We start from the raw sequence: 72,089 nt of genomic DNA on the forward strand, positions 1-72,089 counted from the left end.
GAATGTATATCTGTTGCATGGGGACATGGGTTATATTATGGAGGAAGCGTCCTGATGGCTATGCCACAAATTATCTATTCTGGTGGCCCTGCCACAGCCACATATATCTGTTCTGGTGGCACTGCCACAAAATATCTGCATCTGGTGACTCTGTCACATTTTCTGTATCTGGCAGCCATGCTGCATATTTCTGTGGCGTGTAGCGGTTGGGTGGGTCGAGTAGTCTCCCCACATGGTGAAAGGATGGTATGGGGGTGTATGTGGTTGGATATGGTTGGGTTTCTGCATAAGCATGATATATCTATTCTGGTTTGTTCTGGGCCTACGGGCTTTATTCTGATATCTGTTCTGGGTTGAGGCCAACTTATTCTGTCTCTATGGTTTGAACTAATTTAGGCTATGGTTGGGTTGAATTACATACTGAGTTTTCCAAAACTCACCCCTTATTTTCATCCTCGCAGGTAATCCTCAACCATAGTGGGCTTGGAGCTGTAAGGGATTTGGACTGGCCACATGTTTCTACGAACCTGGTTTCTTTCTGGTGAATTGGACGTCCTTTTAATTTCATCTATGGTTTTGGGTTTCAAGTGTAATAAAGCCTTTTAATTATTTTTATGGTTTTAATTACTTTTATTATTTTATTTTACTATGATGAAGAAAACTATGATGACTAAGGAAAATGGGTTAGCTTTAGGACGCGTTTTCAAAAAAACATTAAGGGATTTCAAAATAACACGATTACAAGTAAGACTTCCGCTAAGCAAATGTTTTCAAACTTAATCATTTTCTTAAGATAGACATAACTAGACGGTTTTCTCAAAATTATACGAGTCGTTAAGATGTGGCAATGGTGGTGTGCATGTCTAGGATTGGATCCAAAGGGAGCTTGGTACTTAAGCAGTTCGACGGACTCACCTCCTCTTCTTCCTGGTTTCCTACCTTGTGCACAGCTTCTATTCACCTTAACCTGCTTTAAAAAGTATCTTTTACAACCTCAACTAAGTTTTCCAAACTAAGTAAAACGATACGTTTTGAACGCATCGATGTGGCGCACCGGATCCGATCATAACGTCTAGGCCGGGTTTGGGGTGTTACATTTAGTGGTATCAGAGCCTAGGTTGCAACAACTCGGCTGTGGAATGGGTTTACAAAAATGAAGATTTTTAAAAAAAATTAGTTTAAAAAAATCTGGACTTCTGAAGGTAGCATTCCGAATCTCCGGCCCAAGCCTGTAAGTATTCTGAATTTTTCTGAATATATTCTGAATTATCTGTCTGTACTGAAACTTTACTAGAATACTCTAGATAGGATGCTACTAAAACCCTAGAAAAGCTTGCTAAAAGACTGAAACTGTAGCTAGACGTCGATTCTACGAAAACCATCTCTGAATTACTGTCTGAATCATAAAACATCTGTCATACACATTGGGATGATATTAATGCATAAAATTCGTAATCAGATAATACGATATGAGTACGCGAGCAGCTCGAGGTAGAGGCCGTGGACGAGGCTGAGGAAGAGCTCGAGCAGGATCTTCGTCTTCAGGACATATGTCAGTGGCAGAAGCACCGGTACCTTCAGCAACGGAAGTGGAATCTCATGATCATGGTGCCGGGGATGACGCCCTATCGCAGGCAATGCTTCGAGTTCTGGAGAGGGTTGCCGGGGCAAGTTCGGGCAACGGAATTCGAGGGTCGATTTCTGAACGACTCCAGGCTAATGGAGCGGAGATCTTTAGGGGCGTATTTGGTGTAGCCCCGAATGTGGCGGAATATTGGTTGGAGGCCACGGAACGAATTATGGATGACTTAGACTGTTCTGTTGAGCAAAAGCTGAAGGGGGCCGTATCGTTGCTGCGAGATGAGGCTTATCAGTGGTGGCTTACCGTGAGGGATGGAACCCCAGCTGATAGGGTTACTTGGGAGCTGTTTAAGACAGCCTTTAAAGGAAAGTACGTCGGGGCAAGTTATGTGGACACCCGTAGGAAAGAATTCCTGAATCTGGTCAAAGGAGGCAAAACTGTTGCTGAGTACGAGGCTGAATTCCTGAGGCTGAGTAGGTATGCTGTGGGAATAGTTGCTACGGAGTATGAGCATAGCGTTCGCTTTGAGGATGGACTCAGAGATGACCTTAAGGTGCTGATTGCTCCGCAGAGGGAGCGTGACTTCGCGGTTCTGGTGGAAAAAGCTAAGATCACTGAGGAGGTAAAGCGTACTGAGAGGCAGAACTGTGAGAAAGATCGAAACCATTTCCGGAGGGATTTTGGACCTTCGGGTGGAGCAAACAAGAATGTCAAAAGGGCGAGAGTGGAGGAGCCAGTTCGAGCCGTTTCGATGAATGTGGTTAGACCGCCAATCTGTGGGGACTGTGGTAAGGTACACTTGGGTGAGTGTAGGAAACGTTCTGGTGCTTGTTTCCGATATGGATCGATGGAGCATAGAGTTAAGGACTGCCCATAGAGAGCTGATCAGGCTCAGGTTGCTGTACAGAGGGTTGTTCAACCCATGAGAGGTGGACCACAACCACCGAGAGGACGTGGACAAGGTAGGGGCGGAAATGGGAATGGAAATGGTCGAGGTCGAGGGGTGCCTCGCAGGGGAATCAAAAATGCTGAGGCTCAACAGCCAGCGTTGGTGTATGCAGCTTGTCGTCGAGAGGAGGGCGACGCACCTGATGTCATAACTGGTACATTTTTAGTTTCTAATATGCTGTATACTCCCTTGGTGGATATTGGATCTACTCATTCTTATGTTGTGTGTACCATATCTGGGTCTTTGGGAGTGCATTCTGAGAAGATAGTGAGTGGGGTATCTGTGCTAAGTCCATTGGATCACTCGGTTAGGGTAGACAAGCTGTATAAGGATGTACCCTTAGAAACTCAAGGTAGGATCTTTCCTGGCGATCTAATGGAGTTGCCGTTTGGAGAGTTTGATTTCATTCTGGGAATGGACTGGCTTGTTAAGCATAAGGCGACTCTGGACTGTTCTGCTAAGCGAATGGTGCTAAGGACCACGGAAGGGGATGAGGTTATGGTGATAGGTGAGCGAAGGGACTATTTGTCTAATGTGATATCGGCATTGAGGGCTGAAAAGTGGATTCGAAAAGGTTGTGAGGCCTATTTGGCATTTGTAAGTCAAACAGATGTAGAGGGGCTAACAGTGGATAAGGTTAGAACTGTAAAAGAGTTCCAAGATGTCTTTCCGGAGGAGCTTCCGGGACTGCCTCCAAACCGAAAAGTTAAATTTGGAATCGGCCTGTTGCCTGGGACAGCACCAGTGTCCATTGCACCATATAGGATGGCCCCGAAGGAGTTAGTGGAGTTAAAGGCGCAAATTCAAGAATTGTTGGATAGGGGCTTTATTAGGCCAAGTGTGTCTCCATGGGGAGCACCGGTGCTATTCGTGAAGAAGAAGGATGGGACGATGCGCATGTGCATTGATTATCGCCAGTTGAACAAACTGACGATTAAGAATAAGTACCCTCTGCCAAGGATTGACGATCTGTTCGACCAGCTTAAAGGAGCTTCTGTATTTTCCAAGATCGATCTTCGATCTGGATATCATCAGTTAAGGGTCAAGGAGGCAGATATTCATAAGACAGCATTCAGGACTCGTTATGGTCATTATGAGTTTCTGGTTATTCCATTTGGACTAACAAACGCTCCTGCAGAGTTTATGGATCTGATGAATCGTGTGTTCCAACCATTTCTGGATCGGTTCGTGGTCATCTTTATCGACGATATTCTGGTATATTCTGAGACCGAAGCAAAACATGATGAGCATCTCCGCACTGTGTTGCAAGTGTTAAGGAAGAAGAAACTTTATGCGAAGTTCAACAAGTGTGAGTTCTGGTTGAGGGAGGTAACCTTTTTGGGGCATGTGGTCTCTACAGAGGGGATTAAAGTGGATCCTCGAAAGATTGAAGCAATTTTGGAATGGAAGCCACCTAGGTCAGTTTCAGAAATTCGAAGTTTCCTAGGGTTGGCAGGATACTACAGAAGGTTTGTGGAAGGTTTTTCTGTGATGGCAGCACCTCTCACAAAACTCATAAGGAAAGGAGTACCGTTTGTATGGACGGAGAAGCAGTAAGAAGCTTTTGAGAGGTTGAAGAAAGTTCTGACTGAAGCACCTGTGTTAATTCAACCAGAGTTTGGAAAAGATTTTACTGTGTACAGTGATGCATCACACGTAGGTTTGGGTTGTGTGTTGAGGCAAGAGGGTAAGGTGGTTGCTTATGCGTCTCGACAACTTAAGCCTCACGAAGGGAACTATCCTACTCATGATTTGGAGTTAGCAACAGTGATCTTTGCACTTAAAATCTGGAGACATTACTTGTATGGAGAAAGGTGTATTATATACACAGATCATAAGAGTCTCAAGTATTTGCTGACTCAGAAGGAACTGAACCTTAGGCAAAGGAGATGGATCGAGTTGCTTAAGGATTATGATTGTTCAATCGAATATCACCCAGGCAAGGCTAATGTGGTAGCAAATGCTCTAAGTCGTAGAGTTGTATCTGATCTGAGAGCAATGTTTGCTCGTCTAAGTCTGTATGATGATGGAAGTTTGTTGGCTGAATTGCAAGTAAGGCCAACCTGGGTGGATCAGATTAAGGAAAAGCAGTTGAAAGATGAGTCTTTGGTCCCTCGTTTTCAACAAGTTAAGGAAGGGGAAACTTCTGAGTTTGGGTTAAATGATGATGGGGTTCTGTGTTTTCGAGGTAGAATTTGAGTTCCGAAGGACTCTGACTTGAGACAGTCAATTTTGAAGGAAGCTCATGGGGGACTTTGTGCCATGCATCCTGGAGGGAATAAGTTGTATCACGACTTGCGAGAACTGTATTGGTGGCCTGGACTTAAGCGAGAGGTAACAGAATTTGTACTGGAGCTAGATCGAAACTAGCACTTCAATAAGCTGCTCTTAGCACGCCGACTATAAGGGTTTAGCTTTGTTCTCCAAAAACCATGGCAGGAGCTTAGCTTAGAATTGGAAACCCCTAGCCCTCCTCTAGATAGCAGAGAACCCCATCCAAGAGCACTCAAACCGAAATGTCTGACATGCCAGCAAGTGAAAGCTGAGCATCAGTTACCTTCTGGATTATTGCAGCCAGTAAAAATACCACTTTGGAAGTGGGAGAGGGTAACCATGGACTTTGTGAGTGGGCTACCCTTGACACCATCGAAGAAAGACTCGATATGGGTGATTGTGGATAGGTTGACCAAGTCGGCTCATTTTATACCTGTTCGCACAGACTTTTCTCTTCAGAAGTTAGCCAAGTTGTATGTGGCGGAGATTGTGCGACTGCCTGGAGTTCTAGTTTCGATTATCTCTGATCGGGATCCTAGATTCACATCTCAGTTTTGGCAAAAGTTGCATGAGGCGTTGAGAACGTGATTGAACTTTAGTACGGCTTTCCATCCCCAAACTGATGGTCAATCGGAAAGAGTTATTCAGATTCTGGAAGTCATGTTGAGGGGATGTGTTATTGATTTCTGAGGTAGTTGGGAGGATTACTTGCCTTTAGCAGAGTTTGCATACAACAATAGTTATCAGTCGAGTATTCGAATGGCACCTTATGAAGCACTGTATGGGCGAAGGTGTCGAACACCTAGTTGTTGGACTGAACTGGGGGAGCGACAAGTTCTTGGACCTGAGTTGGTGGCAGATACTGAGGATAAGGACAGGTTAATTAGAGATCGGTTAAAGGAAGCGTCTGATAGGCAAAAGTCATATGCAGATCTGAAGCGTAAGGAGATTGAATACTCAGTGGGCGATATGGTCTTCTTGAAGGTTTCACCTTGGAAGAAGATACTAAGGTTTGGTAAGAAGGGCAAGTTGAGTCCGCGGTTCATTGGGCCTTATCGGATTTTGAAGCGAGTAGGCCCAGTGGCTTATCAGTTGGAATTGCCTTCAGAGTTAGACAGGATTCACGATGTGTTTCACGTCTCCATGTTAAGGCACTATCGTTCTGACCCTACTCATGTCGTGCCGGTTGCAGAAATTGAGGTGCGAGCTGATTTGACCTTTGAGGAGGAGCCTGTACAAATATTGGATCGAGACGTTAAGGTTCTGAGGAGGAAATCTGTACCATTAGTGAAAGTGCTTTGGCGTAACCATGGCAGAGAAGAAGCTACTTGGGAGCCAGAGGAGGCAATGCAACAACAATACCCTCATCTGTTCGGATCAGGTAAATTTCGAGGATGAAATTTCTTTAAGGAGGGTAGAGTTGTAAAGCCCAGAATTTTTGGGAATTCTGAAAAAAAAGTTTGTAAAATTAAAATTCTATGTTCTGCTTGTTAAGTGTAGGTTTAATTGTGATAGTGGGCCTCTAGAAGGCCCAAGCTTAGGATAACCCGATAGTTTTAATTAATTTTAAATTCCATAAGAGAAAGGGGTTCTGGTAAATTGGGCTTTGAGGAATTAATTGTGTAAAATAGATCACAAGGAAGCAAGTGGTGAAGTGGCATGTGACGCCACAGGGAAGGCTATAAATGGCGTGTGGAAGCTAGGGAGGACCCAGGTTCAAGTCACAATGACAGCAAATCAAGGGATTAATTTTTATGAACAGAAAAGGTAAGTAGTGGAACTGAAGTAAAAGTCTGTCAGGAGGAGTTTGAGTTGCTCAGGAGATTGAGTAAGGAGGGGATAAGGGAGAGGATTTAGGAGCTGATCAAGGAGGATGGTGTTGGCCGAATAGTGGACTCTTGAGGAGCAAGAGTTGACCGACCAAGGGTTTCTTTAGGGGGGTAAATTTCTGCTAGGTCAAAAGCTAGGTATAAATTCGGCATTTAGGAGTGTTGTGCCGTTTTTTTTTCTTTTCTGACCATTCTTCCTTCTCTTCCTTTCTTTTCTTTTCTTTTTTCTCTCCATCTATCTTCCTTCTTCTTTCCCCATAGCCGAATCCTTCCATTATTCTATTCATCTCCACGTTCTTATCATTGTTCTTAAGCCTTATATACAAAAGCTGAAATCCCGAAAGCTTGATTCTTTTTGTGCCGATTTCTTTTAACCAAAACCACATCTCTTCTCTTCATCATTTGTGGCCGATTCACCAGCCCTCTAAAACCTCAAGTTTTGACGACAAGACCATAGCAAAACCCTCTCGTTTTACCTTTCTAAACACAAGTTGCAAAAAGCCGAAACCCCACATTAAAAGGGACTTGGCCGAATACTGAAGTCACTGAAAGCTCGACTTTTGTTATCATCTGAGGGCTTAGATCTACATTGGGATCGAGTGGGAAACTCATTGGAATCATTCACTAAGGAATCGGTGGTAAGTCTTCTCCAAAACTTAGTCTTCTTACATATTTTAGGAAAAGCCGAAATCCCTAAAAGTTAGGGAGGTTGTCGATTTGGACTTGTAATCCTGAGGGGTCGTAATAACTATTTTGTTTTGGTAATAGCATGATTTAGAGGCGATTGATCAAGGGCTTGGACAGGTGGAACGATCGGATCTTTGGAGTCAACCATAGTTCGGCAGTAAGGTAAGAGCAATAAGGGTTTTAGGCATGTTTGGCCGAATGTGGTAAGGGACTATATACTCAATTTTATTTCGATATTTGGAGTAATATTAAGTGATTCAATTGTAGGCAGTTCGTGTGTAGATCTCGTCGAGGAAATCCCAAAAACAGGTGTGTAACTGACACCCTCTCATAGGCTAGATCGGCAAAAGCCGAAAAGCCGAAATGCCGAAAAGCCAGTATTTTGGGCACTTGCGACTGTGCGAATGCTCGTAAGACGTATGGGTAATTATTACTGGTAATCGGAAGTGATAAAACTGTAGTACGCGCGATTTCGTGCGTTTTGATATTTTTGGCTTAATGGGCCAAAACTGGGTTAATGGGCCAACGGGCCCAAATTCGGTAAGAACGCTCGGTAAGTGTTTCTGGCTAAACGTAATAGCTACGATATGCATGAAAACCTTAGAAATAGTTAGATTTACCAGAATACCCCTATGTATGCAAAATTACCATTATACCCCTACGTATGCTAAATGACCTTTATACCCCTATGTATGCAAAATTACCATTATACCCCTATGTATGCTAAATGACCTTTATACCCCTAGGGTTAATTTTGTCTGAAAAGCATGATGAATTAAATCTGTATGATCTATGCCATGAATGTATATCTGTTGCATGGGGACATGGGTTATATTATGAAGGAAGCGTCCTGGTGGCTATGCCACAAATTATCTGTTCTAGTGGCCCTGCCACATATATCTGTTCTGGTGGCACTGCCACAAAATATCTGTATCTGGTGACTCTGTCACATTTTCTGTATCTGGCAGCCATGCTGCATATTTCTGTGGCGTGTAGCGGTTGGGTGGGTCGAGTAGTCTCCCCACATGGTGAAAGGATGGTATGGGGGTGTATGTGGTTGGATATGGTTGGGTTTCTGCATAAGCATGATATATCTGTTCTGGTCTGTTCTGGGCCTACGGGCTTTATTCTGATATTTGTTCTGGGCTGAGGCCAACTTATTCTGTCTCTGTGGTTTGAACTGATTTAGGCTATGGTTGGGTTGAATTACACACTGAGTTTTCCAAAACTCACCCCTTATTTTCATCCTCGCAGATAATCCTCAACCATAGTGGGCTTGGAGTTGTGAGGGATTTGGACTGGCCACATGTTTCTACGAACCTGGTTTCTTTCTGGTGAACTGGACGTCCTTTTAATTTCATCTATGGTTTTGGGTTTCAAGTGTAATAAGGCCTTTTAATTATTTTTATGGTTTTAATTACTTTTATTATTTTATTTTACTATGATGAAGAAAACTATGATGACTAAGGAAAATGGGTTAGCTTTAGGACGTGTTTTCAAAAAAACATTAAGGGATTTCAAAATAACACTATTACAAGTAAGACTTCCGCTAAGCAAACGTTTTCAAACTTAATCATTTTCTTAAGATAGACATAACCAGACGGTTTTCTCAAATTTATACGAGTCGTTAAGGTGTGGCAATGGTGGTGTGCATATCTAGGATTGGATCCGAAGGGAGCTTGGTACTTAAGCAGTCCGACGGACTCCCCTCCTCTTCTTCCTGGTTTCCTACCTGGTGCACAGCTTCTATGCACCTTAACCTGCTTTAAAAAGTATCTTTTACAACCTCAACTAGGTTTTCCAAACTAAGTGAAACGGAACGTTTTGAACGCATCGATGTGGCGCACCGGATCCGGTCATAACGTCTAGGCCGGGTTTGAGGTGTTACAATCCATTCAAATTATCCATCCGCTACACACCAGCTCCTCCCCCATCACACTATGTGGGGATATAAATATCGACCCACCCAGCCCACACACCAATGGTAGCCCGGTTGCCGAACTACCTTCATTTACATATTGGGATTTAAAAGTCATTGGTGGATCCACGATTGTCAGGCAACCATACGATCCTCATATACTTCCCCCGTACCATCATTCCCACCCCATATGCAACCTAAGCAGAACATCAGATGTATGCATGTCACATCCACAAAACTTACATTCAACACCTAGAGGTATTTTGTTCATTTTTGCCCTTAGGGGCATTTCGATAATTTTCCTTTAATTATGGTTTTCACTTACCTTGACCCGTTAACAAGTCCCGTGAGCTAAGAAGAACGAATACTATGCACCAGGTAGGATTCCAGAGAAGAGGAGGTGGGTCATTAAGACCGCTTAAGTACCAAGCTCTCCCTAGATCCAATCCTAGACATGCATATACCCGTTGCCACACCTTAACCCTATGACTTGTCCACGGTCTCAATTAATTAATTAAGTTTTAGGTAGTCATCATATACTAGGCCCAATACCCCTAGATAAATGCAAATGGCCCACTAGGCCCAATCTCATTCATATGGCCTATATGGCCCAGTTCATATTCTTATGGCCCACTAGGCCAAATTCACATTCATATGGCCTATTAGGCCCAAATCACATTTATATGGCCCGTTAGGCCCAATCACATTCATATTCATGCTCACATACAAATTCCTATCACATAGCATCAATATTCAGTTTTTGCCTATTATTGGCCCAACAGCCCATCGGGCCCATTTAGCCCATTCTGGCTCGTATAGTCAAATCACAACCCAAGTCCACGAAATCACTCGTAGGTCTCAAGAAACCTATTGGTCTCCCCCTTACGGGTGTTCGCGCACTCGCAAGACTACCGTAGCCAAACTTTCGGCTTTTGCCAATCTACTTGTGTGTGCAGTGTATGTACACAACTAGTAAGCAAGCGTGATGCGATCTCTTTAGCCCAAACCTACAATCGATATCACTCAAAGATTAATCTTACATACTTATCAAATGCTTTACGAAAAGCCAAAATCTCACCTTAACCTTACCTTGCGCGATAAGTATAACAACCCCTTCACTAACCACGATCAACTCCTAGATCTGCTCCAATCGTAACTATTAAAACCAGAATAATAGGTGACTCGTATCCAACACAAGTCCCCTTACCTTACTATGACTATTCGGCCAACCTTAGCCAATGGATGAGGAATACTTACCAAAACCGCAAACACTTAAAGAGCAATTCGACAAAGAGATAAGATCCGAGATCCGATACTAATTCCCTACCAAAGTTGATTGAAAGAGTGAGGGACAATAATTGATACCTAGCAAAGAAAACCGATTGGAAAAGCAACACTTACACTAGATTCAATCAAAGAGTATTCAGCCCTTGGGAGATTCGGCTTTTTGGCTTTTCAAACTTAGTATAGTGAATAAGGTTTATTTGGTACAGATTAAAGAAGAAGAGTAGAAGAAGAAATCGGCTAACTAAAACAAAGAAAATTGTGTAGAGAAGAATAAAAATCGGCAGGAAGAAAAGAAAGAAAAACAAAAGGGTTTTCGGATTTTTGGATATTGAAAAGAAAAGGGTTTTCGGCTTTTGGAGAAAGGGGTTTCTGGCAACAAGGTGAAGAAGAATTTCGACAGTAGCCTGGCAACCCTGTATTTGACCCCTATTTATAGCCCTTATAGCTGAATTTTCCATGCCCAATTCCCAATTCGGCTCCATCACTTCTCCCTTTTCATCTCCTCGATTTTCTCCCTGATAACCCCTTGATCTTTTCCTTAATTTTCTCTTCTGAACACTCCCCTTGGAGTGCATCTTCACGCCACTTCCATCCTTCTAGAAGGACAAAATTAAACTTTTAAAAATACTAAGCTAGGATTCGAACCGTGGATCTCCTTGCTAGCTACTAACGCCACCTCCCTACTCCCTAAGTGGTGTCACCTAGCCACTCCTCCACAAGGCTTTTTGATGCTATTTTTCACCTATTTTTATTTAAAAGCCCAACTACTTGCCAACCCTAATTCTTTTAATAATTAAACTATAATTTCATTTATTCCTATGTTCGAACTCAAAACTTAATTAAGACCTACTATAATTATCACATGGCTAGGAACATAAAACACAATTTTTATCAAAACCGAAAACAAAGAAAGTTTGGGATTTCAGGATTTTTGGGGCATTACAATTTCTTTGGGTAAGAATCAGTGGAGAAGAAAGAGAAGTAAGGAGATGATAGATTTTCTTTTTATTTTACTATTATTCTACCTATTAAGTCACCTACAGCCATTAACTTTGATCATTTTAATTTTTTTTTGTCTCCATGTACACCCACCACTCATTATTAGTGGTCTAATTACTCAATAAGGACCTCCACATCTAATTTCTTTAGCTACAGAACACTTTTGACTAGTAGAACATAATTTTCACTCTTTATGCGGTTTAGTCCCTTTTTCGAAATTAAGCATGCAACTGCTAAAATTAATTCCCCAAAGTTTTCAAATATCTATAAAATCATGCTATAACACATAAAATAATATCAAAAATAAATTTTTTGACCTCAAATTTGTGGTTCCGGAACCACTATTCTGACTAAGCCCAAAATCGGGATGTTACAATTCTCCCCCTCTTAGGGATTTTTGTCCTCAAAAATCTTATCGGAAAAGAGATTAGGGTATCATTCTCGTAGTTTCCCTTATCTCGACAAAGAGTCCTCTTCTAGGGGATACTTCTATGATTACTCTATCATCGACTTGAATTCAAACATCTTAAATTTTCAAACCCATATACCACATGGCTGTCTGAAGTTGCTTTCAACTTTCACGAATCACTTTCACCCCCTTTTTCCTCAGAATTACAATTCAATCCCATCTCAAAGTATTAATAATAATAGAAATCCAAATCTGAATTCATCTCACATTGTACTTGTTTAGTTGCCACTCACCATCACATTTTGATAGTTCTCAGTCCTGCAAAGAAGATATCACTCCAGCTTTACATTTTAGCTAAATTCAGACTCCCATTAAATAGGAATGATCATGTAGCCAACACTCACAAAATGAACAAAGGCTTTCCATTAAATTGTCTGTAACATTGCATCCTCCACATTCTTGGAATCAAGGAGCATATGACTTTATTCATCAAACAAACAAAGTAATCAATTTCTCAACACCGACACACTAGCAGTCGACTCTAAGTCACTCATTTAGCAACTCTTTTAATGAGATTTAAACCATTCGAAAGCATAAACTATCACTTTACATTCTTATTTTAGAACACATTCCAATCTATTTGATAGTGCATCACTTAAAAATCAGGAATTCTTTAATCAATTTAAACAGAACTCAAAACTAGCGCTTCAATTAATAACACTTTCAACTGTTATTTTTCGATTTCACTAATATGCAACAGACCAACACATTCAAATGAAAACAATTGAGTCGATTTCAAATACCAAATAATAGCATATCAAAATACTCATTTCTTCATGCTATTAACTAACTCAAACATACAATCTTTTACAACTCCTTTAGCATTCTAATCAAAACCTTCACAACTGCATTTGCTCATGGAAAACAAAATATCCTAATTGAACTCACTGACTTTAATCAGACTTTCTTGAGAAAAAGAAAATTTTCATAGAGTTTGAGCCTGAGCTTTCACTATTTTTACTTTTGCCGAGGTCAATTCTTTTCACGAAAAATAGAGGAATTCTAATATCAAAAGCATTACATTCTCATGATCGAATTAGGATTACACCTATAACAAACATAGCTATCACAAGCCAACGAATACACATACTAGAAGTCTGAGAACCTAACTCATAAGAAAAATAATAAGGATCTTGATGATTCCTCAGAGAAAACCAGAAGAAATCAACGCTCACATGTTCTGAAATCAATTGTAATAGGGGTAATATATATATTCCAAATATACGAGTACAAAGCAAAACAACTTTCGGTAGAAACAGAAGAGTCGTCTCATAAATTTTCACCATCCACATGTATTCCAACATAATAGGATAGAATCCCAAAGAGATGAGGCAATGCCATTCATAATTCAAACAAACCATCAATACTTTCATCTAAAATTAAAGTTAGCTAACATTCTCACTCGATAGGAATTTCATCAGAAAATGGACATTCACGTGGATCCCTGAGGATGAATGAATATATACTCAGAATACTCAAAAAAAGATCATTGTAATCTATTCAACCATAATTGTTACACATAGACATTTTTACAATTCAAACATCATTTCTCTGACTAATCTTGTTATCATAAACCTCTGTATTATTCCACTCACTAACGAAAATCAATTTGGAAGAACTTTCACCAAACACATCTTTAGACTCCATACCTAATTGAGTCGATTAGCAGAGACTAACTTCTTCTTTAACCGTGACATTGCATAATCCGTATAATCTTTAAAACAATCTGATATTTCTTTTAAAACTGAGTTCGTTTATCACACTATGCTCAATTCTATTTGTATTACTAATTAGTTCACCAATGAACTCTTTAGTTCATACTTATGAACTTATTCAACATGATTCTCGTAAAATTTCGTCATAAAGCAACACTGGTAAGGGGGTGAGGTCGTAAAGCCTCTAACTTGACTCTTATAAATACACACATATGTCTTAGCATTCATCACTAATGTAATACCATCATAATCACATAGTTCATTCCAAACAAATTAACACACTTATTTATCATACAAATGTTTTCTGTCATCCACAATTTCAAACAATGAATATACTTACTTGAGCTCAATATTAATATCTAATTAAATTCCAACACTTAGCTTCCATTTTACTTATCGACATTTTTCAAATCAGAGATCACCTTACGGGTTTGAGTACGTCGTTTACTTGATGCCATAGTCCAACTCTGGTCTTACATGTCATTACGATGCCATAGCCCGGCTATGGTCTTACATTCCATACTTTGCCATGGTCTAACCATGGTCTTATCTGTCGATTCCTCATTGAATGATCATACTCATTTCCTGCGCTCTACTCAATTTGATCTTCCAATTCAATTTTCGTACTATTACAATATTCATGGTTCAATAACTAAGACATAAAACAAAACATCATATTATCTCTAATTTAACAATTAAACATAAGATTCTACCATGTGAACATACTGATTACCCTTATTCAAGAAAGTGTACATAAACACACATTCCGTCTATTTGAGTAAATTTGCTTACCATATTCACTTAATTAAATATGATGAGCACATAACATCACATGCAAGCCAAGCAAACACGGGTGGGCTTATCACCATATAAACTTTCATTTTATTATACATTTCCACATTTCTCAACTCATGGTTGTCTCACTTCGTACATTAACACATACATATCATGAACTTTTACTCATACCTTTCTAAGTTTCGTCTTATCATAAACACATTTCAATCACCTCAATATCATTTTTCAGCATTATTGAAAACAGCTTAGTTGGAAGTCATCTCTGTCTTAACAAAACAATTTCTTTAGAGCCGGAAGATACACACTATCACGAGTAGTAATATGGCATGTATAGTTAGACTCACATACACTACATTACTCTGAGAACTGACTAAACCATAGCTCTAATACCACTAAATGTAACACCCCTTACCCACGTCCATCGCTGGAATAAGGTACGAGGCATTACCGGAATCAAACGCATGCATGCAAACATTTCCAGGTCATAAAATTTCATTCAAATTTAAAAATTTTCAATTTCTATCTTAAAGTCCCTTATATGGGCCTACGAGGCCCAAAACATACATTGGAGGTGGTTAAGGACTAAACCGTGAACTTTTGAAACTTTTGAGACACTAAGAAAATTTTCATATTTTGGAGAGTAACACGCCCGTGTGGGAAGGCCGTGTGGTCACACACGCCCGTGTGGCTTAAGACTCGCCTGTGTCCTCCACCCGCATAACTCTCTGTTTATGACGTCATTACCCATTTAGGGTCACACTGCCATGTCACACGCCCGTGTACTAGGCCATGTAGCCATCCATGTGAACGATATTTAGGCTATTTACCAAGCCTTTTTCAATCCAAAAACACTTGCACACCCATGCTAAGTTTATCAACACACAACATGGCATTTTTAGGCATCCCAATAACCACACCATGACATTCAAACACTATTTATAAATCACATTCAACATGCACAACCACACACACACTTAACTAATTATAACATGTAACTTATTCAACCATTCGCATTTAGTATTTTCCACACATAATTATCACACATTCACTCATCCAACCCAAACAAGCATGCACATCCTAATGCTTCATCATAAACTTATAACATGGCAACTACTGGTCACACTAAATGGCCTTATACAACAATAACCTTCAATTAGCATAGGCCAATATTCTAGGCCAACTCATAATATCATGTACACATTAACCAAATCCCTATACATTCCATACACTTAAAATGGTAGAAAATCATTGATACCTATCAATAGCTTGTTAGTGTAATAGGATCTCCGACGATCTCCAACTCGAGTTAGCATCTGTGCCACTATAGGAAAAAAGAAAGGAAGAGAGAGTAAGCATATAGCTTAGTAAGTAGGTATATAAATAATAAACAATTTATTAACATGCTTTTAACAATCCTAATAATATGTTCTCAAGATAGTGCGATCATTATTGCACAAAGTTCCATTATTCACTTATGTTCATATCAAGCTGTCTACGCGAGTTATAGTCAATAAATTATTTATATCTTAAGCTACGGAACTCTAAATTAAGTTTCGATAGTTTTCCCTGAAGCTAGGCTCACATATCTCCTTACCATAAAGTTTCCCGAATTTTTTGTTTAGCCAATAAGTATAGTTTATTCTTTAAAGTTGTCCCTATTCTGCTGTCTAATAGTTTCAACCCTTCTTCACTAAAAATTAATTATCTCCTCGTATGAGACTCAGATATTTTTCTCTTCTGATTCTCTTGAAAATATATTCATGAAGAATTTAAAAAATATAAATTATAACTTGTAATTATTTTTATACTATTTTTAATGATTTTCTAAAATCAGAACAGGGAATTCAGAATTCATCCTAACCCTGTTCCACAAAAATTCAAGCATCTCATAATATGAAATTCTTTTGCTTATATTGTTTCTTGTATGTGATACTACACTCAATAAGATTTAATTTCATATCTTATTCAACCTCAAATTAAATTTCCATAATTTTTGGTGATTTTTCAAAGTTATAGAATCGCTCCTGTCGAGAACTGTTTTACTGCTAACTTTACTCTTTCATGATTTCTTTGTATTAACATCCATTTAATCGTACATAACACCAAAGCATATCCTTAACTAGCCATTCCAGTAGCTAGTCATTATCAAATATTTACATGCCATTCATTGGCAAATTTAACCTATACATCAACAACAAAACTTAAACTTATCATTTCTCAATTTAATTTGGCCTAAAAGCCTCACACATTATTATCAATCAAATTTACCACCTATTTATACATCGTAAGTATAAACTTATAATCACAAGGTCATCACAAGATCATTTTCATAGGTAGGACTTGCTCATTTACATTCTTACCAAATGTCCCATATATGTATTATCTTAATTCAATCTATTTTTCCTTAGGTATTATCTTAATTCAATCTATTTTCCCAAAAGCAATTCCCCAATTCCATTCTCTGTGAATTTTTAGTTTAGATAATTAGTTAGTTAAAACAAAAACCTCTTTATTCTTAGGCTAGATAATAAAAAGACAGTCATTACCAGTACTTTTAGTTCCTTTGGGTTCGATAATCCGATCTTGCTAAAACTATACTACTGTTCGATACGCACACTAGCCTACATTGCGATAATAGTTAGTTTCAAGGATGATTAATTATAAATATTTAAAACTTATCACGAAATCATGCGATCAGTGGCAAAACCCTATACTCTCAACTATTTTGCAAAACAGTCCCCTCATTAGATAGCTTATGCTACAAGGGTCCCAAAAGTACAAAAATTATCAAGAAAAGTCATCAAAATCACTTACTTATGAGAGAACTTAATGGCCAAAATTTTTAAGCTTTCAAAAACCCCTTTCTCGCTGAAAATTTTGGTAGAGAAGAGAAGAAGAGAAAAAGATGGCAGCTAGCCTTTAGGTTTATTATTTATTTATAAATTAAGTTACCTACCCTTTGACCATCCCATGAATTAAGACTTCATGTCCAGCCACTAACATTTTATTGGTCTATTTACTCAATAAGGACCTCTACTTTAATGCTCCATAGCTATTTGACACCTTTAGTTAGTAGAACAAAACTTTCGCACTTTATGCGATTTAGTCTTTTTTTTTGTAATTGTGCTCCCAATCACTAAAATTAATTCACCAAAATTTTCATGCACTCATATAATCATGCTATAACACCAAAATTTAAAAACAAATCTCTGACTCTGAATTTGTGGTCTCAAAACCACTATTTTGACTAGGCCCAAACTCGGGCTATTACATATGTTGGGAAAATGTTCGACCTTCTCACACACACAATCACCTATGTGGCTTGGTTCTAGGTAGAGATGAGATGTAACACCCCTTACCCGTATTCAACGTTGGAACAGGATATGAGGCATTACCGGACTTTCATCACAAGCAAACATATAATTCTGAGTCATAAATTTTCATCCAAATTAAAACCGTTTGTGCTCAACTCTAAAGTCCCTAATATGAGCCTAAGAGGCCCAAAACATGCTTTTCAAATGGTCCTGGACTAAACTGAGCACTTAGGAGATTTTTACAATACTTAGAAAATTTTTGCTATGAACAGGGGTCACACGCCTGTATGGGCAGGCTGTGTGGTCACACACGCCCGTGTCCCTAACCCGTGTAACTTTCTATTTTTCAAAGCATGAACAAATTGAGGTCACATACCCGTGTGCTAGGCCATGTGGTTAATTTAATTTTTTATAAAATAGGTGCAAACTTCGCACGGTTGGGACACACTCTTGTGTCTCTATCTGTGTGCTCAATTCTGAGCATTCTGTCTCTCAAAATTAAGGTGCAGGGAACACACGGCTAAAACACATGCCCATGGGGCAAGCCGTGTGTCACACACAGCCTAGAGCACGTCCGTGTGGACAAAATAAAGGCTATTTACCAAGCCATTTGTCACCCTCATTTGCGAATAAACACCCACAATCTTATTCGCACAAACCATGGCATATTTAGGCAACCAAAACATCCACAAATCTGTCATTTCATTATCCACACTCAACATAGTTACAACATCATATTTCGCCAAACCAAATCATGCCAAACTCACATCCTACAAGTTCAAATATGGCTACCAATAACGTGCATGATTTTACTTAGTTTTGCTAGCATACCAATGAACCCAATCTTAACCATTCAACAACGAAACCATTAAGCCACATTAATCCATTTACCAAGCATTTATAAACCACATCATACAAGAGATAATTGCACGTGCATGCATATATGTATATATATATAAGCTTATAACCAATTCAACCAAAATGAGCCAAGTTACATGACCAAATACCAAATCAAGCCTTTGACAATTACAAGCCAATACATTTGGCTAAAATCATGATGACACATATAACAAAATAACCAAGTCCCTATACATGCCATATTCTCAAAATGTTTAAAATCATCGGTACCTAAAATAACAGTTTGATAGTGTGATTCGAACTCTGATAATCTCCAACCTAAGCTAGCTTAGTGACACTATAAAACATGGAAAATAAAACAGAGTAAGTTATATAGCTTAGTAAGCTCGTATGAAAGAAATAAGCAAACTTTACCATACATTAACATGCAAGTATTACAAGATAAGGCAATGTAATTTTTCATAATCTCATGATCAAAATCACTTCCATCACAAACTTACCTTAAAATCGTCATTTCACAAATTAATAATTATAAGCTTTAAGTACATACCTGTACCATCTCAAAATAATTTCATACACATTCTTATCTTTGTCATACCCAATGAACCACTCGAAATAGTAATATCGGATGCTCAGGAAAACCTTGCACATAAGGTGCCACATAGGTAGCCATTGCTACCTCTATCTCATAACACATCTATGCTCACTATCAAACCATTAACGGGCCTGCTCACATAAGCCATCAGTCAAGACGTAACTACTCGGTGCTGCTCACACAAGCTATCAAGTAATCGCAACATATGCTGGTATACTCAGCCACCGGTAGGACATATAGGACCAGCACCCGGATCAGATAACATAAAACCTTAGTGACATGTCACTTGTATTCTAATCTATTCCTAAGGTTCGATTAGGATTTCTCGCTTGCCAAAACATCATTGGACATGTCCATAGAGTCGTTTATACAATTCATACAATATCAAATCATTAAAAGTACAATTATAATAAAAGCTTATTTAACATATGAACTTACCTCGATTACAAAAACGGCCCAAAGGATCTATTCATCAGTTACTTTATTTTTCCCTCGATCTAGACCCGAACTTCGTTTTTCTTAATCTATAATATCATATTAAACTTATTTAATCACCAAATTATTCAATTCAGTCCAAAAACACATTATGGAAAAATTTACATTTTTTCCCCTAACTTTTCAATATTTTACAATTTAGTCCCTAGGCTCATAAAATGAATTTCTTTCAATTTCATCACAACCCAAGCCTAGCCTGACCTTTTTCATGCTCATGACAGCACACATTTTCCATTTATTCACACTTTACCACACATTTTACAACCTTTTACAAGTAAGTCCCTATTTGATATTTTCATCAAAAATCACTTTGTAAATGTTGTTCATCTAACATCAAGCATACATTTTCTACCACTAAACATCAAAATACACTCATATTCATCATGGTTCAAATTTTAGAACTTAATCTTTCTTTAAATTAGTCCTTGGAAAGGCTAGATTAGGTTAAGACGACTTCAAAAACATAAAAATCATTAAAAACGAGGCAAAAACGGGCTTACAATCGAGCTTGAAAGTGGCCAAAACCCTAGCTATGGACTCCTTGTGAATTTCGACTATGGGGGGACTAATTAGAAAAGATGGACACTTTTATTTTTACTTATTTTGTCTATATTTACTAGATTACCAAAATGCCCTTCACTTAAACTTTGAAATTTTACCTACTCCATGTCCATTTTTATCCACCAAGAAGTATAATGGTCTAATTGCCATTTAAGGACATCCAATTTAAAATTTCATAGCAATTAGACACCTTTAACATATAGAACTCAAATTCTGCACCTATTGCAATTTAGTCCTTCTAGCTAAATTGAGCACTCAATCGATAAAATTTCTTAATTTAATTTTCACACAATCATTCTATTATGCTGTAGACATTAAAGAAATAATAAAATAAATATTTCTACTCCAAATTTCTAGTCCCAAAACCACGGTTCTAATTTGACCCTAAAACGGGTTGTTACATGAGATTAGTTTTAAGCTTCAAATTTGGAAGTTTTAATAAGAGCTCAAACTTAAAACGGAGTTGCCTTCATAAAAGATCAAGATAAGGTCAGGAATTGATGAAATCATGATCGAAAGTGAATTATAGCTCCAACATGTCACTTTTTTTTTTGTAATGCTAGGTCGAAGTCCTATAGATAAGTTCATCAATAAAATAGCGTTGAGGACTCAAGTTAGATACCGAGTGTATCTAAACCAAGTGTATCTAAACTATCACCAATACTTGATCGAATTTTTTTTATAAAGAACATCCAGTTTGAGGGAAAAGGAGGAGTAATACTGTAGCATGTGTTTCATACCCCATAATCATTTTTAAGGAACCCCATGTGTATTATATGACCAACATGGGTAATAGAAGTTTGAATCTCTATTTCTAAGTTGTGTGAGACCCATGAGATCAATTAGAGATCTTTATTAAGTACCCTTATAACTTTTGACTTTTTTAATGTTTTAGTTTAATTTTAGCTAGTTTAGTGTAACATCCCGATTTTTGGGCCTAGTCAGAACAGTAGTTTTGGGACCACAAATCTGACATAAGAAAATTTATTTTTATTGTATTTTTATAGTCCACGATTTCACAGAATGAATTCATGAAATTTTCGTTTAATAATTTTGACGTTTGGGCACTTAAATTGGTCAAAAGGACTAAATCGTAAAAAGTGCAAAATGTGAGTTCTAGATGTTAAAGGTGTCAAATTGCTATGGACTTTAATTTAGAGGTCTTTATATAGTAATTAGACCATTGGACATTTTTTGGACAAAAATGGGCATGAGATAGGTGAAATGAACAATTTTTAAGTTGAATTTAGGTAATCTAGTAAATAAATGAATTAAAAGCCCAAAATAGCCAAAATTGGCCTCCATCTTCTTGTTCCAGCCGAAACCCCCATGGAAGCCATGGCTAGGGTTTTGTTCAAACTTTCAATCTCAATAGTAAGTGATCCCTATCCCGTTTTCGAAGTTCTTTACATTTTTGAAGTTCTCGTAACTCGATTTACCTATTTCTACTATTATTTTAAGCTAGGGCTCATGTCTAAAATTTACCCATGAATGGCATGCATGTATTTTGATGTCTAACGGTATAAAATGAATGTTGGGTGTTAGATAAACATCTTTTGTTAAGTAATTTTCGGTGAAAACATCCAAAAGGATCGTTTTGAGAAAGTTATAAAATGTGTAGTAAGAGTGTGTTTTAATGAAAATTTTGAGATGCTAAGTTAGGAAAATGGTTTGGCTAGGCTTGGGTAACAATGAAATTGAGTGCATTTTATTTTACGAGCCTAGGGGTAAAAGTGTAATTATGAAAAATTTTAGGGGTAAAAATGAAATTTTACTAAAATATGATATTTGGACCACATTGAATAATGTGACTAATTATTAGACTAAATGTGACATTATAGATCGAGGAAACTGAGGTTCGGACCTAGAACGGGGGAAAAAAGGAGGAATCGATGGTTAGGTCCCTTTTTGATAACCTTGGTGTCGAGATAAGTTCATGTGTAAATGATACTACCTTATGTTATGTATTTTACATTTTAATATTGCATGAATTGTACATTTTTTTCCATGAAATTTATCAATGATGATTATGACGAAGTTCCGATGAATGAGAAATCTCGAATGAATCTTAGAGATGAATAGGGTACAAATGTCAAAACAATAAGGTTATTAAGATTTCGTATAAGACCATATCCGAGATATGGCCTCGGTATGTGATTTCGTATAAGACCATGTCGGGGACATGGTGTCAATATGATATTTCATGTAAGACCATATCGGGGATATGGCATTGAAACGATACTATATGTATGTGATTTCCAAGTAACCATTGGTATTCTGAATGATCCAATGGGTACGTTCAAAATGAGAAGGTATGTGACTGTATTACGAGTGGTACAGGTATGTACATATAACTCATGTGAAATGAACTCGGTTTATGATGCATTATTGGTAAGGATTCGAATGAGTAAGATATGTATTTATACCATGATGGTTGGAATAATTGGTAAAAGTGTTATTGACTTAGTTATCATTATTTTATGCCAGAGGAGTTTTGGATACCAGCAGCAGTTTGAATTTAAAAATGAACCAAAAATAATATAAAGTGAGTTAGAGGTTGAATAAAATATGGAATTAAATCTTATTGATCCTAGTTTCACATAGAAGAAATGGTATAAGAAAAAGAATATCATGTTATGAGATATTTGAATTTTCGTGAGATAGAGTCAGAATGTTTTCGGCATCCCTTGTTCTGATTTGGGAAAATCATAAAAGATTTTACAAAACAATTATGGGTTATAACTTATACTATTAGATTCTTTAATGAGTCTATTTTCAAAAAAAAATAAACGAGAACATCATTAGAATCCCGTATGAGAAGATAATTAATTTTTAACGAAGAGGGGTCAGAACTGTCAAACAGCGAAAAAGGGGTAAATTTGAAGAATAAACTGTACTAATTAGCTAAACCAAAAATTATACAAATTTTATAGTAGGAATATATGTGAGTCTAGTTTCAATGAAAATTAACGGATCTTAAATTGGGGCTCCACAGCTCTAGATATAAATAATTTAGTGTCTATGACTCGAGTAGACAGCTTGTCTGGAATTTGATCAAATAGTGGATTAATATGCAATTATAATTGTGATACCTTGAGAGCATGTTGTAAGAATTTTGTAAAAGCATATTAATAAAATTTCTTATTATTTTCATATGAACTTACTAAGCTTTATAGCTTACTCCCCTCCCTTTCCCATCTCTTGTAGGTTAATTTTTGCTAGCTCGGGTTGCAGATTGCCGGAGATGTCATCACACTATCAAGTTATCACGTTGGGTAAAAACTGATGCAACCCTCTTAATTTTATGGCATGTATAGGGACCAAGTCACTTTGTGAATATGTCTTTATAAGTTAGCCAAATGTATTGGCTTGTAATAGTTAATAGATTGATGTTGTGGGTAGACATGCAAATTTTGCTTACATGGCTTAAATGGTCGTAAATCAAAATTTGTATACATGTATTTGCCAATGCTTTGAAGACGTGGATTTTTTATAAGGAATGAATGCTTGAAGATTTTAAATTAGATTTGTTGGCATGTTGATAATCATGATATAAATGGATAAATTGGAGGTAAACCAATTATATATTTATTATATGTGTTTTGGTAAGTTTTGACTTTAATAAGAGAAATGTCATGTGCATGCATGTGTTGTTGTGAGGATGCCATGCTTGAGCCTTGATTGCGGATATATAATTGCTCAATTAAGTATGTTAATTGCTATAGAGATTGTAACATCCCGATTTTAGGCCTAAACGGAACAGTGGTTTCAGGACCACAAATCCGGAGTCAGAGAATTATTTTATTATTATTTTATGTGTTGTGGCATGATTATATGAGTGCATGAAAATTTTGGTAAAATAATTCTAGCGATTGCATGCTTAATTGCGAAAAAGGATTAAATCGCATAAAGGGTAAAAGTTTTAGTACCCAAATGTGTTAAATACTTAGAGAATTAAAATTTGGGGTTTTTAAAGTGTAAATAGGCCATTAAATAAGTGATGGCCGGCCATGAGACAAGGATATTAAAAAGTCAAAATTGTTAAGTGAGTTTGGTGACTTTTTGACTAAGAATAAAATAAAATAAAGAGAAAAGATATCATCTTTTTTCTCCATCTTTTCTCCACCGAAAAACCCAAGAGAAAATGGGGTTTTGAAGCTCAAATTTTCACCAGCTTAAACCCTTTGCAAGTAAGTGATTTTCTTAGTCATTCTTGATAATTTTTGTATTTTTGGAATCCTTATAGCATGAGCTATCTAATGGGAGGATTATTTTGCAAAATAGTTGAAAGCCTAGGATTTTTCCATGTGAATATTTATGTTGTTTGCTGAATTTTTATGGAAGAAAATGAATCTTAGTTGTGAAATAAGCAACTTTTGTGAAAGGTGTTAGCATGGAAACACCTAAAAGTACCATTTTATAAAGTTTGTAAAATAGAGAGTAAATGTGTGTAATAATTGAACTATTGAGTTGCTATAATTATGAAAATGGTTTGGCTAGGCTTAAAGAGTAACAAAATTGAATAAAAATCATTTTACGCGCCTAGGGGCAAAAACATAATTTTGGTAAAGTTTAGGGGCAAAATTGTAAATTTTCTAAAATATGATTTTTGGGTCAATTTGAATAATGTGAGTCCTAAATGAGCTATATTTGAAATGATAGATCAAGAAAATCGAGATTCGGGTTTAAATCGAGAAAATAAAAGGTTATAGACTAATGGTAAAATTGTCGTTTTCGTATTCGAGGTATGTCCGTGTGATTTAATAAGCATGTTATTAATGTTATTATTGTTATACTTAAAAATCTCCTTGTTATTATTGTGTTGAATTATGTGTTAGTGCTAGGGTGTATGAGAAAATAGTATACCCTATGAAATAATAGAAAGCTTAATATGTCGATTTCACTTTGTGTATTTATGAAATATTGGAAATTGATGAACTATGATATCTTGTTGAGATGAGTAAATTATAGAACAATGAAATGAACTGAAAGTTCTTATGGTGACGAACCTTGTGAATTGTATGATCAATTCTTCGAACGAGCTTGGCTACGATGTAACCCTTGAGAAATCCCGGTTGGACCTTTGGAAATACCTAGGATACGGGCATCAAGACACTGCTGTTATGTGAGCCAGTGTAAGACATGTCTGGGACATGCATCGGCCACATTATGAAATGCTAGTGTAAGACATGTTTGGGACATGCATCGACTACGAGATGTGCTACTGTAAGACATGTCTGCGACATGCATCGGCACGAATATGTGAATGCCAGTGTAAGGCCATATCTGGGATATGGCATCGGCATCGATATGTAAGATTTCCTAATTATCCTTTGGTATTCTAAGTGGTTCAACGGATAGTTCAAAGCTTGCGATGAAAGCGAGAAGGTAAATATATGAGCATGTTGAAAGGGTACAAGTATGTATTCGAAGCTTAAATGCTATTGCGAACATGAAACAATGCACCTTTGGTAAGGATACAAATAAGTAAGTTATGCCTATGAAAATGAAATTTTGGTGACCTTGTGATTATGGTTTTATGTTTATGATGTACATATATGTATTCTTACCATGATGGTTGAAATGTGATTGATGATTATATGTGTGACTGAGAGACAACATTAAATTGAGACATGAAATGTATATTCCTTTACTTGGTGGCCTAATGAACATGAAAGGAGAAATGGATTGGTATAAATGCCCATTTAAAAATGATCATAAAAGAGTGAAATATAGTAATAAAATAGTTTCAGACAGCAGCAGTAGTCTGACTTTGAAAATACACCAAAAATAGCAAAAAGTGAATAAAATATGAAATTGAAGCTTATTGAGTGTAGTTGCACAAAGAAGAAACGGTGCAAGAAAAGAATTTCTTATTATGAGATATTTGAAATTGTGTGAGACATAGTTAGAACGATTTTGAAACCCCCTGTTTTGAATTGGGAAAATCATAAAAAATTGTACAAAAATAATTATGAGTTATAATTTATATTCCTAGATTTCTTAATAAGTCTATTTTTAAAAGCAATAAATGAGAACATCATTCGAGTTCCATATGAGGAGATAATTAATATTTATTAAAGACTGGTCGAAGTTGTCGGGCAATGAATCAAGGGTGATTTTATAGAATAAACTATAATAATTGGCTAAACCAAAAATTCTAAGAATTTTATGGTAAGAAGATAAGTGAGTCTAGTTTTAGGGAAAATTAGCAGAACTTAATTTGGAGTTCCATAGCTCTAGATATAAATCATTTAGTGACTGTTACTCAAGAAAATAGCTTGACCGGAACATGAGTAAAAATACAAATAGGGTTGTATTACCCTGAGAAGCAAGTTGATAAATTGCTTATTATTTTCATACGGTCTTACTAAGCTATAAAGCTTACTCCCTTCCTTTCCTTTCCTTTCCTTTAGTGTTTTCAGGTTAGCTCGGGGTTGGAGATTATCGAAGGCCGCATCACACTATCAAACCATCGCCTTTGGAATATGAATATATGTTACGCATGTTCAAGTGAGTGGCATGTACAGGGGGCTAGGATTTTTTTATATGTGTTAATATGATTGGCCAAATGTATTGGCCTTTATTGAATTATTTTTATTTGGCCATGAGATGTGGCTTATATTGGTTATTGGCCTGTAAGCCTAAGCATGTGTATGCATGATTAAATGCTTCCTGGGATGTGATCATGTTGTTGATGTGGATGAATTATAAAGATGTCTTAGATGCTTAATCTTGTTAAAGCATAGTGTTGAGTTGCATGAGTAGATATGAAGTTGCCTTGATCATGTCTTATTTGTGTTTGATTAAGTGCTCTAATGTGCCATGTTAATGGCCAATGAAAATAAGCATGTGTGTATGAAATTGAGGGTGACCAATGGCTTGGAAAATAACCTCAAAATTGACCGCACGGGTAGACAGACGAGCGTGTGTCTAGACCGTGTGTTGCCCACATGGGCATGTAATTCAGCCGTGTGTCCCCTGCATCACGTATTTTAGCTTCGAATTGGCCATATAGGCTGAGACACAACCGTGTGTCTCAGTCGTGTGAAGGACACAACCTGGAGACACAGACGTGTGAACCCACGCGGCCAACTCTCACGAGAGTGTGACTCTTCAAAGTGTGAAAATTTTCTAATTGTTGTAAAAGTTTCATATGTTTACGGTTTGGTCCCAGACCATCCTGAATGTATGTTTTGGGCCCCATAGGCCCATATAAGGAACGTTAAACATATGTATGAAAGTTTTAAATTTTGATGAAATTTTATGGTCTATTTTTACATGATTGATCGTCTTAAGTCTGGTAATGCCTCATACCCTATTTCAGGCTCAGAATACGGGTAAAGGATGTTACATTTAGTGGTATCAAATCATGGTTTAGTCGGTTCTCGGACTAACCTAGCACGTGTAAGAGTCTAGCTATACATGCCACAAGCTTGTGATAGTGTGATGTCGCCCGGCACAATTGAGAACTATCTTGTGTGGGCAAGGTACTCTCCAGCCGAGCTACACCTGATCACGTAGATAATGGTGCTAAAGTATTCAATAAAGTATAGTTATGAAGAGTTGAAACTCGAAAATGTACGAACAAGAATTCGTGAAATGTATATGTACGTATTTGTGATATGAAAAACATGAAATAGAATGTGTACATGGTATAATGAGATTATCTATGATTGATTGATTATCCCATGGTGTACATGATTGATTTGTTCGAGTGAGTACTTGTGTTTAAATAACTTACTAAAAATACAGGTAGAAAGAATGTTAATGTATACTTATTTGAATGAATATGGTTGGCAAACTCACATAGTCTAAGTATAAGTGTTAAATTGCTTGGATTGATTTACAAGTTTGTAATGAGATGCATACGATGATGTGCGAAATGAAAGTACTGATTGGAATATACTTAACCATGTTTGTTGGCTCTCGTATGATGTTATGTACATGACTAGTTTGATTAAATGAATGGGATAAGTAAAGTTACTCAAAATTCATAGAGTGCATGTATGACTATACTTGTCTAAATGAGATAACTGGAAAGTTGGCGTAAAATGAATATGAATGTCAATTAGTCTGAAATGAATGATATGATTTTGATGATGTTGCTATGATGATAAAAGTTGTTTTACATGTGTATGTGTATGAGAGTCGAGTCAGAGGCCCTACGACCTCACCCCCTTACCAGAGTGGTGTATTGTAATGGAATTTCACGAGAATTGCACTGAATAAATTCACAAGTATAAAACCAAAGAGTTCAGTGGAGAAATATCTATAAACAAGATTAGAGATTGAGAATGCACTACAGCAAAACTGACTTTTAGCGGCGTATTTTTAGGCCTTTGCAGCGTTTTTAAGCGCCGCTAAAACTATTTGCGGCATTTTTGCAAACGCCGCAAAAAACGCCGCTATAGGAAACGCCGCTAAAGTTTGCGGCGTTTATCTAAAAAAACGCCGCTAAAGGTCATGACCTTTAGCGACGCTTTTCTCAAAAACGCCGCTAAAGATCATAGAATTAAAAATATATATTATAAAATATTATAAAAGTCATGAAAAATATAAAAAAATTAAAATTCATTATCAAAATATTGAGAAGAAGAATAATATCAATGATATAAATATATATCCCACCAAACAGAAAGTTTATCAATAACAATCAAACAAAATACCATACTTATCATACTACACCAGAAATCTAACAAAATACAAATAGAACAAAATAACGATAGAATGCACACTTTAAGATCAGCAGTTAGCTCAAACAAGTCGTCACTATGCATGAATTCAGCTAATCCTGGACCATGCATCCAATAAAAACTCAAACCTGAGAGAAAAGAAACAAAAGTTAATGAATGACATATGAAGGCAAGAACCAACCAGAATAACAGAATCAGATTCTAGTTAAATTATTGCAGTTATTTTCCTTTTATTATTTTCTGAAACACAGATTCTTGCAGTTGTCGTGTAGGGTCAATACCCAAGTGAAGTGATGTAGAAGGGTGGATCAAAATCATATTACAAATTTTCGAATTTTATACGTGGAAATCATATCAAGTTTATAAACGAATCAGATTCCAATGAGGATGCTACAATGATGATCAATAATAGACATATATACACAAATATCGTATTCTTGTGTGGTACCAAATTTGTCTGCCCCTGTATATGTGACATGTGATTATATTATATTTATTGACGATCAAGCTTGCCATCACCAAAACAGTCAGCCAGAAAATTTCTTTCTCCACCAAAATTTTTATCACAACATAAATTTTCCATGGCAACCTGATCTTGGGGTTTCCCAATTTTGCTTCGGTTGCTTATTCTGTGATCGAAATTAATTAACGGAGACAAAGATAAAACAAAATATTGGGATCAATTAAACTTTGGAAATAAAATTTCTTAACCGGCCAAGAAACTTCCACATATGTCAAAATGAACAAGTGCATTGTATTCATGTTTGATAGGTGCATAAATGGCAAACAAGAATATTTTTGTATCTTGTGAAGCTGGCAATACAGAACGAAAGCAATGAACTCGATACCAGAACACCGATGAAACAATTTCATCTCCCAATGCCATGAAACATGAAATCCCCAACGAACATAGACTTCCATCTGCAGAAACATCCACGCATTTAAGTGATTTTGAGGAGATATTACACACCATAATTTTTTGAATTTCTTTCGAATACAAACTTGTATAAAAAGCCTAGAGGAAGAAACAATTTGTCTCAAGATAACAAGTCCTCGCGTAGAACAATTAATTTGAACAGCAACTGGCTGCAACTGATATGGCCAAAAGCTATAGAAGAATTAACCAAATTGATCAATTAAACTAGCATGTCTTTCCAATTGGTAGAAGCATATCCAAAGAAATCAAACTATAAACCTCTGAATTTGATATGGCTTGCCAGGTTTGCTGAATTGCTTGAGACAAAGGAATTGGCTTTGTTGTACTGAAAACGTGATTTTGTATTTCAACATCAGTCTCAAATTTTTCTAAAGAAAAGGGGAAACGTCCAGGATGGAACTCCTTAAGTATTTTGATAAAGATGCTTAGCATGCAGGATGAGAAACAAGTTAATAGTCAACAATCACCATGAACAACTCCTACCTGCACCTAAATTTCTTTTTTTTTGGGGGGGGGGGAATATGCATACATTGCAAGATAAAATATGTTTTTCATAAGCATGCTAACAAAGTATTAACTAAAAACTGAAAAAGGGTGAAAATGGATGTAAGCAAGAGAAAGTACTTGAAAACAATGCTAGCATTATGTAGTGCAGCCTCATTCTTCGGGTAAAGCAGAGATCCTGAACCCATCAAGCCATATGTTTTCCCACTGCACAATTCACAGATCTGAGAAGTTCTCATTTCTAAACCGTACCAATTACTTAAAACTAAAAACAAAAGCATGTATATTTTTTATCAGAATGCTAGGAAACAAAACAAAACGTGCAACATTATTCTAATACCTACAGGCAGGTGTAAGACAAAATGGAAGATGAAAAAAATACTTGCATACCAGGTATACTGCAGTTTCAGCCTCATTCTTTAGGTGAAGCAAGCATCAGTCCTGAAGAAATAAAACCATATGTTCTCTGCTGAAACATAGGTGGGTCTTGGAAGCCCACATTTTTTAAGGGACGCGAGAAATTTCTGAACCAAAATCGATATCATATTCTTTACACTAAAACTAGCAGATTATATTAGAACATTGTTTTCCTTAAAAATATGTATAAATTAAAATCAACTAAGGCTAAAATACCTGAGGAAGTGCTTTGACATAACTGCAACATCACTATACTCTGAAAAAAAAAAGGATCATAAGTAACGCAAGAAGAATTTTTAAGAAAATGCAACTAAGCTGAGAAAAACAATAAAAGAGAAATCAAGCAACCAACAAACAACCAATATGCTACTAATAAATTGCATCTATTCGAAGCATATCCTCTTTATTACTCAAAAAAGAGACCCACAAGTCAAAGTTTCATGCAAATAAAAGTTCTAAAACCTCAAGTCCAAGTACTGCAATGAACATATATTCCATTTTTCAACTAAATCCAATGAAGAAAAAACCCTTAAATCATAAGAAAACACACACACACACACACACACACACAAATACCAATTGGACTGATAGTTGATCCTCTTTCAGTTGAGACCAAAACTGCTGGTCCTTGTACTTCTGGTTGCTCATCCTAACAAAACAAAACAAAAAACATACACCTACTCATCCCGTGCCCCAGATATTCTTTAAGAGCTTAGACTATCATTTAATGGAATAAGGAGAAGAATCATTCTACCTTAACATTTTCCAAAGCAACTATATAGTTTTAGATGAACTATTGCTGCCAAAATTGTGCAAATAATAAACCAAGCTCAAAATCAGAATCAAGAGAAAACAAAGGTGTACCAATTTACGAGCTAAAAACAGACAACAACTATGAAAATATCAGCCACAGAACATGCTTGTTAGATATATCAAAAATCAATAAATACTACCTCCGTGCGGTGATTTTAGAATTAAAAAGAAAATGAGATCGAACATAAAAGATTTAAACAAAAAACAGAGATGATGCTGCCTCCATCCGATTCAGACAGATCTAGCTTAGTCAATCAAAAATAAATCTCAAAACCACAAATACCCATAAAGATCTCAATGAACACCAGATTAAAACATGCAGATATATCAAAAGGCAAACAGAAACCCAAAAACCCACATAGCAAAATGCTGATTATCTCTTCTTTCATTGCATCTCGACCAATTAACTCTGAAACATCCACAAAAGAAGTAGTTTCTGGACGTTTGGGTTGGTTGATTTTTCTTTTTATCAACTCAAACCTAACTTTGTCTTTAACAATCTCATCTACTTCTTCATTGATTTCCTTTATTTGGTAGCAATATTATAACGCTTGACAACTTGAGAACCTGAAGAAAAGCATGAAACAAAGGGGCATACCTTCCACTTACGAACAGAAGCAGAGCAAGAAGGATCTGTTTGCAATTGCTGAACTGCAGTTTCCCACTCATCTAATACATCTTCCATGTCATAAGAAACATCTCTGAACTTGTCTAACCAAAGTTTAACCTGTTTGTCCACGTATTCTTTCTCCTCTGCATCTTCAAGCTCCAACCAGAGTGCTTTAAAATTAGTTTCAAGCCTTTTCACCTCTTTCTCAGCACCTTGCACCAGACTCCAGGCTTCGATTGCTTTATCAATGGTGATTGCAGTCATCTGCTCTAAGATCGTCGAAACAGTCGCTTCCGCCATATCTTCAAACACAGATCGATGTATTGGAAGTACAAAATAGAGAGTTACAGTCGACGTTCAGTGGGTAACTAAAACACTGCGTAGAATTGATTTTGAGATATGGATACTGCAAAAGCAGTGAGAATCAGTGAGAATCAATGGATGCGAGTGATGGAGTGTACTGTGAAAATGAAAATGAAAAAAAAAAGAGAATCAAAGGGACTTCGGCGAAAATCAAAGGTATTTTGATTTGGGGATTTTGGGAAACCGATTTGAGGATATCGAAATGGGGGAAATTTTAGGGGATTTGGAGATTCAAGGTTTGAGGAACCAGACGTTCGGGGTAATCTGAATTGGGGAAAGTAATGGGAATTTACGGCTCCAAAAAACGACACAGTTTTTAATCTATTAAGAGATATTTGTGGCGTTTTTTTATGAAAACGACGGTAATTCATATTTTTTGCGGCGTTTTTAAAAAACGCCACTACTTATGCAGCCCAATAAATTTTTTCTTTTTTTTTCTCTTTTATTATTATTATTATTATTATTATTTACTAAAATAGTTAAATTTTAATTTGGTCTCTCTAATATATTTAAATTTCAGATTTTTTTGCTTACACTTTAATTTTTAATATCATTTAGTCTATATGTTTTTATAATATTATTAATTAATCCAAATAGTTAATATTATTAACTTTTTTATTAAAACATTACATGCTAATATATAATTTGAATATTCAATCTTAGAGAATAGAGATTGAAATGTGGTTTCCCATTTTTTAATCAAAATATCATTCAACGTGCACCAACAATCACTTATATACCCAAAAAACTTTAAAATTATTTTAAATAATAGTATTTTAATTTTTTATTTAAATAAATAATTTTTTAAAATTTAACTAATATTTAAAAGAATTAGATAAAATTTGAAATCTTAAATTTTTTTTAAAATTTTAATTCTTTAAAATTTGAAATTATTTAATATATAGATTAAAAACCAATCCGTCATATACCTAAAAAAACTTTAAAATTATTCTAAATAATAGTATTTTAAATTTTTAACATATATTTTTCACACTAATTATCTCAAACCCTAAATCCTTAACCCTTAACCCTTAACTTATGTCCCTTTAACCCTAAAACCCATACACACCTAAATCCTAACCCTAAACCCCATAACCTGTAAACCCCTGACTCTTATCCCCTAAACTTTAAGCCATAAAACATAAACCCTAAACTTCTACCGCTTAACCTCTAACTCTTACCCCCTATCATCTAAACTTTAAACGATTAAAGTTTAACATATATTTTTATAATTTTGAAATGATTAAATCAAAAATTTTCCACTATTCAAAGGGATGAAGTGCAATTTTACCTTTAAAATTTTTAAAAATTTCAAAAAATCGAAATGGAAAATTTTTCATTTTTAAAGGAGCAAAGACCCTTTCAACCCCTTTTTATGCCCTAAATATATATTAATTATATGGTTTAGGATTTAATTATTGAATATGATTCACTTGAGATTAACATATTATATACCCATGGCCATTAAACCTTAAACCATAAAACCCTAAACCATTGACCTTAAATATTAAACCCTAAACCCCAAAATAAATTTAATCAATATTAAGTATTGCTTCCATAATTTATTATGAACATAAGCTTTTACATTAATATCTATGTATATACACATAAACATCCATATGATGTTTTTTTGGGTTTAAGGTTTTAAGGGTTATAGTTTAGTGTTTATGGTTTTTTAGGGTTTAGGAGTTATAGGTTAGTGTTTATGATTTTTTGGGGGGTTTAGGGTTTTAGGGGTTATATGACTTTTAGCGGCGTTTTGACCATAAACGCCGCTATTGCTTTGGTTTTTAGCGGCGTTTTACCAAAAACGTCGTTATTGCTCTAGGTTTTAGCGGCGTTTTACCAAAAACGCCGCTATTGCCCTGGTTTTTAGCGGCGTTTTTGGTAAAACGCTGCTATTTCTCTATTTTTAGCGGCGTTTTAGTAAAAACGCCGCTAATGTATAATTTTTGAGGCATTTTTTGATAAAACGCCGCTAAAAACGCCACTAAAGCCCTATTTTCCTGTAGTGATGAATTGATAAGTAAGCCAGAGCTAGAAAAGTACCAAGTTAAAAAAAAATAATAATATGGAAATTTGTGATACAAAAATAGTTAAAGAAATAATGTTCGAAATGTGAGATGTTCAAGTATGGTAATTACAGTGAGCTGATGACTCTATGAGTCCATGTATTTCTGGGAATTTGTTGTAGTCGTTGTATATTCTCTAATGAATTTTTGTTATAAGGAAATGCTCCCTGATCTTAATGTTAGACAAAGGCAATATCAGTCTGATTGGTACATAATTTACGTGATCCTATTTCTTTCTGGCATTCTATTACCTTTTGTTTGTTGGGAATTGATGAGAAAGTGTATATGATGTTATGATTTAGTTTCTTCTAATGGTTGCCTTGTCAGGTATGTATATGGAAAGGTATATTGTTCTTGTTGCATCTATCTTTGGTGGCCAGAATGATGTTTTCTTCTGGATTTCCTTTCTCTGAGGGACCATTGAAGTCTTTCATATTTTCTCATGGACTTTGTTATCAGTCTTTTGATTCGGTATTGTGATTTGGATTTTCTTGTCTTGGATTTTTTTATGTTGGATTTTTATATTCTAGATTTCTCTATTATGGGTTCCTTTATCCTAAATTATTGGTTATCTTTATCTCGTAACATATCAAGCATGGCTTATATCTAAAGTATGGCCTTCAGCTTGTAATATATATATCAAGTATGATTGTGTTTTTGATTTGATTATGGTGATTGGATGATATTAGTAATTGGAGTTCTCAAATTTTTTTATGAGAATTTAACATTAACAAAGTTTGCACAGATGGAAATATTGTTAATCGAAGCATTTGAATTGACTTAGTATGCATTGGACAAAGACTTCTTGATTTTCAGTTATAGTTATTGTATGATCTTTGAGAAGAGTAAAATACAATGGTAAACATTTGGGTAGAAAATCCAGAACTTGTACAGAGATTTTGCAAGAAAACTTACAGGAGTAGTGTAATAGCGATCGAGTTTGGAACTCGACATCGTTGATCCTTGGGTATGAATACTTGAAATGTTGAAAGTTTAAGAACGTATATCAAGTGTCATTAGAATTATTTTCACCCATGTTGGCAATGGAATGGAAATGAGAAGAAGCTACTATGGACTTCAGGTCTGATTTATTACTATCTCTGAAAGAGAAAAATGTTATGTGGCCTATTGTTAAATGTTTGATGAGATATCTAAGTCATGCTAGAATGTACTGAATTTTCGCTCATTAGGTTCGAGGAATTTCGTGTCTTTATTATTATTGGATATTTTGAAATTTTAGTCTCTATTAATCGGATTAAGGATCTGGGTTCTATATCATGATTTCTTGGGAAAGCTAGAGGAGACCTTAAAATGAAAGGTAACTGAGAGTTGAATTGGCAAATGATCGGATTGCATGAAATTATAGAAGAGTATAAGGCCAAGATGAACTGGCTAGTTTCATTATTCAAATTCGAAAGGATTCAAGTATGTGTATATATGTGGCATGATGGCATAAATGGGACCTTTGTGTATATGAACTCTCAGGTAGAGGTTGAAATTCAGCCGAGGTATGGTATAGTAATGAATCGCTTATGATACTGATATGGAAAGATAAAGAGATAAGTATTAGAGATACAGTCGAGTGAAAGTTCTTTAACAATGATTATGGGAAAAAAAAGTCTATGTGAATACCAAAACCACTTTTCTGGTAGGATTTTCGGGGACGAAAATCCCTACAGGGGGAGAAATGGAACATCTCAATTTTGGGCCTAGATAGAATAGTGGTTTTGGGACCACAAATCTGGAGTCGGAGAATTATTTTATTATTTTATGTGTTGTGGCATGATTATATGAGTGCATGAAAATTTTGGTAAAATAATTTTAGCAATTGCATGCTTAATTGTGAAAAAGGACTAAATCCCATAAAGGGTAAAAGTTTTTGTTAAATACTTAGAGAATTAAAATTGGGGGTTTTTAAAGTACAAATAGGCCATTAAATAAGTGATGGCCAGCCATGAGACAAGGATACTAAAAAGTCAAAATTATTAGGTGAGTTTGGTGACTTTTTTAACTAAGAATAAAATAAAATAAAGAGAAAAGATATCATCTTTTTTCTCCATATTTTCTCCATATAAAAACACAAGAGAAAATGGGGTTTTAGAGCTCAAATTTTCAGCAACTTAAACGCTTTGCAAGGAAGTGATTTTCTTAGTCATTCTTGATAATTTTTGTATTTTTGGAATCCTTGTAACATGAGCTATCTAATGGGGGGATTATTTTCCAAAATGGTTGAAAGTCTAGGGTTTTTCCATGTGAATATTTATGTTGTTTGCTAAATTTTTATGGAAGAAAATGGATCTTAGTTGTGAAATAAACAACTTTTGTGAAAGGTGTTAGCATGAAAACACCTAAAAGTACCATTTTATAAAGTTTGTAAAATAGAGAGTAAACGTGTGTAATAATTGAATTATTTAGTTGCTATAGTTATGAAAATGGTTCGGCTAGGCTTAAAGAGTAAGAAAATTAAATAAATATCATTTTACGAGCCTAGGGGCAAAAGCAAAATTTTGGTAAAGTTTAGGGGCAAAATTGTAAATTTTCTAAAATATGATTTTTGGGTCAATTTGAATAATCTGAGTCCTAAATGGGCTATATTTGAAATGATAGATCAAGGAAATTGAGAATCGAGATTAAATCGAGAAAATACAATGTTGTGGAGTATGGTAAAATTGTCGTTTTTGTATTCGAGGTAAGTCCGTGTGATTTAATAAGCATGTTATTAATGTTATTATTGTTATACTTAAAAATCTCCTTGTTATTATTGTATTGAATTATATGCTAGTGCTAGGGTGTATGAGAAAATATTATACCCTATGAAATAATCGAAAGCTTAATATGTCGATTTCACTTTGTGTATTTATGAAATATTGGAAATTGATGAAATATGATATCTTGTTGAGATGAGTAAATTATAGAATGATGAAATGAACTGAAAGTTCTTATGGTGACGAACCTTGTGAATTGTATGATCAATTCTTCGAACGAGCTTGGCTACGATGTGACCCTTGAGAAATCCCGGTTGGACCTTTAGAAATACCTACGATACGGGCATCGAGACACTGCTATTATGTGAGCCAGTGTAAGACATGTCTGGGACATGCATCAGCATTGAGACGAGAGCCAGTGTAAGGCATGTCTGGGACATGCATCGACTACGAGATGTGCTAGTGTAAGACATGTCTGGGACATGCATCGACACGAATATGTGAATGCCAGTGTAAGACCATATCTGGGATATGGCTTCGGCATCGATATGTGTAAGATTTCCCGATTATCCTCTAGTATTCCAAGTGGTTAAACGGATAGTTCAAAGCTTGCGATGAAAGCGAGAAGGTAAATATATGAGCATGCTGAAAGGGTACAAGTATGTATTCGAAGCTTAAATGCTATTGCGAACATGAAACAATGCACCTTTGGTAAGGATACAAATAAGTAAGTTATGCCTATGAAATGAAATTGTGGTGACCTTGTGATTATGGTTTTATGTTTATGATGTACATATATGTATTCTTACCATGATGGTTGAAATGTGAGTGATGATTATGTGTGTGACTTAGAGGCCACATTAAATTGAGACATGAAATGTATATTCAGTTACTTGGTGGCCTAATGAACATGAAAGGAGAAATGGATTGTCATAAATGCCCATTTAAAAATGATCATAAAAGAGTGAAATATAGTAATAAAACAGTTTCGAACAACAGCAGTAGTCTGACTTTGAAAATACACCAAAAATAGCAGAAAGTGAATAAAATATGGAATTGAAGCTTATTGAGTGTAGTTGCACATAGAAGAAACGATGCAAGCAAAAGAATTTCATATTATGAGATATTTGAAATTGTGTGAGACATAGTCAGAACGATTTCGAAATCCCCTGTTTTGATTTGGGAAAATCATCAAAAATTGTAAAAAAATAATTATGAGTTATAATTTATATGCCTAGATTCCTTAATGAGTCTATTTTTATGAAAAATAAATGGGAACATGATTCGAGTTCCATATGAGAAGATAATTAATTTTTAGTAAAGACTAGTTGAAGTTGTTGAGCAGTGAATCAAGGGTGATTTTACAGAATAAACTGTACTAATTGGCTAAACCAAAATTCTAAAAATTTTATGGTAAGAAGATAAGTGAGTCTGGTTTCAGGGAAAATTAGCGGAACTTAATTTGGAGTTCCATAGCTCCAGATATAAATCATTTCGTGACTGTTACTCAAGAAAACAGCTTGACTGGAGCATGAGTAAAAATGCAAATAGGGTTGTATTACCATGAGAAGCAAGTTGATAAATTGCTTATTGTTTTCATACGGTCTTACTAAGCTATAAAGCTTACTCCCTTCCTTTCTTTTCCTTTAGTGTTTTCAGGTTAGCTCGGGGTTGGAGACCGTCGGAAGCCGCATCACACTATCAAACCATCGCCTTTGGAATATGAATATATGTTATGCATGTTCAAGTGAGTGGCATTTATAGGGGCTAGGATTTTTTTATATGTGTTAATATGATTAGGAAAATGTATTGGCCCTTATTGAATTATTTTTATTTGGACATGAGATGTGGCTTATATTGATTATTGGCTTGTAAGCCTAAGCATGTGTATGCTTGATTAAATGCTTCATAGGATGTGATCATGTTGTTGATGTGGATGAAATTATAAAGATGTCTTAGATACTTAATCTTGTTAAAGCATAGTGTTGAGTGGCATGAGTGGATATGAAGTTGCCTTGATCATGTCTTATTTGTGTTTGATTAAGTGCTCTAATGTGCCATGTTAATGGCCAATGAAAATAAGCATGTGTGTATGAAATTGAGGATGACCAATGGCTTGAAAAATAGCCTCAAAATTTTCTGCACGGGTGTGTGTCTAGACCGTGTGTGATTCAGCCTACATGGGCATGTAATTCAGCTGTGTGTCCCCTGCTTCGAATTAGCCATACGGGCTGAGACACGACCGTGTGTCTCAGTCGTATGAAGGGCACGGCCTGGAGACACGGATGTATGCCTAGGCCGTGTGCCCTTGCTTTGGTGATGAAGTTATAAACAGGGAGCTACACGGGCTGGAGATACGAGCGTGTGAACCCACACGGCCAACTCTCACGGGCGTGTGACTCTCCAAAGTGTGAAAATTTTCTAAGTGTTGCAAAAGTTTCATATATTTACGGTTTGGTCTCGGACCACTCCGAATGTATGTTTTGGGCCCCGTAGGCCCATATAAGGGACGTTAAACATATTTAGGAAAGTTTTTAATTTAGATGAAATTTTATGGTCGGTTTTTACATGATTGATCGTCTTAAGTCCGGTAATGCCTTGCACCCTGTTCTAGGCTCGAAATACAGGTAAGGGTTGTTACAGAGATGTATAAAAGTATGTGTCCACACGGTCTACCACCATGGGCGTGTAGTCCGGCCGTGTGTCCCCTGCGTCTTGTACTTTAACATCGAATTGGTCACATGGGCTGAGACACGGTCATGTGTCTCGGCCGTGTGAGGGACATGGCCTTGGGACATGGGCGCGTGCTTTGGCTATGTGCCCTTAATTTGGTGATGACGCTATAAACAGAGAGTTACACGGGCTGAGGACACGGGCGTGTGTGACCACACGGCCTACCCGCACAGGCGTGTGTGACCACACGGCCTACCCGCACGGGCGTGTGACCCTGTTTCATGATGAAATTTTTTAAGTTTTCCCAGAAGTTTTTAAAGTTTCCGGTTTAGTCCCAAATCATCTTTGATGTGTGTATAGGGCCTCGTAAGCCCGTTTAAGGGACGCTATACATATGTATGAATGTTTTTGATTTTTACAAAATTTTATGGTTGATTTTATGTGATTATGTATGTTTAATTTTGGTAACGCCTCATATCATGTCCCGACCTCGGACACAGGTAAGGGGTGTTATATTTAGTTTCCTACCAATGATCATGTATAATTCGATATGTCAAGAGATATCTAAAGAGTAGCTAAATTGAATAGAGGGATTCAAAAAAAATGGAAGATTATTATTTTTTCTCATTCAATTGTATTTACAAGTCTGTCAATTATGCTTAAAGTTGTTGACATAATTGTGAATACAAAAGTTCATTATATCATGAGATCATAGAAAACTTGAAATGCAACGAAATGCATTTGAAGGTAGGGCAAACTAATTTTACTATTTTTACGAGTTGTTATATCTAACTAACAATTATATAGCAACTAGCTCTCAAGAACAATGTATGTTGGTTGCACAATCTACTTCCTTGTATGAAACTAAGAGAAGGAGAGAGAGGAGATAACTATCTTCTAATGTTTAAACTCGAGAGTATTGTCAGACAATTTTTTTTCCAGATTCTTACTCTCCCTCTCTCATAAAAAAAACAAAAGAAAAGGAATGTAAGGTTCCTTTTAAAGCCTTGAGAATAAAATTTAACTATATGTTTATAAAATTGTACTAAAAATATATTATTAATTTTTTTAAATAATCTAGTTATAGATGTACCTTCATTTTTTTAATGTTACTCCATAAATTTAGGTTCCTCCTAAAAAAATACTACACACAATGTTTTGCTTAAATTTTCATTTATAAAAATAAAATACGTATGATCAATTTTTTTAAAGAATATATATTATAGAGAATATAACAAGGTTCTAATATATAAATAAAAATATTTTCATTTATTTAAAAAATTTAGTTGATAAATAACAATTTTATAGTAATGACAGTTTAAAACAAATTAGAAACCTTAAAACGGCATAACTCTAATTTCAATTTCATTGTATCCTAATCCTTCCCCACTTCGGAAAGGAGTGTAATACTACTACAATACAATCGTCGTTATATCTTTCTTCATTTTCCATTTAGTTCTTTTTTTTTTTTTGGTTTTTTCAGTTCTTGTGGGGTTTTCTTCTTCTTCATGTCGGTTGAACGATATAGCGGCCATGTCTGTAGGTGAAGGTGAACTAGGTGAAGGAGCTGTTCACAAAAAAGGTTGTTCGGGTCGACCGAAGAACTCCAAAGCCAAAAGCCATCTTTGGGCTAAGGATCGGGTTTTCAGGTATGCCCACGAAAATGGAAAACAAGAAGTGCGGTATCAATTCCCCAACGTAAAACTTTATCATTCACTGAAAACGGCTTGCAAAAGCTTCATCGACGATGGAACAATGGGAAACTTGGAACCCAAGCAACCTCAAAAACGAAAGTGTTTGGGTCCAAAGACTCAACCGCTATCACCGAAAAGAAGCAAAAAGGTGAAGAAACAAGAAAATCGAATTTCTGATCGTAAGCCTCGAACTGATCTCTCTTGGCTGATAGATAACAAGGCTGTTTCGATACTGGAAAAGGTGTATTACCGTAGTAAGACCGGGACTCCATTGATAAAAGGTCGGATAACTCGTGATGGGATTCAATGTCTTTGTTGTTTCAAGGTCTTCGCTCTCACCGCCTTTGAAGTTCATGCTGGGAGTACCAATCGGAAGCCAGCCGTTAACATAATCTTGGACGACGGTACTGGCAGGTCACTTTCCGATTGTCAACGACAAGTTCGTCTTTCAACAAGTCCTTCTATTGTAGACAACCCTAATTCTAAAACTGCGAAGTTCAATTCAATTGAACATGAGAATGATGAAGCGTGCTCCATTTGTTGCTATGGGGGAGAGTTAATTTGCTGTGAGTATTGCCCTTCAGCTTTCCACATGAATTGCCTTGGCTTAAACGAAGTTCCCGATGGCAACTGGTTTTGCCCATCCTGCTGCTGTGGAATCTGTGGCATTGGGTATTTAAGGGAGAAAAGTTTTCGTACTTGTCATCAATGTGAGCTTAAGTTCCATATTGATTGCTTGAGCTTGAAGAGTTACGAAAACATGGTATTATTATGTAGCCAGAAGTGTAAAAAGGTCTTTTATGGTCTGCAAAAACTTACAGGGAAGCCAATACCAGTGGGAAACAATGTGACATGGACATTATTGAAATCTGATCATCATGGTGCAGAAAATTACAGTAAGTCAAGGGTTGCACTAAAAGTTATGCATGAGTGTTTCGAGCCAACCAAAAATGATGAGACGGGAAGAGATGTGGTCGAAGATGTGGTTTTCAGCCGAGTCTCAAAGCTGAAACGATTGAATTTCAAAGGATTCTATAGAGTGATTGTGGAGGAAAAGGAGGATGCGGTTTCAGTGGCCACTCTGAGGGTGTACGGTAACTGGGTGGCTGAAATGCCCCTTGTCGCCACCAGTTTCAGACACCGCCGCCGCGGATTGTGTCGACTTTTGGTAGATCAAGTTGAAAAGAATCTAGTGAAATTAGGGGTGGAGAAGCTGATTTTGCCTGCACTGCCTACCACGGTGGATACGTGGGTTAAGTGCTTTGGGTTTACTCGCATGGAAAAGGATGAAATATTACATCTTTTACGGTATAACTTACTAGATTTCCAGGGAACTATCCTTTGCCAAAAACTGTTGACATAGAAAATTACTTAGATGTATCTTTTTATATAATATTTGAAATTATTCATAATCGTACTATAATCAAGTTTCAATATTTAAACTAATATTTGACCGTGTATTCATTTGTTGCAATGTAAAAATATTTGTTGCAATGTAAAAACTTGAATTATGATTCTCCAGTGTTTTAAAAAAAACGCATTTATATGTTTAAATTTGTTTAACTGTAGGATTATATGATATGGCAAATGTATGGAAATGATAAACTTGATTTAGATATATCTATATCAGCTATTTACATATTTTTTGATATTTGTTCAAGTAATATTATATAAATGTACCTTTTTTATTAATGCAATTTTATAAATATTTTTATTTTTTCCTTGTAGCTGAGACTTGCAAATAATTAATAGTAACCTCCAAAAGGAATCTGACATGGTCTTATTTAAATATCTAATGGGTTAATACAAGGAAACTTTAAATATTAAGATGGGTAAAATTTTAGTGAAAAATTTGAATTCCTCAAACTTTGTTCAAAATAAATAATGTAAATAGTTAAAAATTGATAAATAAAATTAATTTATTTGCTAATTCTTATATCAAGGCACTGAATATAACGTCAATGGCGTTGGTAAGGGGCTGGGAATTAATGATTGCTTTACATTTAGTTTTAAGGTTTTTTTTATACATGTAAATTACTTATAAATGAAAAGATAATATGTGCAAAACCACACTGAAATATTTGTCTTTTTTGTTGTTGCAATGAAAACAATACTTGATACACCCCATGGCGGGGTCAAACAAAGAAATAGTAAAAATACAAATACATATAAAATTAAATTAAATTTATAAAATTGGTGAATTGAACTCACAAAAAATTTAAAAATAATCACCCAAAACTTTTGAAAAATGATTATTTTATAAAAAATTAATTTTTATGAAAATAATTTTTTCTCCACCCAATAAAACCCAACATTCCTCAATTGTAACACCTTTAACCCACGTCCGTTGTCAGAATATGGTATGAGGCGTTACCGAACTCAAACGCATGCATACAAACATTTCCAGGTCATAAAATTTCGTTCAAGTTTAAAACTTTTTAATTTCTATCTTAAAGTCCCTTATATGAGTCTACGAGGCCCAAAACAAACATTGGAGGTGGTTAGGGACTAAACCAAGAACTTTTGAAACTTTTGAGACACTAAGAAAATTTTCTTATTTTGGAGAGTTACACGCCCGTGTGGTCACACACGCCCGTGTGGTCACACACGCCCGTGTGGCTCAGGACTCTCCCGTGTAACTATCTGTTTATGACATCATCACCCATTTAGGGTCGCACGGCCATGTCACACGCCCATGTGCTAGGCCGTGTGACCATCTGTATGGATGATAGTTAGGCTATTTACCAAGCCTTTTTCCATCCAAAAACACTTGCACATCCATGCTAAGTTTATCAACACACAACATGGCATTTTTAGGCATCCCAATAACCACACCATGGCATTCACACACTATTTATAAATCACATTCAACATGCACAACCACACACACACTTAACTAATTATAACATGTAACTTACTCAACCATTCGCATTTAGTATTTGCCACACATAATTACCACAGGTTCACTCATCCAACCCAAGCATGAATGCACATCTATGTAATGCTTCATCATAAACTTATAACATAGCAAATATTGGCCACACTAAATGGCTTTATACAACAATGACCTTCAATTAGCATAGACCAATATTCTAGGCCAACTCATAATATCATGTACACAATAACCAAATCCCTATACATGCCATACACTTAAAATGGTAGAAAATCATTGATACCCATCAATAGCTTGTTAGCGTGATAGGATCTCCGATGACCTCCAACTCGAGCTAGTATCTGTGACACTATAGGAAAAAGGAAAGGAAGAGAGAGTAAGCATATAGCTTAGTAAGTAGGTATGTAAATAATAAACAATTTATTAACATGCTTTTAACAATCCTCATAATATATTCTCAAGATAATGCAATCATAATTGCACAAAGTTCCACTATTCACTTATGTTCATATCAAGCTGTTTATGCGGGTTACAGTCACTAAATTATTTATATCTTCAGCTACAGAACTCCAAATTAAGTTCCACTAATTTTCGCTAAAACTAGGCTCACATATATCCTTACCATAAAATTTCTAGAATTTTTTGTGTAGCCAATAAGTACAGTTTATTCTTTAAAATCGTCCCTATTCTGCTATCCAATAGTTTCGACCCTTATTCACTAAAAATTAATTATCTCCACGTATGGGACTCGGATGATGTTCTCGATTGATTCTATTGAAAATAGATTCATTAAGAATTTAAAAAATATAAATTATAACTCGTAATTATTTTTATACTATGTTTAATGATTTTCCAAAGTCAGAACAGGGGATTTCAAATTCATCCTGAACGTATCCCACAAAAATTCAAACATCTCATAATATGAAATTCTTTTCTTACGTTGTTTCTTCTATGTGAGGCTAGACTCAATAAGATTTAATTTAATCTCTTATTCAACCTCTAATTCAATTTTCACAATTTTTGGTGATTTTTCAAAGTTATACAATTGCTCTTGTCCTGAACTGTTTTACTGCTAACTTTACTCTTTCATTATTTCTTTGTATTAACATCCATTTAATCATACATAACACCAAAGCATATCCTTAACTAGCCATTCCAATAGCTAGTCATTATCAAATATTTACATGCCATTCATTGGCCAATTTAACCTATACATCAACAATAAAAGTTAAACTTATCATGTTTCAATTTAATTTGGGCTAAAAGCCTCAAAAATTATCATCAATCAAATTTACCACCTATTTATACATCATAAGTATAGACTTATAATCACAAGGTCATCACAAGATCATTTTCATAGGTAGGATTTACCCATTTACATTCTTACCAAATGTCCCATATACATCGAGTTCATTACTCATGAATTTTGCATACATACCTGTACCCTTTCAACATGATCGTACCTTGTCATTTCTTTGACAAAATCTTTGGATTTACCCGTTGAACCTCTTGGGATACTAAGGACACTCAGGAAAACTCGTACATGATGTATCATACCAATGCCATGTCCCAGACATGGTCTTACATGGAAATCTCATATTAATGCCAATAGCCCAGCTACGGTCTTACACGATGCCTCATGCCGTTGCCATGTCCCAGACACGGTCTTACACTAGCTCACATAACGATGCTGATGCCATGCCCCAGACATGGTCTTATATGGGATCACATGCCGATGCCATATCCCAGGCATGGTCTTACACAATTACACATATTGCCATGGTCCAACCTTGGTCTTTACCGTCAATTCATAACATGTCGTAATTCGATCATTCTCAACCCTGCATTTCTTTTAATTTGATCTTTCAATACGATCTTGTATTTTTATATTATTCATGATCTAATAATAACATACGAAATAATATATGATATTGATTAAGCATTTAAACATATCAAATTTAATGCTTATTAACATACGAACTTACCTTAGTATGAAACGACGAAATAAGTTAATTACTCGACTATCTTGCTTTTCCCCCGATCTAATTTCTACTTTCATCTTCCTTAATCTATAACAACACATTTAATTTATTTATTCATCAGGCTACTCAAATTAGCCCAATTTCACATTTTTGGTAAAATTACATTTTTACCCCTATAGTTTGTCATATTTGCACTTTTTCCCCTAGGCTCGTAAAATGAAATGTGTTCAATTTCTTTACTACCCATGCATAGCCGGACCTTTTTCATGTTTAGGGCAGCTTACATTTTCCATTATTTCACACATTTACCACCTATTTTACAACTTTTACAAAATGGCCCATTTTAGGTGTTTTCATGAAAATCATTTAACAAAAGTTGTTTATTTAACAACCAATATTCATTTTCTTCCATAAAAATGCAGCAAACAACATGAATATTCTCATGGAAAAATCCTATACTTTCAACCATTTTGCAAAATAGTCCCCTCATTAGCTAGATTAAGCTACAAAGGTTCCAAAAATACAAAAATGGCCATCAAAATCACTTACTTGTGAGGGTTAAAAGTTGCTGAAATTTTCAAGCTTCCATGGCCATTTCTGTAACACCCCAAATTCGGCCCGGACGTTATGGCCGAATTCAGCGTGTCACATTGAAGTGTTTTAGCGAAAACCGTATTTTCATTGAAAACCCTTCTTAAACAAAAGAAACCTTAATAAACACACCTTTCAGTTGCGAAAGCCTTGTTTTAAGCATTTGATTTAACAAAACTTATCATTTAGAAATTAAGTTGCGGAAACGTTTAAAACATACTATAATTTAGGAAACCCATGTCCAACTTCTCGTAATTACAATGGAAATAATAATACTTCAAGTAATAATAGCATAATGAAAACCTTATTACAATCTGGTCTGAAACATACTTAATAAAATAAAACTTATAAGCTTCAAAAAAAGTCCAAATTTGTCTTGCTAGCTGGCCACCCAGAGTCCCTCCAAACATCGCATTGTCTATTGAGCATCACCTAAAAAAAAATAAAAGAGGGGGTGAGTTTTCGCAAACTTAGTGTGTACAACCCTCGACGGAAAACAAGTATTCAAAAATTATCATACATCAAACATGCAATGCAATCCATTCAAATTATCCATCCGCTACACACCAGCTCCGTCCCCCATCACACTATGTGGGGATATAAATATCGACCCACCCAGCCCACACACCAATGGTAGCCCGGTTGCGGAACTACCTTCATTTACATATTGGGATTTAAAAGTCGTTGGTGGATCCACGATTGTCAGGCAACCATACGATCCTCATATACTTCCTCCGTACCATCATTCCCACCCCATATGCAACCTAAGCAGAACATCAGATGTAGGCATGTCACATCCACAAAACTTACATTCAACACCTAGAGGTATTTTGGTCATTTTTGCCCTTAGGGGCATTTCGATAATTTCCTTTAATTATGTTTTTCACTTACCTTGACCCGTTAACAAGTCCCGTGAGCTAAGATGAACGAATACTATGCACCAGGTAGGATTCCAGAGAAGAGGAGGTGGGTCATTAAGACCGCTTAAGTACCAAGCTCTCCCTAGATCCAATCCTAGACATGCATATACCCGTTGCCACACCTTAACCCTATGACTTGTCCACGGTCTCAATTAATTAATTAAGTTTTATGTAGTCATCATATACTAGGCCCAATACCCCTAGATACATGCATATGGCCCACTGGGCCCAATCTCATTCATATGGCCCATATGGCCCAATTCATATTCTTATGGCCCACTAGGCCAAATTCACATTCATATGGCCCATTAGGCCCAAATCACATTTATATGGCCCGTTAGGCCCAATCACATTCATATTCATGCTCACATACAAATTCCTATCACATAGCATCAATATTCAGTTTTTGCCTATTATGGGCCCAACAGCCCATCGAGCCCATTTAGCCCATTCTCGCTCGTATAGTCAAATCACAACCCAAGTCCACAAAATCACCCGTGGGTCTCAAGAAACCTACTGGTCTCCCCCTTACGGGTGTTCGCGCACTCGCAAGACTACCGTAGCCAAACTTTCGGCTTTTGTCAATCTACTTGTGTGTGCAGTGTATGTACACAACTAGTAAGCAAGCGTGATGCGATCTCTTTAGCCCAAACCTACAATCGATATCACTTAAAGATTAATCTTACATACTTATCGAATGCTTTACGAAAAGCCAAAATGTCACCTTAACCTTACCTTGCGCGATAAGTATAACAACCCCTTCACTAACCACGATCAACTCCTAGATCTGCACCAATCGTAACTATTAAAACCAGAATAATAGGTGACTTGTATCCAACACAAGTCCCCTTACCTTACTATGACTATTCGGCCAACCTTAGCCAATGGATGAGGAATACTTACCAAAACCGCAAACACTTAAAGAGTAATTCGACAGTGAGCTAAGATCCGAGATCCGATACTAATTCCCTACCAAAGTTGATTGAAAGAGTGAGGGACAATAATTGATACCTAGCAAAGAAAACCGATTGGAAGAGCAACACTTACACTAAATTCAATCAAAGAGTATTCAGCCCTTGGGAGATTCGGCTTTTTGGCTTTTCAAACTTAGTATAGTGAATAAGGTTTATTTGGTACAGATTAAAGAAGAAGAGTAGAAGAAGAAATTGGCTAACTAAAACAAAGAAAATTGTGTAGAGAAGAATAAAAATCGGTAGGAAGAAAAGAAAGAAAAACAAAAGTGTTTTCAGATTTTTGGATATTGAAAAGAAAAGGGTTTTCGACTTTTGGAGAAAGGGGTTTCTGGCAACAAGGTGAAGAAGAATTTCGACAGTAGCCTGGCAACCCTGTATTCGACCCCTATTTATAGCCCTTATAGCTGAATTTTCCATGCCCAATTCCCAATTCGGCTCCATCACTTCTCCCTTTTCATCTCCTCGGTTTTCTCCCTGATAACCCCTTGATCTTTTCCTTAATTTTTTCTTCTGAACACTCCCTTAGGAGTGCATCTTCACGCCACTTCCATCCTTCTAGAAGGACAAAATTAAACTTTTAAAAATACTAAGGTAGGATTCGAACCGTGGATCTCCTTGCTAGCTACTATGGCCACCTCCCTACTCCCTAAGTGGCGTCACCTAGCCACTCCTCCACAAGGCTTTTTGATGCTATTTTCCCCTATTTTTATTTAAAAGCCCAACTACCTGCCAACCCTAATTCTTTTAATAATTAAACTATAATTTTATTTATTCCTAGGTTCGAACTCAAAACTTAATTAAGACCTACAATAATTATCACATGGCTAGGAACATAAAACACAATTTTTTTTATCAAAACCGAAAATAAAGAAAGTTCGGGATTTCAGGATTTTTGGGGCGTTACAATTTCCTTGGGTAAGAATCGGTGGAGAAGAAATAGTGTAACACCCCGAACCCGAGACCGTCACCGGAGTCGAACACGAGGTGTTAACAGACTTTAACCACTTATAAACAAATTTCCCAGACACTGCCAATCTGCGTACTAGTCGCTTTAAAAATCATATCTTGAGTTCAGAAACTCGGAATCCAGTTCCGTAAATTTTCCCTGAAACTAGACCCATATGCCCATCTACTTATTTTTTTCTAGAATTTTTGGTTGGGCCGATTAGTACAGTTTATTAGTCAAAGTCTCCCATGTTACAGGGATCAACTACACTGACCTTTGTGCATTACGACTTGGATATCTCCCTGTACAGGGCTTCAATACTGATGTCGTTTGTTTCTATAGAAACTAGACTCAAAGAGGAATCTATACATATATGGAATGACTCCTAATTATCTCTGGTTAATTTATAATGAATTTCCAAAGTCGAAACAGGGAATCCAGAAACCGTTCTGGCCCTGTCTCACGAGAACCTGAATATCTCTTAACATACTGTCCATATGATCGTTTCGTTACTTTCCTATGAAAATAGATTCATCAAGGTTCTTTTACATAATTTATTCACTATTTAATTCAATTCCTACTATTTTTAGTGATTTTCCAAATCTACATCACTGCTGCTGTCAGCATCTGCCTTTAAGGTAGACTTTACCTATTTCGTAGTTTCCATGATTCAAGTAGCCCTTTTAGCATAAATAGCACAATTTATGATAGTGATTAACCATTCCCATGGCCAATCCTTGTTAAGCATATCCACACCTCTCAATAACCATATCCATACCAAATGATTATAACATTATACTCAAACATATATAAGCCATTTTCGCATGGCTATCCAAAATTATACAAGTCCAAAGGGTCCATGACCCACAACAAACGGGTAGTCCTATACATGCCATATCCAGAGTTCAACTAAAAGAGTACCAAAAGGGCATTGATAGTGTGGATGACTTCAACTTCGATGATCCCGAATCCGATATCCGACGAACAAAATCTATAAAACAGAGAGCCAAAGCAACGGGGTAAGCATTTTAAAGCTTAGTAAGTTTCAAGTAATGAAATCGGCTTTGACTAAAGTATTACATTCACATAGCTAAATGGATCACTTTATTAATACACATTCTCATACACATACTTACTTCACACTTCATCAACATATACACACAAGGTATTAACCTATCTAAAAGTCGAAAGTTCGTTAGTCGATTGAACGAATACTATTAAAAACGAATCGACTTTTCCGATGCATACGAACACATACCTTATCGTTTGGGTTTTTTTTCGAGCGTTTTAATTGAATTTATTACAGCACAACATGCTCACCTTCGAACCCAAGTTTCTTCGGAATTTAGCCGGATATAACCACAAGCACAAATGCCTTCGGGTCTTAGCCCGGATATATCAACTCGCACAAATGCCTTCGGGTCTTAGCCCGGATAAAATCACTAGCACAATTGCCTTCGGGTCTTAACCCGGGTATAGCAACTCGCACAAATGCCTTCGGGTCTTAGCCCGGATAAAATCACTAGCACAATTGCCTTCGGGACTTAGCCCGGATATCATTCAAATGCTCATGCACACATATATCAACAATCATGACACATCCATATTTCATTTTCGTTACTAAGGCTCAAACACAAAGCATTTATTTAACCTTTCCAATTTCGGCTCAATAGCCACACACAAAGAGCATGATTTCAATTGGCTTTATAACATAGTCTCTATGCACATTCGGCTATCCGTCATAGTATGACTAATCATTTCAATATAATTCAAGTAGGGTCATTACTCGAAGACTTACCTCGGATGTTGTTGAACAACTTTAATGGCTATTCAATTACTTTTTCCTTCCCTTTATCGAATTTACTTCCCTTTTGCTCTTGAGCTTAAAGAATACAAATAGGAGTATTCAATATTTAAACCAATAATATGAATTTATTAATCACATTCGGCAATCACATATCATTAAATATTCAAACCAAAATGTCATTATATGACCACATATACACATATCTATATACTTAAGCTCAATAATTATAATATAATATCATGTACTCACTTTAAGTATATTGCCGAATATACTTAATCATACATACACCTAACCAAAATAATTTCTAAAATTTTTATATCATTTATACAGTAAGCCGAATACTCTTACCAAGTTCACCTATATTCTTCAACAAATTCTTCATTGATCAAACACATATTCGGCTAAAGAAGCGGCAATTTTAGCAACTTTGATTTAATACTTAATCAATTATAATACATCTAAATATTCTTTTCATATTATTAACTCAAATCACATACATTATTTAATATAACATTTTCACATTCGGCATTAGTATCAACCATAGTAGCCGATTCTTCCTACTTTGTACCCATGCATCTATTTGATCCTTAGTTAGCTCAAACACTCACACACTAAGATTCATCCAATTTTAACAAGAAATAAAATCCTTAATCCTCAAACTACCATGGCCGAATGTTATAACCCAAGCCACATATAATGTTCCTCAAGGCCCTTCAAGGACCACATTCGGCACTTCCTTAACAACAACCCAAATTTCAACCTTCAAGAAAGAAGAAAAAAAATATATGTGCTAAGAGCTTCAAACTACTTGGCCAAATATCAAACCTCCTAACAATCAAAACTTAAGCCATGGAATGATTAGAACTTGAACTAACCACCTTCTTTATACAAAATTTTCCAAGAATTTCAAGGTACTTACCTCTTCTTAATCCTCATCCAAACCGAACATAAAGCAAGAGAACTCTTTCTTCTTCCTTTGATTTTTCGGTCAAGAAGAACAAAGAGGATGAAGCCTTTTTTTTTTCTAGTTTTGGCAAAATGGGGGAGCAAGGATGAAACAACTTTGGTTTCTCCTCCCACTCCCCTCATATTTTATTGTTCTTAACACAACATGTTGTCATAAACTTTTCATAATATGTTTTACCCATCACAATTTGTCTATCCACCTTGTCATGGCCGGCCACTACTATTTAGGGAGGGAAATTGACATGCAAGTCCCCCCTTTTTATTTCATGCACTAATAGATCCTTATGCTTTGACCTATCACATATCAAAATTTTCTCACATAAGTCCTATTTACTAAAATTCACCTACAATTTAAACAAAATTCAAATATGAAATTTTCACACATGCATGTATACATATTATAAGCATCAAATATGATAGCTAATTATTTTTATGACTCGGTTTAGCGGTCCCGAAACCACTTCCCGACTAGGGTAAATTTTGGGCTATTACAACTCTCCCCCACTTAAGAAATTTTCGTCCTCGAAAATCTTACCGGTAAATAGGTTTGGGTATCGTTCTCTCATAGAGTTCTCGGTTTCCCAAGTAGCTTCTTCGATTCCGTGTTTGAGCCATAACACCTTTACTAACGGAACCCTTTTGTTTCGCAACTCTTTCACTTCACGAGCTAGGATACGAATCGGTTCTTCTTCATAACTCAAGTCAGATTGAATTTCAACCTCTGATGGACTAATTATGTGTGAAGGATCAGATCTATAGCGTCGAAGCATCAAAACATGAAAGACATCGTGAATCTTTTCAAGTTCAGGGGGCAAAATCAATCTATACGCAACCGGACCAACTCGTTCGGAGATTTCGTACGACCCAATGAATCTCGGGCTCAACTTGCCCTTTCGGCCAAATCTGAGTACCTTTTTCCAAGGCGAAACTTTAAGAAACACTTTATCTCCCACCTGATATTTAATGTCTTTTCGTTTCAAATCCGCATACGATTTCTGACGATCTGTGGCTGCCTTCAGACTTTCACGGATTACCTTTACTTTCTGTTCGGCATCTTTAATCAAATCAACTCCGAAAATTTTACTTTCACCGAGCTCGGTCCAAAACAATGGTGTACGGCATTGACGACCGTACAAAGCCTCGTAAGGTGTCATCTTAATACTTGATTGAAAACTATTGTTGTAAGCGAATTCAATCAAAGGTAAATACCGTTCCCACGAACCACTAAACTCGAGGATGCAACATCTCAACATATCCTCAAGTATCTGAATTATCCGCTCGGATTGACCATCGGTTTGTGGATGAAAAGCGGTGCTAAAATGCAGCTTGGTACCCAAAGCTTCTTGCAATTTCTTCCAAAATCGCGAGGTGAATCTCGGATCTCTATCCGACACGATAGAAATAGGTACCCCGTGTAATCTCACAATCTGAGAAACGTACAATTCAGCTAGTTTATCCAATGAAAAATCCGTACGCACGGGGATAAAGTGAGCCGACTTAGTCAGTCTATCGAAAACAACCCAAATCGCATCTTTCTTACTTGCTGACAATGGCAGTCCGGACACAAAGTCCATTGTGACTCGATCCCATTTCCACTCGGGTATCATGATCGGCTGAAGTAATCCTGAAGGCACTTGATGTTCCGCTTTCACTTGTTGACATATTAAACATCTCGAAACAAAGTCGGAGATGTCTCGTTTCATACCATGCACCAAAATCGACGTTTCAAATCGTTGTACATTTTCGTACTCCCCGGGTGAATTGACATTCGGCTACAATGGGCTTCGTTCAGAATCATCGAAATGAGTTCCGAATTCCTTGGAACACACAAACGACTTCTGAACCTCAAACAATCATCATCATCAATTTGAAACTCCGATTCCTTGTTAGGAACACACTCAGCCCGTTTTGCAACCAATTCATCATCAACTTTCTGGGCTTCACGAATTTGATGAATCAATAATGGTTTGGCTTTTAATTCAGCTACTGACACATTGTCGGGTAGAACAGACAAGTGCACATTCATCGCTCGTAAAGCAAACAATGATTTTCGGCTTAAGGCGTCCGCAACCACATTAGCCTTTCCCGGGTGGTAATCAATGACAAGCTCGTAATCTTTTAACAACTCAAGCCAACGTCTTTGTCGCAGATTTAAGTCTCTTTGAGTCATCAAATATTTGAGACTTTTGTGATCCAAAAATACATGGCACTTTTCACTAAATAAGTAATGCCGCCATATTTTTAAAGCAAATACGATGGCAGCTAGTTCAAGATCATGGGTCGGATAATTTTTCTCATGTGGCTTTAATTGTCTCGACGCATAGGCCACCAATCGACCTTCTTGCATCAATACGCAACCCAACCCAAGTAGGGATGCGTCACTATAAATGACAAACTCTTTACTTGATTCGGGTTGCACTAAAATTGGAGCTTCAGTCAAATAAGTTTTCAGTTGAGCGAAACTTTTCTGACATTTCTCCGTCCATCCGAACTTAACATCCTTTTGAAGTAGCTTCGTCATTGGTGTGGCTATCATCGAGAAACCTTTTACAAATCGTCGGTAATAACCGGCGAGCCCCAGGAAGCTCCGAACTTCGGTAATATTTCTTGGAGGCTTCCAGTTAAGTATGGCTAAAATTTTGCTCGGGTCAACTCGAATACCCGATGTGGATACCACATGACCCAAGAAGCTAACCTCTCTTAACCAGAACTCACACTTACTGAACTTAGCATATAACTGCTTATCCCGCAAAATTTGCAACACTAGTCTCAGGTGCTCAGCATGTTCGGTCTCATCTCTTGAATAGACCAAGATGTCATCAATGAACACAACTACGAATCGATCCAAATATGGTCTGAAGATCCGATTCATCAAATCCATAAATACCGCAGGGGCATTAGTGAGCCCAAACGGCATCACTAAGAATTCGTAGTGACCATATCTCGTTCTGAAGGCAGTTTTGGGTATGTCCGAATCTTGAATTCGTAACTGATAATAGCCCGACCTCAAATCTATTTTTGAGAACACTGAGGCTCCTTTTAGTTGGTCAAACAAATCATCAATACGCGGTAATGGATATTTATTCTTTATCGTCACTTTATTCAGTTGACGATAGTCAATGCACAACCTCATGGTTCCGTCCTTCTTTTTCACGAACAATACTGGTACACCCCAAGGTGAGAAACTTGGTCGAGCGAAACCTCTATCCGTCAATTCTTGCAACTGAGCTTTCAACTCTTTTAACTCGGTTGGTGCCATACGATACGGAGCTATCGAAATCGGCGTAGTCCCAGTTACAAGCTCAATACCAAAATCTATCTCCCGAACAGGTGGTAAACCCGGTAATTCTTCAGGAAAAACATCCGGGTATTCACAAACCACCGGCACAGATTCGGGTTTCTTTTCTAATTCTTTGTCATCAAGTACATACGCAAGGTATGCTTCGCACCCTTTTCTTACATATTTCTGGGCCAACATTGAGGATATTACAGTTGGCAACCCCTTTAAGTCCGTAGACTCAACTCGGATTATCTCGTTATTTGCGCACCTCAAATCAATAGTCTTGCTTTTGCAATTCACAACCGCATCATGCGCGGTCAACCAATCCAAACCAAGAATAACATCAAATTCGTCAAACGGCAAAAGCATCAAGTCCGCCGGAAAACAGGAACCTCGAATTACTAGGGGACATTTCTTACACACTTTGTCGACAAGCACGTAGCGACCCAAGGGATTTGACACCCGAATTACGAACTCAGTAGACTCAATAGGTAAAGTCTTACTGGATGCTAAGGTTTCACATATGTAAGAATGAGTAGAACCGGGGTCAATCAAAGCAATTACATTAGTATCAAAGAGAGTAAAAGTACCGGTAATAACATCAGGCGAAGAAGCATCCTCGCGGGCACGTATAGCATAAGCTCTAGCAGGCGCACGAGCCTCGGATCTGGTCGTAGCATCTCTAGATCCTCTTTGACCACCGCTAGCATTGCCCGTATTTCTAGATGGTCTACCTCGAGCAGTGGTAGCACCCGGTTTCCCACTCTGATTTACATTCTGTTCAAACAACCTCGGGCAATCTTTAATGAAGTGGTCAACTGATCCGCACTTGTAACAGGAGTGGTCAGGGAATCTACAACTCCCCGAATGCCATTTACCGCAATATCGACATTCCATTCTATCTCGACGTTCATCCCCAACACTGGCGACCGAAGTGCCTCGTGTACCCACAGGGGGTCGATCATGATCTCGTCTAAAAAGGCCCGAAGTGCCTCTAGACCGGCCCACATCATCTCAAAATTTCTTTGATGCCTATTGAAGAGACTTTCTCGAGGATCTTTTACGAAACTCTCCAGTTCCCACATCAACTTTTTGTTTTTCTTTTCTAAGCTCTTCGGCTTTACAAGCTCGCTCGACAAGTACTACGAACTCTCGTATTTCAAGAATGCCAACGAACATTTTTATATCTTCATTCATCCCATCCTCGAAGCGTTTACACATGATAGCCTCGGACGAAACACATTCCCGAGCGTATCTACTAAGTCTAACAAATTTTCGCTCGTAATCAGTTACTGACATAGAACCTTGCTTAAGCTCAAAAAATTCCTTCCATTTTTGATCAACAAATCTCTGACTGATATACTTTTTCTGAAACTCAGTTTGGAAAAACTCCCAAGTTATTTGCTCTCGGGGCACAACAGAAGTCAGAGTACTCCACCAATAGTAGGTAGAATCGCGTAGCAAGGAGATAGTACACTTTAGGCATTCATCGGGTATACAAGATAGCTCATCGAGTACCCGGATAGTGTTGTCCAACCAAAATTCAGCTTGCTCGGCATCGTCGCTATCCGTAGCTTTAAATTCAGTAGCCCCATGTTTTCGGATTCTGTCAACTGGGGGCTTATTGGACCTTATTTGGTCAGTTTCCAGAGGTATTGTAGGTGCGGGGGTGGTATTAGTCGGGAATGGAGGTTGTGGAACAGCCGTATTAGTTCGAATGTATTGGTTGAACCAATCATTCATCACGCTATAGAAAGCTTGTCTAGCTTCATCATTCGGATTACTAGCATTAGGTTGAGAGTCCGCCGGTGCTGTCCCTTGTGCGGGAGCAGGCGCTACACTCTCAAGATCATCAGCTACCGCTCGGTCGGGATCGGGATCCATTACTATAAATAAACACATTTACAATTGTCAGAAATCACCACACTGTCAAATAATCACATAAAATGGCATGTATAGCTAGACCCAATGCATTACGGTAGTCCTAGAATCGACTAAACCGTAGCTCTGATACCAATCAAATGTAACACCCCGAACCCGAGACCGTCACCGGAGTCGAACACGAGGTGTTAACAGACTTTAACCACTTATAAACAAATTTCCCAGACATTGCCAATCTGCATACTAGTCGCTTTAAAAATCATATCTTGAGTTCAGAAACTCGGAATCCAGTTTCGTAAATTTTCCCTGAAACTAGACCCATATGCCCATCTACATATTTGTTTCTAGAATTTTTGGTTGGGCCGATTAGTACAGTTTATTAGTCAAAGTCTCCCATGTTACAGGGATCAACTACACTGACCTTTGCGCATTACGACTTGGATATCTCCCTGTACAGGGCTTCAATACTGATGTCGTTTGTTTCTATAGAAACTAGACTCAAAGAGGAATCTATACATATATGGAATGACTCCTAATTATCTCTGGTTAATTTATAATGAATTTCCAAAGTCGAAACAGGGAATCCAGAAACCGTTCTGGCCCTGTCTCACGAGAACCTGAATATCTCTTAACATACTGTCCATATGATCGTTTCGTTACTTTCCTATGAAAATAGATTCATCAAGGTTCGTTTACATAATTTATTCACTATTTAATTCCATTCCTACTATTTTTAGTGATTTTCCAAATCTACATCACTGCTGCTGTCAGCATCTGCCTTTAAGGTAGACTTTACCTATTTCGTAGTTTCCATGATTCAACTAGCCCTTTTAGCATAAATAGCAGAATTTATGATAGTGATTAACCATTCCCATGGCCAATCCTTGTTAAGCATAGCCACACCTCTCAATAACCATATCCATACCAAATGATTATAACATTATACTCAAACATATATAAGCCATTTTCGCATGGCTATCCAAAATTATACAAGTCCAAAGGGTCCATGACCCACAACAAACGGGTAGTCCTATACATGCCATATCCAGAGTTCAACTAAAAGAGTACCAAAAGGGCTTTGATAGTGTGGATGACTTCGACTTCGATGATCCCGAATCCGATATTCGACGAACAAAATCTATAAAACAGAGAGCCAAAGCAACGGGGTAAGCATTTTAAAGCTTAGTAAGTTTCAAGTAATGAAATCGGCTTTGACTAAAGTATTACATTCACATAGCTAAATGGATCACTTTATTAATACACATTCTCATACACATACTTACTTCACACTTCATCAACATATACACACAAGGTATTAACCTATCTAAAAGTCGAAAGTTCGTTAGTCGATTGAACGAATACTATTAAAAACGAATCGACTTTTCCGATGCATACGAACACATACCTTATCGTTTGGGTTTTTTTCGAGCGTTTTAATTGAATTTATTACAGCACAACATGCTCACCTTCGAACCCAAGTTTCTTCGGAATTTAGCCGGATATAACCACAAGCACAAATGCCTTCGAGTCTTAGCCCGGATATATCAACTCGCATAAATGCCTTCGGGTCTTAGCCCGGATAAAATCACTAGCACAATTGCCTTCGGGTCTTAACCCGGGTATAGCAACTCGCACAAATGCCTTCGGGTCTTAGCCCGGATAAAATCACTAGCACAATTGCCTTCGGGACTTAGCCCGGATATCATTCAAATGCTCATGCACACATATATCAACAATCATGACACATCCATATTTCATTTTCGTTACTAAGGCTCAAACACAAAGCATTTATTTAACCTTTCCAATTTCGGCTCAATAGCCACACACAAAGAGCATGATTTCAATTGGCTTTATAACATAGTCTCTATGCACATTCGGCTATCCGTCATAGTATGACTAATCATTTCAATATAATTCAAGTAGGGTCATTACTCGAAGACTTACCTCGGATGTTGTTGAACAACTTTAATGGCTATTCAATTACTTTTTCCTTCCCTTTATCGGATTTACTTCCCTTTTGCTCTTGAGCTTAAAGAATACAAATAGGAGTATTCAATATTTAAACCAATAATATGAATTTATTAATCACATTCGGCAATCACATATCATTAAATTTTCAAACCAAAATGTCATTATATGACCACATATACACATATCCATATACTTAAGCTCAATAATTATAATATAATATCATGTACTCACTTTAAGTATATTGCCGAATATACTTAATCATACATACACCTAACCAAAATAATTTCTAAAATTTTTATATCATTTATACAGTAAGCCGAATACTCTTACCAAGTTCACCTATATTCTTCAACAAATTCTTCATTGATCAAACACATATTCGGCTAAAGAAGTGGCAATTTTAGCAACTTTTGATTTAATACTTAATCAATTATAATACATCTAAATATTCTTTTCATATTATTAACTCAAATCACATACATTATTTAATATAACATTTTCACATTCGGCATTAGTATCAACCATAGTAGCCGATTCTTCCTACTTTGTACCCATGCATCTATTTGATCCTTAGTTAGTTCAAACACTCACACACTAAGATTCATCCAATTTTAACAAGAAATAAAATCCTTAATCCTCAAACTACCATGGCCGAATGTTATAACCCAAGCCACATATATTGTTCCTCAAGGCCCTTCAAGGACCACATTCGGCACCTCCTTAACAACAACCCAAATTTCAACCTTCAAGAAAGAAGAAAAAAAAATATATGTGCTAAGAGCTTCAAACTACTTGGCCAAATATCAAACCTCCTAACAATCAAAACTTAAGCCATGGAATGATTAGAACTTGAACTAACCACCTTCTTTATACAAAATTTTCCAAGAATTTCAAGGTACTTACCTCTTCTTAATCCTCATCCAAACCGAACATAAAGCAAGAGAACTCTTTCTTCTTCCTTTGATTTTTCGGTCAAGAAGAACAAAGAGGATGAAGCCTTTTTTTTTCTTCTAGTTTCGGAAAAATGGGGGAGCAAGGATGAAACAAATTTGGTTTCTCCTCCCACTCCCCTCATATTTTATTGTTCTTAACACAACATGTTGTCATAAACTTTTCATAATATGTTTTACCCATCACAATTTGTCTATCCACCTTGTCATGGCCGGCCACTACTATTTAAGGGGGAAATTGACATGCAAGTCCCCCCTTTTTATTTCATGCACTAATAGATCCTTATGCTTTGACCTATCACATATCAAAATTTTCTCACATAAGTCCTATTTACTAAAATTCACCTACAATTTAAACAAAATTCAAATATGAAATTTTCACACATGCATGTATACATATAATAAGCATCAAATATGATAGCTAATTATTTTTATGACTTGGTTTAGCGGTCCCGAAACCACTTCCCGACTAGGGTAAATTTTGGGCTGTCACAAAGAGAAGTAAGGAGAAGATAGATTTTCTTTTTATTTTACTATTATTCTACCTAGTAAGTCACCTAAAGCCATTAACTTTGATCATTTTAATTTTTTTTTTGTCTCCATGTACACCCACCACTCATTATTAGTGGTCTAATTACTCAATAAGGACCTCCACATCTAATTTCTTTAGCTACAGAACACTTTTGACTAGTAGAACATAATTTTCACTCTTTATGCGGTTTAGTCCCTTTTTCGAAATTAAGCATGCAACTGCTAAAATTAATTCCCCAAAATTTTCAAATATCTATAAAATCATGCTATAACACATAAAATAATATCAAAAATAAATTTTTTGACCTCAAATTTGTGGTTCTGGAACCACTATTCCGACTAAGCCCAAAATCGGGATGTTACAATTCTCCCCCTCTTAGGGATTTTTGTCCTCGAAAATCTTATCGGAAAAGAGATTAGGGTATCATTCTCGTAGTTTCCCTTATCTCGACAAAGAGTCCTCTTCTAGGGGATACTTCCATGATTACTCTATCATTGACTTGAATTCAAACATCTTAAATTTTCAAACCCATATACCACATGTCTGTCTGAAGTTGCTTTCAACTTTCACGAACCACTTTCACCCCCTTTTTCCTCAGAATTACAATTCAATCCCATCTCAAAGTATTAATAATAATAGAAATCCAAATCTGAAGTCATCTCACATTGTACTTGTTTAGTTTCCACTCACCATCACATTTTGATAGTTCTCAGTCTTGCAAAGAAGATATCACTCCAGCTTTACATTTTAGCTAAATTCAGACTCCCATCAAATAGGAATGATCATGTAGCCAACACTCACAAAATGAACAAAGGCTTTCCATTAAATTGTCTGTAACATTGCATCCTCCACATTCTTGGAATCAAGGAGCATATGACTTTATTCATCAAACAAACAAAGTAATCAATTTCTCAACACCGACACACTAGCAGTCGGCTCTAAGTCACTCATTTAGCAACTCTTTTAATGAGATTTTAACCATTCGAAAGCATAAACTGTCACTTTACATTCTTATTTTAGAACACATTCCAATCTATTTGATAGTGCATCACTTAAAAATCAGGAATTCTTTAATCAATTTAAACAAAACTCAAAACTAGCGCTTCGATTAATAACACTTTCAACTGTTATTTTTCGATTTCACTAATATGCAACAGACCAACTCATTCAAATGAAAACAATTGAGTCGATTTCAAATACCAAATAATAGCATATCAAAATACTCATTTCTTCATGCTATTAACTAACTCAAACATACAATCTTTTACAACTCCTTTAGCATTCTAATCAAAACCTTCACAACTGCATTTGCTCATGGAAAACAAAATATCCTAATTGAACTCACTGACTTTAATCAAACTTTCTTGAGAAAAAAAAAATTTTCATAGAGTTTGAGCCTGAGCTTTCACTATTTTTACTTTTGCCGAGGTCAATTCTTTTCACGAAAAATAGAGGAATTTTGATATCAAAAGCATTACATTCTCATGATCGAATTAGGATTACACCTATAACAAACATAGCTATCACAAGCCAACGAATACACATACTAGAAGTCTGAGAACCTAACTCATAAGAAAAATAATAAGGATCTTGATGATTCCTTAGAGAAAACCAGAAGAAATCAACGCTCACATGTTCTGAAATCAATTGTAATAGGGGTAATATTTATATTCCAAATATACGAGTACAAAGCAAAACAACTTTCGGTAGAAACAGAAGAGTAGTCTCATAAATTTTCATCATCCACATGCATTCCAACATAATAGGATAGAATCCCAAAGAGATGAGGCAATGCCATTCATAATTCAAACCAACCATCAATACTTTCATCTAAAATTAAAGTTAGCTAACATTCTCACTCGATAGGAATTTCATCAGAAAATGGACATTCACGTGGATCCCTGAGGATGAATGAATATATACTCAGAATACTCAAAAAAAGATCATTGTAATCTATTCAACCATAATTGTTACACATAGACATTTTTACAATTCAAACATCATTTCTCTAACTAATCCTGTTATCATAAACCTCTGTATTATTCCACTCACTAACGAAAATCAGTTTGGAAGAACTTTCAGTAAACACATCTTTAGACTCCATACCTAATTGAGTCGATTAGCAGAGACTAACTTCTTCTTTAACCGTGACATTGCATAATCCGTATAATCTTTAAAATAATCTGACATTTCTTTTAAAACTGAGTTCGTTTATCACACTATGCTCAATTCTATTTGTATTACTAATTATTTCACCACTGAACTCTTTAGTTCATACTTATGAACTTATTCAACATGATTCTCGTAAAATGTCGTCATAAAGCAACACTGGTAAGGAGGTGAGGTCGTAAAGCCTCTAACTTGACTCTTATAAATACACACATATGTCTTAGCATTCATCACTAATGTAATACCATCATAATCACATAGTTCATTCCAAACAAATTAACACACTTATTTATCATACAAATGTTTTCTGTCATCCACAATTTCAAGCAATGACTATACTTACTCGAGCTCAATATTAATATCTAATTAAATTCCAACACTTAGCTTCCATTTTACTTATCGACATTTTTCAAATCAGAGATCAGCTTACGGGTTTGAGTACGTCGTTTACTTGATGCCATAGTCCAACTCTGGTCTTACATGTCATTACGATGCCATAGCCCGGCTATGGTCTTACATTCCATACTTTGCCATGGTCTAACCATGGTCTTATCTGTCAATTCCTCATTGAATGATCGTACTCATTTCCTGCGCTCTACTCAATTTGATCTTCCAATTCAATTTTCGTACTATTACAATATTCATGGTTCAATAGCTAAGACATAAAACAAAACATCATATTATCTCTAATTTAACAATTAAACATAAGATTCTACCATATAAACATACTGATTACACTTATTGAAGAAAGTGTACATAAACACACATTCCGTCTATTTGAGTAAATTTGCTTACCATATTCACTTAATTAAATATGATGAGCACATAACATCACATGCAAGCCAAGCAAACACAGGTGGGCTTATCACCATATAAACTTTTATTTTATTATACATTTCCACATTTCTCAACTCATGGTTGTCTCACTTCGTACATTAACACATACATATCATGAACTTTTATTCATACCTTTCTAAGTTTCATCTTATCATAAACACATTTCAATCACCTCAATATCATTTTTCAGCATTATTGAAAACAGCTCAGTTGGAAGTCATCTCTGTCTTAACAAAACAATTTCTTTAGAGCCGGAAGATACACACTATCTCGAGTAGTAATATGGCTTGTATAGTTAGACTCACATACACTACATTACTCTGAGAACTGACTAAACCATAGCTCTAATACCACTAAATATAACACCCCTTACCCACGTCCATCGCTGGAATAAGGTACGAGGCGTTACCGGAATCAAACGCATGCATACAAACATTTCCAGGTCATTAAATTTCATTCAAATTTAAAAATTTTCAATTTCTATCTTAAAGTCCCTTATATGGGCCTACGAGGCCTAAAACATACATTGGAGGTGGTTAAGGACTAAACCGTGAACTTTTGAAACTTTTGAGACACTAAGAAAATTTTCATATTTTGGAGAGTAACACGCCCGTGTGGGAAGGCCGTGTGGTCACACACGCCTGTGTGGCTTAAGACTCGCCTGTGTCCTCCACCCGCATAACTCTCTGTTTATGACGTCATTACCCATTCAGGGTCACACTGCCATGTCACACGCTCGTGTGCTAGGCCATGTAGCCATCCATGTGAACGATATTTAGGCTATTTACCAAGCCTTTTTTCAATCCAAAAACACTTGCACACCCATGCTAAGTTTATCAACACACAACAAGGCATTTTTAGGCATCCCAATAACCACACCATGACATTCAAACACTATTTATAAATCACATTCAACATGCACAACCACACACACACTTAACTAATTATAACATGTAACTTATTCAACCATTCGCATTAAGTATTTTCCACACATAATTATCACACATTCACTCATCCAACCCAAACAAGCATGCACGTCCTAATGCTTCATCATAAACTTATAACATGGCAAATACTGGTCACACTAAATGGCCTTATACAACAATGACCTTCAATTAGCATAGGCCAATATTCTAGGCCAACTCATGATATCATGTACACAATAACCAAATCCCTATACATTCCATACACTTAAAATGGTAGAAAATCATTGATACCTATCAATAGCTTGTTAGTGTAATAGGATCTCCGACGATCTCCAACTCGAGTTAGCATCTGTGCCACTATAGGAAAAAAGAAAGGAAGAGAGAGTAAGCATATAGCTTAGTAAGTAGGTATGTAAATAATAAACAATTTATTAACATGCTTTTAACAATCCTCATAATATGTTCTCAAGATAGTGCGATCATTATTGCACAAAGTTCCATTATTCACTTATGTTCATATCAAGCTGTCTGCGCGAGTTATAGTCACTAAATTATTTATATCTTAAGCTGCAGAACTCTAAATTAAGTTTCGATAGTTTTCCCTGAAGCTAGGCTCACATATCTCCTTACCATAAAATTTCCCAAATTTTTTGTTTAGCTAATAAGTATAGTTTATTCTTTAAAGTTGTCCCTATTCTGCTGTCTAATAGTTTCAACCCTTCTTCACTAAAAATTAATTATCTCCTCGTATGAGACTCAGATATTGTTCTCTTCTGATTCTCTTGAAAATATATTCATGAAGAATTTAAAAAATATAAATTATAACTTGTAATTATTTTTATACTATTTTAATGATTTTCTAAAATCAGAACAGGGAATTCAGAATTCATCCTAACCCTATTCCACAAAAATTCAAGCATCTCATAATATGAAATTCTTTTGCTTATATTGTTTCTTGTATGTGAGACTACACTCAATAAGATTTAATTTAATATCTTATTCAACCTCAAATTAAATTTCCATAATTTTTGGTGATTTTTCAAAGTTATAGAATCGCTACTGTCGAGAACTGTTTTACTGCTAACTTTACTCTTTCATGATTTCTTTGTATTAACATCCATTTAATCGTACATAACACCAAAGCATATCCTTAACTAGCCATTCCAGTAGCTAGTCATTATCAAATATTTACATGCCATTCATTGGCAAATTTTACCTATACATCAACAACAAAACTTAAACTTATCATTTCTCAATTTAATTTGGCCTAAAAGCCTCACACATTATTATCAATCAAATTTACCACCTATTTATACATCGTAAGTATAAACTTATAATCACAAGGTCATCACAAGATCATTTTCATAGGTAGGACTTGCTCATTTACATTCTTACCAAATGTCCCATATATGTCGAATTCATTACTCATGAATTTTGCGTGCATACCTGTTCCCTTTCAACATGACCATACCTTGTTATTTCTTTGACAAAATCTTTGGATTTACCCGTTAAACCTCTTGGGATACTAAGGACACTCGGAAAAACTCGTACATGATGTTTCTTACCAATGCCATGTCGCAGACATGGTCTTACATGAAAATCTCATATCGATGCCAATAGCTTAGCAATGGTCTTACATGATGCCTCATGCCATTGCCATGTCCCAGACATGGTCTTAAACTGGCTTACATAACGATGTCGATGCCATGTCCCAGACATGGTCTTATATGGGATCACATGCCGATGCCATATCCCAGGTATGGTCTTACACGATTACATATATTGCCATGGTCCAACCATGGTCTTTACCGTCAATTCATAACATGTCGTAATTCAATCATGGTCAACCTTGTATTTCTTTTAATTTGATCTTTCAATACTATCTCGTATTTTTATATTATTCATGATCTAATAATAACATACGAAATAATATATGATATCGATTTAGCATTTAAACATATCAAATTTATTTCTTATTAATATACGAACTTACCTCGGTATGAAATGACGAAATAAGTCAATTACCCAGTTATCTTACTTTTCCCCCGATTTAATTCCGAATTTCATCTTTCTTGATCTATAACAACACATTTAATTTACTTATTCATCATGCTACTCAAATTATCCCAATTTCACATTTTTGGTAAAATTACATTTTTACCCCTATAATTTGTCATATTTACACTTTTGTCCCTAGGCTCGTAAAGTGAAATGTGTTCAATTTCTTTACTACTCTTGCATAGCTGAACCTTTTTCATGCTTAGGGCAGCCCACATTTTTCATTATTTCACACATTTTCCACCTATTTTACAACTTTTTCAAAATGGCCCATTTTAGGTGTTTTCATGAAAATCATTTAACAAAAGTTGTTTATTTAATAACTAATATTCATGTTATTCCATAAAAATGCAGCAAAAAACATGAATATTCTCATGGAAATACCCTCAAATTTTAACCATTTTCTAAAATAGTCCCCTCATTAGCTAGATTAAGCTATAATAGTTTCAAAAATACAAAAATCATCAAAAATGACCATCAAAATCACTTACTTGGGATGGTTAGAAGTTTCTAAAATTTTCAAGCTTTCATGGACATTTCCTTAGTTAAGAATCGGTGGAGAAGAAAGAGAAGTAAGAAGATGATAGCTTTTCGTTTTATTCTACTATTATTCTACCTATTAAGTCACTTGAAGACACCAACTTTGACCATTTTAATTTTTTTTGTCTCCATGTACATCCACCATTGATTATTAGTGGTCTATTTACTCAATACAGACCTCCACGTCTAATTTCTTTAGCTACATAACACTTTTGACTAGTAGAACATAATTTTCACTCTTTATGCGATTTAGTCCATTTTTCGAAATTAAGCATGCAACTGCTAAAATGAATTCACCAAAATTTTCAAATATCTATAAAATTAATGCTATAACACATAACATAATATCAAAAATAATTTCTCTGACCTCGGATTTGTGGTTCGAAACCACTATTCCGACTAAGCCCAAAATCGGGATGTTACATCAATCCTTTTATTTTATTGTTACATCCATCACTTTTCTCTCATATTTCTCTTACTCTCTCGTACTTTCTCTAAATTTTTTATTGTAACATTCATTACCTGACTCGGTCATCTGGTTTAAGTCACTAGATGCTATGATCATTGTCAGAGCAATTACGTGCAACCATACACTTCTTAATCATTTAAATATATAAATAAACATTAAACACTTTCACAATATGTCACACAATCTTTTTTGGGTCACAAAAAATTTTATGAAAGCTCTTTTACTAACCCGAGTATGATTTAAGACCAAAATGTAAAGTTTTAAAATTCTCTGGCTGACATTACAACCTCAAAGCCTCCTTGTTGCGGTAACTTCATCTCAGAGAGTTATGTAGTGACAACATGTATACCCAAGTCATGATGTCACTCAATATCGAACAAAGTTACGACGTCAAGGATCCTTTGTTACGACGTTACCCCTATTTTTTGCAAATCCACATTTGGTACCTAATTCAATGAACTTTAATCCACTCCCAATGTCATTCATTCAACCTTATACAAGATTGTATTCATCAACCAACATCATGGAAAACAATTCAAGTATCTAATCACTCAACATTCAATCATGTTCAAATGCTCTTTCACTTATCCATGTTTAAGAATGTTTACACTACAATCACAACATGTTTATCAGGATAATTGTAACTTAACTATAACAACCCGATTTTGGGGCTAGTTAGATTGGAACAGTGGTTTCGGGACCACGAATCTGACTTAGGAAAACTTATTTTTATTATATTTTCGTGTTCTATAGTTTTATGGAATGATTTCATGAAAATTTTGTTTGAAAATTTTGACATTTGGACACTCAATTTAGTAAAAAGGACTAAATTGTAAAAAGTGCAAAAGTTGAGTTCTACTTGTTAAAGGTGTCCAATTGCTATGAGATATTAAATTAGATGTTCTTATTTGATAATTAGACCATTGGATAAGTTAGTGGACAAAAATGGAAATGAATAGATGAAATTTCAAAGTTATGCATTAAGGGCATTTTAGTCATTTGGTAAATGAATGAATAAAAAGGGAAAATAAAGCCAAAAATTTTGTCCATCTTCTTCTCCATGTGCCAAAAATTAGAAGGTCACCATATCTAGGCTTTGTTCAACTTCCTAGCTTGATTGTAAGTACATTCTAGCCTCGTTTTTAATGCTCTTTACATTTTTCAAGTCGTTATTATCCGATCTAGCTATTTCTACCATTAATTTGAGCTATGATTGAGGTTTAGGGTTTGACCCATGTTAGATATTTGTGCATTTTGATGTCTAACGGTAGATTATGCAAGTTTAACATTAGATAAACAACTTTTACTAGCTGATTTTTACTAAATTTTGTTTCTACTTGGATAAACCCTATCTTTAATCTATAGGGTTCTTAAATAAATGTTGGTTAAGCATGTCAATAAAATGCCTGATAGTCTAGGGGATAGAGGCGTGTGGAGTGTTTTACGGGGTCTAAGGTTCGAGGCTTGGTAACGCAAAAGGAGCATTTTATTTTGTTGTTAACGCTGAGGATGTTACTGTTTGACTGAAATTGAATGCTTGTGGAGTGGAGGGAGTTGAGGCCAAATTCTAGGTGCTTGTTGGAAAGAATTTCGGCTGGTTGGGATATGGATAGGTGGGATATGGTTGAGTAATCTTAGGAGTGATATGGGGGGAGAAATTAGGAGAGTTTCTAGGGAGTGGAGAGGGTGTGCCGATTAGGGACTCTATCTCTATGCATTTTCGTTTTATGCAATTGACTGGGGGTTTTGTTGTGTTTTCATTTCTTTTCTCTCCTAAGACTAATATTACATTTTTTTGGAGCATTCTCTTGCTTTTTGGTGACTATTTTCTCTCTTTTTGGGGCTGAGCTTTGCATTCGGTTTTCTTGTGTGGTGGTTCTTTACTATTAACATTTAGGCACCTTTCTTGCTTTTTCCAATCGGTAATTTTTTCTTCTCCTTTCTCTAAAGCTTTGCTGAATACTCTTCCCTCCTTTCCTTCTCGCTAATCTTTTCCCTTCTCAGCTTGCTACCTTGGCCAAACACCTCTATCTCACCCTTGTTGTCTTGCTTTTGATTTTTTGCAAGTGATCATTGATCTGTTGGGTTCGAGTGCATGATTCTCTCTTCTTCTCCCTCAATTTTCTTCATTGGTCGAATATTGGTAGGTCAAACTCTGTATCCCTCTCTTTTTCTTTTCATTTTGGTTCTCCTTTTTTTTAATATCATCCCTTTCTTTCTTTCCCTTAATACCGATTACCTCCCTTTCCTGTGTTACTCTTACAGATCAATCTTTATTCTGGTTCTTGCTTGATACATCACAGGCCCACAATCTTCTCTGTCGTTGTTGGTAAGTGGGTTTAGTTGAGATGGTGCTGTGCTTCAAGTATGACTCTAATTGGAAGGGGGTGGCTTTTGTGTAGGTCGTGGTTGAAGTTGGTTGGCATTCTTTTCTGGAAGCCAAAGGTGCGATTACTATTGCTTTGGGGTAAGAAGATAGTGATTGTTTTGGAACTCCATTAGTTTTCTTTGTTTCTTAAGTTAAGTAACTGATTAGGTTTCGTACTGGTTTTCCTTCAAGTAGAGAAAGTGTTCGGGGCGCGAATTAACTTCAAATCGCATAAGGTGTGTAATCACACTATAATAACTGTAAATGGGCAAAAGCTGGAAAGCTTATCTTTAGACACTATACAAGCGTGCTCTCGCTCATGTGGTGATTCGAACACATAAAATGTGGGCGTTTGACAGTGAAGGCCATCATGAGCGATTTTATGGGCTTAGGCCGATTAGGGCCATATTAGGCTGAAATGGGCCCTCTGGGTCCCATGGGCTCGTTGTCCCACATAGGTAAACCACACGGTTGTGTGGAGATTATTGGGCCAGGCTGTGTAGATCACACAGCCAATGTCATATTTGGGCTTTATGGGCTAGACGGGTGTATGGGCCTACATGGGCCGTATTATGGGCTTTGGGCCCATTTTTATTGATTGACAATTAAGGTTGCATGGGTCGCCTGAGACGACTGTGGACCTACTGTTGGGTCGGTAAGTACACTTAGACCCCATACTGATGAAATGACTGTTATACCCGTATGAGGTAAATGACTGCTATACCTCAATATTACATATGACTGTATTTGAGCATGACATATCTACATACACGTATAATATTATAACATGACACGTTGCATGCGGGTGGGTTTGATATATTTGGAGGAAGTGTACTATACTGGCAGCTCTGCTGCATATACTGTTTGGTGCTGCAACCGATACTATATTTTGGAGTGTAGGGATGGGTGGGTCGATTTAATCCCCACGTGGAGTGTAGGGCTGGACAGAGTGGAGTGTAGAGGATGGATGGGTAGGACTTCTGATTGCATTTCTGTTACTGTTACTGTGATGGGCTAAGGCCTACACTGCTACTGATATTGAATTGGGCTTAGGCCCTAACTGATACTGAACTGTTACTGAAATGGGCTTATGCCCAGATTGTATTTGCCTATGCTGGGGCTGGTTATCTTTTTAATAAGGGATTACACACTAAGTTTTCGTAAACTCACCTTTCTACTTTCTTGTACAGGTAATCCTTAGGCGGGTCGATTGTAATA

The 72,089-nt window shown here is 36.2% G+C and overlaps 2 protein-coding genes across 15 annotated transcripts; one reads left to right on the top strand and one right to left on the bottom strand.

Annotated features, from left to right (window-relative positions):
- Positions 1-29,706: 29,706 nt before the first annotated feature.
- On the bottom strand, positions 29,707-32,976 carry LOC107918090 (putative disease resistance protein RGA1). 14 transcript variants are annotated; one of them, XM_041077060.1, is made up of 8 exons: positions 32,293-32,955; positions 31,458-31,530; positions 31,098-31,137; positions 30,855-30,905; positions 30,585-30,671; positions 30,219-30,285; positions 30,026-30,131; positions 29,707-29,944 (listed from the first exon to the last, which is right to left on the bottom strand). In XM_041077060.1, the coding sequence occupies exons 1-4, from the start codon at positions 32,602-32,604 to the stop codon at positions 30,884-30,886; spliced, it is 447 nt and encodes a 148-aa protein (XP_040932994.1). In that variant the 5' UTR covers positions 32,605-32,955; the 3' UTR covers positions 29,707-29,944; positions 30,026-30,131; positions 30,219-30,285; positions 30,585-30,671; positions 30,855-30,883. The 14 variants fall into 14 exon arrangements, 10 of the variants coding, with proteins under 10 accessions (XP_040932994.1, XP_040932981.1, XP_040932989.1 ...); XM_041077047.1 differs by having other exon boundaries at positions 30,855-30,988; XM_041077055.1 differs by having other exon boundaries at positions 30,026-30,285; positions 30,855-30,988.
- An 8,674-nt stretch (positions 32,977-41,650) lies between these two features.
- On the top strand, positions 41,651-43,174 carry LOC121212336 (increased DNA methylation 1-like). The gene has a single exon (XM_041084812.1). It carries the CDS (start codon positions 41,651-41,653, stop codon positions 43,172-43,174), a length of 1,524 nt encoding a protein of 507 aa, XP_040940746.1.
- The last annotated feature ends 28,915 nt before the right edge of the window (positions 43,175-72,089 follow it).

Source organism: Gossypium hirsutum, chromosome A01 (assembly GCF_007990345.1).
Source record: "Gossypium hirsutum isolate 1008001.06 chromosome A01, Gossypium_hirsutum_v2.1, whole genome shotgun sequence".
Lineage (NCBI taxonomy): Eukaryota > Viridiplantae > Streptophyta > Magnoliopsida > Malvales > Malvaceae > Gossypium > Gossypium hirsutum.

Coding starts and splice junctions, on each gene's coding strand:
- LOC107918090 (XM_041077045.1), bottom strand. CDS start 32,604: ATGGCGGAAGCGACTGTTTCGACGATCTTAGAGCAGATGACTGCAATC. Junction 31,531..32,292: donor CTTCTGTTCGTAAGTGGAAG/GTATGCCCCTTT, acceptor TTGTTTTGTTAG/GATGAGCAACCAGAAGTACA. Junction 31,138..31,457: donor ATCAACTATCAGTCCAATTG/GTATTTGTGTGT, acceptor TTTTTTTTTCAG/AGTATAGTGATGTTGCAGTT.
- LOC121212336 (XM_041084812.1), top strand. CDS start 41,651: ATGTCTGTAGGTGAAGGTGAACTAGGTGAAGGAGCTGTTCACAAAAAA.